At 49.3% G+C, this 72,089-nt stretch overlaps 1 pseudogene; it reads right to left on the bottom strand.

Annotated features, from left to right (window-relative positions):
• Positions 1-5,917: 5,917 nt before the first annotated feature.
• LOC134983729 (zinc finger protein 585A-like) lies at positions 5,918-43,622 on the bottom strand (annotated as a pseudogene).
• Between the last annotated feature and the right edge of the window lie 28,467 nt (positions 43,623-72,089).

A 72,089-nucleotide genomic window follows, 5' to 3' on the forward strand; every position in this document is an offset into this window, starting at 1 on the left:
CAAGAGTTTATAGCAGCATGTCCTAAATGTGCCCAACATAAGAGTCCAAGAAGTTCTCCACCAGGTTTATTACATCCATTATCCATACCCAAACAACCATGGACTCATATCTCAATGGATTTCGTGACCGATCTACCTCCATCAAAAGGGCGAAATACCATTTGGGTGATAGTGGATCGATTTTTGAAAATGGCACATTTCATTCCATTAACTGGGTTACCATCAGCCCCTTTATTAGCCAGATTGTTCATCTCTGAAATCTTCAAGTTGCATGGCCTTCCTCGAGAGAACATCTCTGATCGGGGAACACAGTTTGTGGCCAAGTTTTGGAGGTCGCTTTGTTCGTCTTTAAATGTCAAGTTGAACTTTTCTTCTGCATATCATCCTGAGACAGATGGACAAACTGAGAGAGTAAACCAAGACCTTGAAACATTTCTCTGGCTATATATATCGTCCTCACAGGATGACTGGGTTGACTACCTTCCATTGGCAGAATTTGCTCATAATAATCTCTTCCATTCGTCTTCAGAATCTACGCCCTTTTATATTAACTTCGGCTTTCATCCTCGTGTGCCAGAGTTCCATCCATTGCCAGCCCTAGAGGTTCCAGCAGCAGATATAGAGCTTCAACGTCTATCTAGAATCTGGAGTGGTGTGCGTAAGTCGTTGGTCAAAACTTCCGCTCGTTATAAATCCTTTGCAGATAGAAAACGTAAAGCTGTACCGAATTATAAGGTGGGAGACCAGGTTTGGATTTCTACACGCAATCTCAGGTTCAGAGTTCCTTCTAAGAAATTTGCTCCCAGGTTTATTGGTCCATTTCCCATTGTAAAAGTACTCAACCCTGTGTCATACAAAGTCAAGTTGCCACCGTCTTTGAGAATTCCTAACGCCTTTCATACATCTTTACTGAAGCCTTTGATTCTCAATAAGTTCCGTACTACCCAATCCAAATCTCCTAAAGTTCACTCTTTGCAGAATGAGGAATTTGAAGTTAAAGAGATTGTGGACTCACGTTCCCGATATGGACGTTTACAGTTTCTGGTCGACTGGAAGGGTTACGGTCCGGAGGAAAGATCCTGGGCTTTCTCTGAAGATGTTCATGCTCCAAGACTGGTACAGAAATACTTCTCCAAAAATCCTAATAAGGTTCAAAGGTGTTCAGAGACCACCCTTAGAAGAGGGGGTACTGTCACGAACCGGACTCTCACCTCTGCGGGTTCTGGGGTTCATCCGTTGCCAGTGCGGTTGCTCGCGGTGCTGTGCGCCCGTGTGGGGACGCGGCGTGATCAGTGGCACAGGTAATGCAGAGTCTGGGAACTGGGAGTGCGGGGACCAAATGGCCTAAGGCACTGCGGTGTGTCTGCTGTATTGGAGGTGGCCATGTTGGAGACCAAATAGGTAATACAGAGCACTTGTGAAAACACCTGTGGGCAGGTGTAAGCCAATCCCGTGCGTGTGCTGCCTTTAAGTAGGCTGGGATCATGTTTCTCTGGGCCAGTGCTTTGTTGTATCAACGCTGTGCTCTAGCTCTGAGCTCTCTCCGTGCATTCCTGTGTGATTCCCGTGGTCCAGATATCGCCTCCGTTCCCAGAGGCCCGTCTGCAGCCTTCACTGCTAAAAGATCCACCGGCTATCCGCTGTGCTATCAGTTAATTGCACACCTACTGGAAACAGTTGAATTCCCAGAGTCTTGCATGAGGTTACCTTGTCTGTCTACCATACAAAGTTTGGAGGATTCCATTTCCCTCAGCTGTTCGTTTGTTCAACTCTGCATTTAACCCATTCATCACCTTGTCTTCTACTACAGTTTCACAGTGATCTCCGGAACCCGCAAGTAACCCAATTCAGTACTTTTATTTTTTATGTTACCATAGCAAGGATAATTATTCACAGCCTCTCAGTTAACTCTCAAAACTCCATTGCAAAACCTTAGTTATTTTTTCATGTCTGCATTAACCAGTTAAACACATTCTACAGTTCAGCATCAAAGCTTGTTTATATTTGGACAATTCAACATTTATTTTTCAGCTTTTTTTTGCATATGTTTCCATGAACATTTCTTTTATTTATTTTTTGTCAGGAATCGACTCACCGCAGCTACATCTCTCCGTCGGTGCGGACTCCGCCTGGGGTTCCTGCGTTCTGCTGTCGTCCGCCTCTCTGCCGCCAGACGTCATCCTGGGCCTAGGAACGCTCCTGTTGTCAGCGGGCGTGTGAATGCGCCGCGTTCCTGCTGGGCCGCGGCATGGGCGCCGCCATGACAGTCTCCATCACTCAGAATGCGGCGGCCAATCCGGAGCTTGGCCGCACCTACTTGCTCCACTCCAACCAATGCCTGAATACCTGGGGGTATATCAGGAGCTGCAGGGTGAGCCTGAGGTTGTCCTGAACTTCGTGTCACTCCTGCGACCTGTGTGTCTGGATCTACTCTACTGTTCCTCCGTGTTCCTGGTTATTCTCCTGGTTCTCCGTGGAACTACAAGCACCAGCTATACCTGCGTTCATTACCTGGCTTCACACCTCTCACATCCTTAGTGTGCTCCAGCCATCTGCAGTAGAGACTCTTGCTCCAGGTGCATTCCATCACCTTACCTGTGAGTAACCTGCAAAGCTGCCTGTGTAATACCATCTGCACTGTGAACTTTACCAACCAGTCTCCTGCATCTGCTACCAGGTTGCTACATATTCCACCATCTCTGCTGGCTCCACGTTTTAACTGCATTGGTTTCCATACCATTATTATTATTCAGTTATCCAGTCATATTATTTTCCATAGACTCTCAGCTTTCACGCTGCATCATTACCATTACCATTTCCATTGCATCCTTTATTGTTTATTATCTGCAAGTATCCCTGCTGCCTTATTGTTTGACTTTCTGTTAATAAAACCTCATTGCGCACATGCGCAGAAACATCATCCAGCCTCCTCACTTTTTACACTCAACCTCCACTGACCCACCAGCGCCCCCTCCGGGGACACAAGTAAAACCAAACCTGACATTTTTGAGTTTTCTCTTGCATATTATTTCTGCCATTCCTGCAATACTTCAGTATAAAATGATGATTAACAACTAGTCATTTAACTCCTTACTGAATTGTTATTTTAATAAATATATGAAACGGAACTTTCTTCGTCCTCCCTGCTTTCTCCATACCCCAGCACCTACACCTGTGGTTGGTTCCCGGTTAACAGATTCACAAAAACACCCGGACCTGACAACACTCAAATGTTTCTGCAGGAGTATCCTGATGGCACGCCGTTGCAGTTGTTACTCTGTGGGAACGCCAAATTGTCTGAAGTCCCTATAATAAGGCAGGCCACTCTTGTGTGGAAGCGGGTACATAATATATTGCTGGGCCAGAGTATAGACCCAGACACTCCGTTAGATAATGTCCTTGGTCTCCCAGAACTGGCCTCGCTGCATACTAGGGCGGTGTGGGGTAGGTGGGGGGTTACATCCCTGGGGAAATTGTATAATGGTGATATATTGAAATCTTTCCAGCAGCTCCAACAGGACTATAATTTACCCTCCTATTTTTACCGTTATTTGCAACTGAGACATGCGATTAATGTACAGTTTTCTAATACCCCTCCGAAGATTCTGGCCTCCCCAGTCAAGTCACTCTTACAGAATCTGGGTAACGGGCATTTGGTATCCAGTATTTATACAAGTATGCTCCGCTCTCACTACTCTGACCCATTATCCTCTTAGAAATAAATGGGAATCGGACCTGGGAACAATTTCTGACGAGGTGTGGGAGAATGCTCTTTGCTCCCCACGGTTATCTACCACCACCACTAGATATCAGCAAATCCAATTGTTTATTATACACAGAGTGTACATGACACCAGTGAGATTGGCCCGCATGGGCGGTACTCCTACTACCAATGTCCTAAATGTGGCAGTCTGGATGCTGATTGTTGGCACATTATTTGGCTTTGCCCCAGGATGGCAGTGTTTTGGTCTGGTGTTATTAGTATTATGGTGTCGACTGGTATTCCATTGGATGTGTGTACTCCGGTGGTATGTGTGTTGTCGGCTTTGGAGGAAGAGACCCTGGATGCTCCTAGCAGACGATATCTGATTAATCTGTGTGCTTTAGCCAAGGTGTGTGTCGCTAGATTATGGTTGGCTAAGGATGTTCCCATTGTACAGTCATGGGTTTCGCTTGTCAATGAAACGGCTGCTCACGAAAAATATGTATACATGGCTAGAAAAGCAAGAGAAAAGTATCACGACCTATGGGGCAGCTCTAATTCAATGAACCATAGTGACCGATTACTTGCTACAATGTGACCAATATGATGACGGGATGGGCCATGTACCATGGGGATTGTGTGGAGATGTGTAGGTGGGTCTGTACTGATGGCGTTGTTTTCCCTTTCGTGTATCGCCCATGGGGCCGCGGCCGGCCACCCACTTGCCCGGGTTTGAGGTTATGTGTTGTACAAATATAGTTGGTTGATTAGTTTTTGAGATATATATGATTATTATAGCTGAATAAGGTGTCGCCATATCTGTCACTTCTCCTGATTTATAAATGTATATTCATGAGTGGAGCCTGCACATCTCACATGCTGTGATTGAAACTTTTTGGATGGGAATCTGCGCATTCCCTTATCTGGAACACTGTATGTTTAGTAGTTTTGTTGTATTGTTTAATTGCAAAGTGAAAAACCAATCAAAATTATTGAATTAAAAAAAAAAAAAAATCAGAGGGTCAGCGAGACGTTATGGAGACAATGTATCATTTACTATTTGCTACTAATTCCCCCAAACAACCGTACCTCCCAAATGTAAGTAGAAGGGACTGCAGCAGGTATCTCCCATACCTTCATACATGGACATTTCCAGGCAAGGGTCAGGTGAGTTTATTAAATACAACCCTAATTCACCTACAAGTAAAAAAACAAACCCAGAACATTTGAACAGACATAATTTATTTAAAAGCAACAAATGATAAAACTATTTATTTACACAGAAAGAGACCCCCCCCCCCCGGTAAAATCATCACTATTCAAATGAGCTGCCACAATCGCATCAGAAATCTTTTACTTTTAAACTACTTTATTTCATATCTTTAATACACATATTTTTGTCTATCTATATTTTAAAAAATACTTTATGCACAACAGCCTATGGGGGTCATTCAGACCTGGCCGCGCAGCAGTTGGCTGGTGGTGGCAAAATGCCTGTGCGCAGCGGCCGCAGACACACAACTTACAGCTGCATCCCTGAGAGGCGAACGCAGGTGGGCCGGGACCATCTTCCTGGGGGCTGCGTGATGTCACATCTGCGTTCAGCTCTGATTAACCCCCTATAAGCTTCCAGAGTGCACCTCATATCTCATCTTTTCCAAGTTACTACACATGATATGAGATCGGTAGCAGCACTACTTTCAGGATTATTACACAGACATTTACACATAAAGGCTGACACAGCAAATAACAGTAACACATACAAGGGATTCATTAGAAATAAGGAAGCGTAATCATTAAGTCTAATTATCAACTGGTTCTGTGCGGGACCCATACACCTCTTTACTGCCTCCAGCAGCCTCTGGTACTGCACTGCGGCCATCCGCCCCGTCTCCTTCCACTACTGCCACCACCCTGTCTCCCCCACTACTTCCACCTGCCCATCTCCTTCCACTACTACCATCTGCCCTGTCTCTCTCTAACTACTGCCAACTACCCTGTCTCCTCCACTACTTCTATCTGCCCGGTCTCTTCCCACTACTGCCATCCGCCCTCTCAACCCACTACTGCCACCCACCCGGTCTCCCACCACTACTGCCACCCACCCCATTTCCTTCCACTACTGCCACCCACCCCGTCTCCCCCCACTACTGCCACCCACCCCGTTTCCCCCCACTACTGCCACCCACCCCATCTTCCCCCACTACTGCCACCCATCCTGTCTCCCCCACTACTGCCAGCCACCGTGTCCGTCCTCTGACACCTTAGCACTGCTTGGGGACAATATTACCCACAGACACTGCCTCCGGCAGCCCCCGCAACAGCACTAGTGCCACCACCCTGTCTCCCCCCTGACATCTCAGCACTGCTTGGAGATTCTTGCTACTGCTGGTAACAGTCCTTCATCTGCAGATGGAAGTAACCAGGGCAGTAAGGAGACAGAAGCTTCTGGTACCATGGTACCTGGTCATGTAGGGCTGGGAGTGTCAGATAATGTAACAGAGTCACCATCTTACAGGCAGTCGGTGAAGGGAGCAGAGAATGGGTGTTATGTGGCAGGAACGGGCTGGTTAGGTAACAGACTGGCTGCGGCATTCTGTACAAGCTACAAGTGGTGCAATTATTTTGCTGGGAGACCCAGGTAGAGGACATTGCAGTAGTCTATGCGTGATGACACAAGTGCATGTATGACTGTAGGTAGATCTTCTGAGGGAAATAAGTGCTGGAGTCTGGCTATGTTCCTCAGATGAGGATCTGATTGTGGCGGATACCTGATGTTTAAGTGTCACTACACCATTCACGACACCAAGATTCTGCACATGATCCGCATTTTGTAACTCTGTACCCACAAGCGTAAGTCTTGTTGTAGGTAAAGCTGAGCTGTAGCCCTGCCCTTTGTTGTTGAGCTTCTATCATAAGGACCTGTTTCACCAGGACTTAGTCACAGCCAACTGGCATCACCCACACCTGCAGCTCAGCTAGACATTTAGGATTGGTATTGGGTTCTCAGTACCCGGAGAAAAAGACAGGTCAGCTGCATAGCAGTGGTAGATGAGGGCATGACAGCTGATTATTTCACCCTGCAGTAGCATGTATATTGCAAAAATCATAGGAAAGAGGATAAGAACCTTGAAAAACAACGCATGGCAATGATAAGTATACTCCAGAAGAATAAAATGGTTTCTCACCTGAGTGATGTCTATTGTGTGCAACAAGAGCCGATTTATTTCTCAGAGTATGGACATGGCCTCTCACCTGTGTGACTTCTGTGATGTGTAACAAGTTGTGATTTCTGTGTAAAAAATTTCCCACACTCAGAGCAAGAAAACGGCTCCTCAACTGTGTGACGTCTCTGATGTTTAACAAGATCTGATTTGTGTGCAAAACATTTCCCACACTCAGAACATGGAAATGGCTTCTCACCTGTGTGACTTCGCTGATGTGTAACAAGTTGTGATTTCCAGGTAAAACATTTCTCACACTCAGAACATGGAAATGGCTTCTCACCTGTGTGAGTTTTTTGATGTTTAACAAGATATGACTTGTGTGCAAAACATTTCCCACACTCAGAACATGGAAATGGATGCTCACCTGTGTGACTTTGCTGATGTGTAACAAGTTGTGATTTTCGTGCAAAACATTTCTCACACTGAGAACATGGAAAAGGCCTCTCACCTGTATGAGTTTTCTGATGTTTAACAAGATATAATTTGTGTGCAAAACATTTCCCACACTCAGAACATGGAAATGGCCTCTCAGCTGTATGAGTTTTCTGATGTATAAGAAGTTGTGATTTCTGTGTAAAACATTTCCCACACTCAGAACATAGAAATGGCCTCTCACCTGTGTGACTTCTGATGTTTAACAAGATCTGATTTCTGTGCAAAACATTTCCCACACTCAGAACATGGAAATGGCTTCTCACCTGTGTGACTTCGCTGATGTATAACTAGTTGTGATTTCCGTGTAAAACTTTTCCGACACTCAGAGCAAGAAAATGGCTTCTCTCCTGTGTGACTTCTCTCATGTATAACAAGATGTGATATAGTTAAACAACATTTCCCACACTCAGAGCAAGAAAATGGCTTCTCACCTGTGTGACTTCTGTTATGTCTAACAAGATCTGATTTGTGTGTAAAACATTTCCCACACTCAGAACACGGAAATGGCTTCTCACCTCTGTGCCTTCTCTGATGTGTAACAAGATATGATTTGTGTGTAAAACATTTCCCACACTCAGAGCAAGAAAATGGCTTCTCACCTGTGTGACTTCTCTGATGTATAACAACATCTGATTTCTGTGTAAAACATTTCCCACACTCAGAACATGGAAATGGTTTCTCACCTCTGTGCCTTCTCTGATGTGTAACAAGATGTGATTTCTGGGTAAAACATTTCCCACACTCAGAACAAGAAAATGGCTTCTCACCTGTGTGACTTCTCTGATGTTTAACAAGATCTGATTTCCGTGTAAAACATTTCCCACACTCTGAGCAAGAAAATAGATTCTCACCTGTGTGACTTCTCTGATGTTTAACAAGATCTGATTTGTGTGCAAAACATTTCCCACACTCAGAACATGGAAATGGCTTCTCACCTGTGTGACTTCGCTGATGTGTAAAAAGATCTGATTTCCGTGTAAAACATTTCCCACACTTGGAACATGAAAATGGCTTCTCACCTGTGTGACTATGCTGATGTATAACAAGATGTGATTTCCTGGCAAAACATTTCCCACACTCAGAACATGGAAATGGCTTCTCACCTGTGTGACTTCGCTGATGTGTAAAAAGATCTGATTTCCGTGTAAAACATTTCCCACACTTGGAACATGAAAATGGCTTCTCACCTGTGTGACTATGCTGATGTATAACAAGATGTGATTTCCTGGCAAAACATTTCCCACACTCAGAACATGGAAATGGCTTCTCACCTGTGTGACTTTGCTGATGTGTAACAAGATGTGATTTCCTGGCAAAACATTTCCCACACTCAGAACATGGAAATGGCTTCTCACCTGTGTGACTTTGCTGATGTATAACAAGATGTGATTTCCGTGTAAAACATTTCCCACACTCAGAACATGGAAATGGCTTCTCACCTGTGTGAGTTCTCTGATGTGTAACAAGATGTGATTTGTGTGTAAAACATTTCCCACACTCAGAACATGGGAATGGTCTCTCACCTGCCTTACCTGTCTGACTGGTTATAAGCTTTGTGTTCTGTATAAAACATTTGGCATCTATAGAAGGAAACTCTGTATCTACTCTCAGAGCTGTAACAGATGCACCAATATCAGAGTGATCAGGAGCACATTTCCCAGGATCAGAGGGATCAGCTGATAGAGCTGGATGTATAATTGGGGTAATGGGGTTATCTCCTGGAGAATCCGGTCTACTGTCATTATCTTTTATGTCACAATCCGGGGATAACATTAGATGTCCTTCTGTGATATTCCTGCTTGTGTGACCATCTGCTGGAAATAAAACACATTATGGAAATGTGACATTTTCTGTAACAATATTAATCTTGTAATCAATAGGAGAAGACGACTCTCTGGGACACTTAATTGTAAATGTGTGTGTATAATAAAACATAACTTTTAATGAAGGATTTATAATATTGTGTCTCAGACTATCATTGTGTCCACCCTCCTGAGAACACTCACAATAACAAATGTAATATTATAATAAGACTTAGATATATCTCTCTCCTGTACTGGTAACTAACCATGAAGTATAAATGGAGAAGTAGTCACTCGCCAAGTCCTATGTCAGCACCAATGTAAAACAATGGATGGGGAACATATCGTATGAATTGGAGATTATAGATAATCAATAACATCAGTCATATGAGCTGATGGATCAGAGAAATGTCTCCTAACGTTACTCCTGGAAGCATTGGTAAGGTAGCATTCCTTTATGTGTGTGCTCATACGGTGATAAGCCTGTACATGTGTTACTCACCCCTATATAAGGTATATTGCTACAGCAGAGTAGGTGTGAAACAAGGTATTTTACATGCAATACACCATATAATACGTTGCAATCATCATCATCTGCTAGGTTATAATCTACTCTTACACCCCCATCATCAGTGTCTTACTTCTAATCTCTCAATAGTAATAAGGATGATGTGTGTACAGTAAGTATGATACAGAGAATTATATATCAGGATCTATACAGCTGCCGCCATACTTCTGCTTCTCATACGTGTGCTACTGGCAGCAGTGAACATCGGTGTGAGAGTGCAGGGAAGACAGTAGAGTCTGATGAGACAGAGATTGGATCTGCCTTTGCAGGGATGTACCACACCCGTTACCCCTGTAAGTATATAAAATAAGAGGGACCTGGTCCATCCAGATGTGCTTTGTGGAACTCTTCTCACTAAGTGGTTTCTTATCTACCCTACCTGATAGCTCTCAGCCACCGTTGGGACCAAGACCCAATCTATTAAGTCCCCCACTGCTCCTGCCCTAAAGCCGCTCGCTCAGCTCACTCCGGGCACCATTCACTGCCGCAGCCCAGTGACGCAGCTGAAGCCACGGGCTGTATTCTGGGGCTAAGTGTGCCCAGTCTTTCCTGCATGCTCCAGACATCTGACTTGGAGGCACTTTTGGCTCAGGCGGGATCACTTGCTCTCCCGCTCACTCCCGCTAGTGCTGGGAACAGAATGGGCTGCCCACAGTCACCGGAGCCTGGCGGTGATATTGGGAAGTGAGGTGGCTGCGATTTTGGATCCTGGGGCCCGGCCATCGCATGCTTTGCCTTCTGCCTTCAATAAGGTTTAAAATTGATATAAGATGCTAAATAAGTGTCCTGATAGCTGGACCGGGGTCACTACACTACATTGAAGCATTTGCCTGGAGGTGAAACTACCTTCTATTTATATGGCACCACTATAATCTACTTCCTCTCAGTCTACATGCAGAGCCCAGTATCAAGTATCGTCTGAGTACAGCTCCTTACACTCTGATTACAACCTCACTGTATATTATTTTGTGGATTCAATGAATATATTTTGCCATTTGTGTATCTCTGTGCTGAGTACTTCACGTCTGTGATCACACACGTCTAGTGGAAATTCTCGGTCATTACTGTGTTATTTGAGTTGCATTAAATCATGTTTACTTGAAATTTTGAGTCGGATATCCCCGTCACCCCGACTAAGAATGTCATTTTGAATAGAGTCATCTTGATGTAATCTCCTGACAGCGTACTACTGCTCCTTTTATTTATAGATCGTTTGTATTTTCCTACCTCTGAGAGGTCAGTCTCTTTGTAGCCGGCTTACCATGCCTCCAAAAAAGGCTAAAAGGTACCAAATTGGCAAAATAAATTGTCAGTTAAGTGGTTAAGGACTGAAATAACCTCTGAACTTAACTCTAATAATCAAGCTTTGAGGTCCGATATCAGTGAGATTGGCACTCGTACAGACTAAGATGAAAGAGATTGTTGCGTCTCACAAAGATCTGATTTCAGCACATGACACCCTTCAGGAAGGCATAGGTGGTCATTCCGAGTTGTTCGCTCGTTGACGATTTTCACTATGCTGCGATTTGCTGCTAAATGCACATGCGCATTGGTACGCGGCGCGCATACGCTTAGTTATTTAACTAAAAACTTAGCAGTTTTGCTGTTGTTCATGCAGCGCTTTTCAGTCGCACTGCCGATCGGTGAGTGATTGACAGGAAGGGGGCGTTTCTGGGTGGTAACTGAGCGTTTTCCGGAAGTGTGCTAAAAAACGCAGGCGTGTCAGGCAAAAACGCAGGAATGTCTGGAGAAAAGGGGGAGTGGCTGGCCAAACGCAGGGCGTGTTTGTGACGTCAAAGCAGGAACTAAACGGACTTAGGTGATCGCAATCTAGGAGTAGGTCTGGAGCTATTCAGAAACTGCAAGGAATTATTTAGTAGCAATTCTGCTAACCTTTCATTCGCTATTCTGCTATGCTAAGATACACTCCCAGAGGGCGGCGGCCTAGCGTTTGCAATGCTGCTAAAAGCAGCTAGCGAGCAAACAACTCGGAATAAGGGCCATGGTCTCTATTCATGATGAAGTCATTGATTTAGAAGACAGGTCTCGGAGAAATAATATCAGAATAATGGGAGTTCCAGATTCTGTTACAAATGCGGAGCTTTATGATTATGCCACGGTCCTCTTTTTAGAAACTTTCACTGAAGGCTTCTGCATCGGACCTTCTTATTGACAGGATCCATAGACTCCCAAAGTCCAAACAGGCCCCTATCCAAGCTCCGAGGGACACTCTGCTCAGGGTCCACTTATTTCATATTAAAGAACATATTCTACAGGCTGCTTTGTATTCCTCATCCACAGCTGAGTGCCTGGATAATCTGCAGATATTTCCAGATATTTATCCTGTGACGCTGGCCAAAAAGTGTCTATTCCACCCAAGGAAATGTACAATACAAATGGGGCTTTTCTACTAAGCTTATTGTGATGCGACACGGCGCCCTGTGGAACCCAGTGTACCTCGCAGAAAGAGAGTTAACAGTGGTAAGTCTTACCATAACTCTTCTTTTCTGCAGCAGGGTACACTGGTATCCCACAGTGAATACATTGGGGATGTCTTAAAGCAGTTCCTCATGGGAGGGGACGCACCATAGCGGGCACAAGAACCCGGCATCCAAAGCAAGCATCCTGGGAGGCAGAAGTATCAAAAGGCATAGAACCTAATAAACGTGTTCACTGAGGATCATGTAGCCGCCTTGCACAATTGTTCTAGGGACGCGCCACGGCGGGCCGCCCAAGAAGGTCCAACAGACAGAGTAGAATGGACTTTAATAGCAGCAGAAGCTGGAAGTACAGCCTGCGCATCAGCTTGTGCAATCACCATTCTAATCCATCTGGCCAAAGTTTGCTTATTCGCAGGCCAGCCACGTTTGTGGAAACCAAACAGTACAAGAAGGGAATCTGACCTCCTGACAGAGGCAGAGGCAGTCCTCTCCACATAAATACGGAGAGCCCATACCACATCCAAAGAATGCTTTTTGGAAGACAAATCTAAAGAGATACAGGCCAGAACCACAACCTCTTGGTTAAGGTGAAAAGATGACACCACCTTAGGTAGATAACCGGGGCGAGTTCAAAGAACTGCCCGGTCATGGTGAAAAATCAGAAAGGGTGGACGACAGAACAAAGCGATTAAGTCCGACACCCTCCTAGCATAGGCAATAGCCAGCAGAAACACAAACTTAAGCGTAAGGCAATTAAGGTCCGCAGACTCAAGAGGTTCAAATGGAGCCACAGGAGGGACATAGAGAGGCTGAATCCGTTAAACACCCTGAGTGAAAGTATGAACGTTAGGTAGGGACGCAATTTTTCTCTGAAACCACACCAACAAGGCAGATATATGAAATTTGAGAGAGGCCAGGCAAAGGCCTAAGTCTAGGCCTTGTTGCAGAAAAGGCAAAAGTCTGGAAGTTCTGAACGAGTATGCATCATAAATCTTAGCAGCACACCAGGTGAAGTAAGAATTCTAAACCCTGTAATAGATCCGTGCGAAGCCAGTTTGTGGGCCTTCAACATAGTTTGAATAACTGCCTTGGACAATCCTTTGGCCCTCAGGAGTTAAGCCTCAAGAGCCACGCCGTCAAAGCCAGTTTGGCCATGTCCGGGTAGACACAAGGGCCCTGAATGAGGAGGTCTGGGCATTGAGGAAGTAGAAGAGGATGCTCGCTCGATAGACCCTGCAGGTCTGAGAACCAATGCCGTCTGGGCAACGCTGGAGCGACTAGAAGTAGTATTCCTCCATCTTGCTTGAACATCCGTATTACCCTGGGCAGGAGTGAAACTGGAGGGAACACGTAGGGCAGCCGAAAGTGCCATGGAATTGCCAGTGCATCCACAAATGCTGCTTGACGATCCCTTGTCCTTGATCTGAAGACCAAAACCTTGTGATTGTGTCGAGATGCCACCAGCTCTACGTCTGGTAGACCCCACTTGTCGACTAGGAGTTGAAAGACTTCCGGATGAAGACTCCACTCTCAGGCATGCACATCCTGACGCTGAGGAAATCCGCTTCCCAATTGAGGACTCCTGGAATGAACACTGCCGATAGTGCTGGCAGATGGCGTTCCGCCCAATGAAGGATTTTTGACACTACCATCATTGCATGCAGCTTTGAGTGCCACCTTGATGATTTATGTATGCCAACGTGATGGCATTGTCTGATTGTACTTGAACAGTTCTGTACCAGAGGCAGGGCCAGTGTCAATCCACTGGACACTGCACGCAATTCCAGAATGTTTATCAGGAGTGACTCCTCCTTGGTCCAACGACCCTGGAAAGAGTGTTACTCCAACACCACACCCCAACCTTGCAGACTGGCATGTGTTGTCAGGAGGACCCAGTTGGAGACCCAGAAGGGACGGCCCTTGCTCAACTGTTGATCCTGTAGCCACCAGTTCAGTGACAGACAAACCTCCGGAGTCAAAGAGATCATTTTAGACCTGATCTGATGAGGCAGGCCGTCCCACTTGGAAAGAATTAACCTCTGCAGAGGATGGGAATGAAATTGAGCGTACTCTACCATGTTGAAAGCCGACAGCAGGAGGCCTAGTACTTGCATCACCGATTGTATCGACACTCTTGGGCGAGAGAGGAAGTATCTGATCCTGTCCTGAAGTTTCAGGACTTTTTCTGGAGACAGAAACAATCTCTGGTTGCGTGTCAAGCAGTGACCCCAGGTACACCATGCTCCGAGCAGGGACCAGCAAGGACTTTTTCCAGTTGATGAGCCACCCATGGGCTTGTAGGAATTGGATCATTAGTTCCAGATGACTGAGGAGACCCTTTTGGGAGTTCGCCAGGATCAGCAAGTCATCCAGATACGGCAGGATCCTGATTCCCTGACGGTGGAGAAGGGCCGTCATCACAGCCATGACCTTGGTGAAGATCCGAGGAGCCGTGGCCAGTCCAAATGGCAGAGCATGGAATTGATAATGTAGGTTGCCAATAGCAAACCGCAGAAATTGCTGATGCGATATGGCAATAGGTATATGCAGGTAAGCATCCTGTATGTCCAGGGATACCATATAATCTCCGGGTTCCATGGCGAGTACAATAGAGCGCAGAGTTTTCATACGGAATTTGGACACTCTCACAAATTTGTTCAATGATTTGAGGTTGAGTATTGGCCAGAAGTATCCCCTGTCTCTCTAGGACAAGGGTACCAGCACCACCACTCCTGTGTCCAGGAGGGATTGCACAACCAAGTGTAGAGCTTGCGCTTTCAGTGTATCCGAAGAGATAACAGTCGAGCAGCACTGGCGAGGAGGATGTCTCTTGAAAGAGATTGCGTACCCGTGAGAGACAACTTCCCGCACCCAGGTGTCCGAAGTGGTCTTTAACCATACCTGGGTGAACCACAGAAGTAGGCCTCCCACCCTGGGGTCATGCAGCAGGCTTGTCTTGAATGGAAGCAGGCTGACGGGCGGCCCAGGATTGTTTAGATCTGGGCTTAGTGGTTTTGGAAGCACGAGCCTGTCTCGGATACGCCTGACCTTTTGCTTTCCCTGGAGGTCAAAAGGAACGAAAAGTGGTACTCTTAGTCTTTGGAGCCGAAGGATTAGTAGCTGGGAGAAACGCAGTCTTAGCAGTCACCAAGTCAGTTGCGGTCCTCCCCAAAAGGGATGTCTCCCTTGAAATTGAGAACCTCCAAGGTCTTTTTAGAGTCCAGGTCCACCTTCTAGAACCTTAACCACAGAATCCGATGAGCCAGGATAGACGTAGTAGACGCCTTGGCCGCCATAACACCTGCATCAGAGGCCGCCTCCTGGATATAGTGGGAGGCTGTGGTAATATATGACAGACATTGTCTGGCAGTGTCAGAAAAATCCTGAGGCAGCTCATCCTCTAATGCCTGAACCCATGCTTCAATTCCTTTTGCGGCCCAGGAAGCTGCTATAGTGGGTCTATGTACAGCACCTGTAAGGGAGTAAATAGACTTCAGGCATTCCTCCACACGCTTATCCGTCAGTTCCTTCAGTGAGGTGACGGTGGTGACCGGCAGAGTAGATGACACCACAAGGCTGGCGACATGAGAGTCAACCGGCGGTGGAGTTTCCCACTTGTTACTCAACTCCGCAGTGAAATGATAACGAGCTAGCATCTTTTTAGACAGGGAAAATGTATTTCCTGGAGACGACCAGGATTCCTGACGTATGTCAATGAAATGGTCAGAATGTGGTAAGACTACTTTAGTAACCTTCTGATGTTTGAACTTGAACGTTGTTTAGATACACAATAAAACTGCACTGGACTAGTAAAACTACAGATATGATTGTATGTATGTATATAGATATAACAATGCACAGTAACTACTGGATGTATATCACAGAATACTTGTACTAAATATTCAGATAGCAATACACTCGTTCTTAACCAACACTGTCTAAAATGACATGTAGAATACGTAAGTGTCCTGTAATTGCACAGCGCTGGTGAGACAGGCGGCTTTCAAATACTGTGACAGAGACAACCTGCTGAAGGCCTAACAGTTATATATATGTACTACGGGATAGTACGTATATTATGCATACACCTAATAATCACAATATCCAAAAGGAGTTCTCATATTCACTAGTATAGTATAAAAGCATAAGAGAATCCATTTTGGTTCTAGCTAGATGATACAGCAAATTCATCTTGAACTTTGTACACACTGAAAGACGAGAAAAACAATTTTGTTGGCTAAGTATTAATTCCACCTACGCACATCCTAAAAAGCTCATAGTGTCCAGCTTAATTCCTAATATGGACACAGTTGAAGATCACGAGTATCTTTAAGTATTCTTGACAATTGTCCTAATATTGCATAACACTGTATGAAATCATATGGGAGGGTTATAAGAATGGGGCGTAACTGTGTATTTTATAAAACTCATTGTTGTTACGTATATCTGGTGTTAAAGTATTTTGACCCAGGCGTGAGAGGATGTTCCCTCTCACCCTGTATACGGGCGTGGCCTTTTTAATAAATAATTATTGATTTTTATAAATCTATTTTCAATTCATTCTTTTACCTAACAACCCAAACAGCAACAAGATGGTTAATTTAATTAACCCTAAAAGGTATCCAACAGGTAACCTTAAATGGAATTCAACAAGACATTGCCCTGCAGTCCCGGAGATCAGCTCAGCAAGCAGTGTAAAGATGGAGCCAAAATCAGTCAGGGAGTGAGGGAGAGTGTGAGGCAGCTCCAGGGCGGGAACACCAGCAGTAGATGGCGCCCGGAGCTGGGGGAGGAGCTACAGGTCAGCGCCTTATCCCCTATGCTGGTCCTCACCACCAGGTACCGAGGAGCTAATGTAAAACGGATTATGCTAAATCCGACATGTGCTCCCTGCCCTGGTGGATATAGTGGGGTCCCCGTGCAGTACAGTGTCCACGCCAGCTTTACCGGCAGGTCCCACCTGGGGGACCCTCTTACCTCCTCCCCATAGTTCACACAATCCTGGAGAGCGTCAGCAGTGGTGTGCCTGATGACCGGTGCGCCTCCGAAGCAAGTACCCAGTAAACCGGCCGCAGGAGTATGCAGCGCTGCTGGGGAGGTGCTGGAGCTGCAGCACAGCATATCAGACTGACATAGTGCTGCGACCCTTGAAGTCTTCTTAAAAAGCTCTTATTAGGGCTGCCTAGTGCAGCCCAACCTGTTAAGAGACCTGTACTGCAGGCACCAACTTACAAACTGAGCTCTTGTGCCTGGAGGCGGGGTTATAGAGGAGGTGGTGCAGTGCATCCTGGGAACAGTCAAAGCTTTAGCCTGTTGGTGCCTCGGATCAAGATCCAACTCTACACCCCGATGTTATTCCTTGTGGAGCCAAGTGTACCCCACAGCAGAAATATAGCTTAACTTGAGAAGATGGGTTAGAGCAGGTATCAGCCAACGCGTTTCGTCCTATCCAAATCTACACCCCAATGTGTTCCCTGTGGAATACCAGTGTACCTCGCTGCAGAAAGACACACTGTACAGTTATAACACAATAGTGAGACAGCCCTGTATGGAGTGACACAGAGAGGATGGTCCAGCACACAATACCTCAGGTCAGAGCCGCGCACCTCCGGGTATATGGCACGTCTTAATTTACTACACGGTGGTATAACCGCTAGCTATGTGCTCCCCCCTCACTATAAACCCCCTGGTACCAGTACAATTGGGTCTGCGGAGGAGCAGTCTCTGCGTGCAGCCAGAAGTCAGCAGCAGCAGGAAATGGCGCCTTTCAGCCTCTGGTCCCGTTCTCTGGGAAGCCCCGCCTCCTCAAGGCGCGCAGTCCCACATCATAACTATACTGGCATAAACTGTCTGTCTTACAAGCCGGCCAGTGTGGGGTACGCAGCGGGCATCGCAACCCGAAGCCAGGCGACCGCTGCCCCTTCATGCCGCCATGTTCACCGGGGACCCGCTAACCGAGACCCCGATGTCAATACTCACCGCACTGCCTCTTATACCTGCCGTATTGGATTGCCTCGTAAGGAGCTACCATCCTGCCCAGCAAGCGTATGCAAAGATGTCTTGATGCCCTGTGAGGACGGAGCACTGAGCGGACCATAGCCTGGATAGTCAAGGCCTTGTCCATTGGAAGAAACACCTTTTGAGACACTGAATCCAGTATCATTCCCAGGAACTGAAGACGTTGGGCCGGTTCCAGGTGAGATTTCTGAAAATGTTAAAATCGACCCATGATCTGTAAGTAGCGAGTCGTCAGATCGATGCTGTACAGCAGACGCTCCCTGGACTTAGTCTTTATCAGGAGAACGTCCAAGTAGGGGACTATGTCTACTCCCATCATGTGCAGTTGCAGCATCATCTCCGCCATGACCTTGACAAGACCCTTGGAGCTGTGGAGAGGCCAAAGGGTAAGGCCTGAAACTGGAAATGGTTGTCCAATATGGCGAACCTGAGGTAAGTCTGATGAGGGGGCCACATGGGAATGTGCAGGTAAGCATCCTTGACATCTAGAGATACCAGGAGTTCCCCCTCCTCCAGACTGGACACCACTGCGCGCAGGGATTCCATCCTGAATTTGAACACCTCAGGTTTAAGATGGGTCGCACCGAACTGTCTGGTTTTGGAACGACAAAAAGACTGGAGTAAAACCCCGTTGTGTAATGGAGGAGGTACTAGAACCACCACTCCCGTCTGCAAAAGTTTTTGACTAGCCTCTTGCAAGGTAACTTTTGCTGTGGGTGAAGCTGGTAAGCCCGACTTGAAAAATCTGTGAGGAGGAAGTGCTTGAAATTCCAGCCGGTATCCTTGGGAAATGAGGTTCCTCACCCAAGGATCCTGGCAGGACGTCGCCCACACGTGGGCGAAGTGTTGAAGGCGAGCACCTACCTGAAAGTCGACTTGTTGATGGGGCCAACCGTCACGCGGAAGGCTTAGCGGCAGGGGATCCGGTGGTCTGGTCCAGAGATGCAGCAGCTGCAGGTTTACGGGACTTACCACAAGATCCTCTGGGAGTGGTGGAGACCTCTCGGCCCCTGCCTCTGAATCTTGAACGTCGAGCAGATGGCACAGCCGATGGCACATAGGTAGACTTACCTGCCGTTGCCTGAGAGATCCATTTATTTAACTCGTCTCCAAACAAGGCATCACCTGTAAAGGGAAGATTTTCTACACCCTTTTTGGAATCAGCGTACGCTGACCATTGACGTAACCACAGAGAACTATGGGCCGAAACCGCCATCGCAGAGGTGCGACCATTTACCTTACACAACTCTTTTATAGCTTTGCTCATAAAATTTGCAGCATCCTGTATGCGTTGCAGCAGAGTAAGGAGCTTATCCTTGGGCAGAGAGTCTGATTCATTAATATTATCAGAACACTTGACTACTGCCCTGGAAATCCAACCACAAACAATTTTGTGGGGCGCTGTGCTACGCCTGCTGCTTTATATATTGCCTTGAGAGTGCTCTCAATCTCACGGTGAGCAGGGTCTTTTAGGGATATAGCCCCTGGCACCGGCAGTACCAATTTTCTAGACAGTCTGGACACAGACGTATCGACTGATGGGGGTTTTTCCCATACCTTCCTGCCCTCAGCTGGGAGGGAAAATGTAGATTAAAAACCTCTGAGGAATTTTTTATTTCTTGTCAGGGTTCACCCATGCCTCCCTGGCCAGGGAGTTTCATTCCTTAGACACAGGAAACGTGGCTGAGGTTTTGGGTTTTACATTAAAGTACAACTCTTCATCTGGTTCTGCCTCCTGATCGGGTATGTGAAGAACCTCTCTTATAGCATAAATGAGGGCCTCCACCCCGGGGGACAGAGAGCTGTCCTCACCCATATAATCATCATCATCATCATCATCCACAGCAGGCTGATCAGAATCAGACTGGAGCACCTGTGGCACTATGTGAAATCAACATAGGGGGCTGAGAAGCCTTTCTGGTATCTGCTGCTTTAGCCATACCATCAATAGACTGTTTCAACACCTGTCTCTCCTTCTTAGCTGCAGCTAGTTCTGCATTCACATTGTGAATCATGCTTTTAAAAGTATCTAGCCAGTCAGGTGCCTGCGAACTGGGTCCCTGTGGAGATAATGAGCACTGTTCACACATTTACACATAACAGACATATTTACACAACTGTAATACAGCGCAGATCACTGACCAAACACCTCCACACAGACCCTGGAGTGCCCCTGGAGTGACACAGAGAAACGGAGACCAGCACACAGAAGCGCAGTGTATAAAAAGAGGTGTATCACCTTACAGATGTGCAGCGGCACTACCGCTGATGTGCTCCCCCTGCTATGACCCCCCCCCGGTACCAGTACAGAGTCTGTAACAGCGTAGTCTGCGGCAGGCACCGCAGCTCGTGGACCGTGACCGTCGCGTGTCATGCCGCCAAACTGCACCGGCGACCCGCTAACCGACTTTTCGGCATCTGTCAGAGGATGGCGGCTAGCTGCTGGCGTGGGCACACACAGTGTGGTGTGTGAAACAGCACCTCAGGAGCTCAGTGTTCCGTCAGCTGGGATTACAAACCATTAACCCTCAGGAGGTTGGTTCGGTCTCCCCTCTAAGTCCCACGAAGCAGGTAGACTGGTTGCCAACCAGGGCTACCTGAAAATAAATAACTAAAATAAAAAATAAAGGAAACTCTCTGGAGCTACAGAGAAATGCACCCGCCTCCTGGGCACATTTTTCTAAACTGAGTCTGGTAGGAGGGGCATAGAGGAAAGGAGCCAGCACACACATACACACACTAAAGGTTTTTAAAGTGCCAGGCTCCAATGGACCCAATCTATACCCCATGGTACTAAAGTACAGTTCCCCGGTATCCACTAGGACGTAAGAGAAAAGTCAACGCACTGAGGTGGGCGCCCAGTATCCCTTATAGACTACGAGAAAAGGATTTACCTGTAGGTAATTAAAATCCTATTTTCTCTAGCATCCATAAGGGATACTGGGGTTACTTAGTACAATGGGAGCATCCCAAAGCTTCCAGAACGGGCGGGAATGTGTGAAGACGTCTGCAGCACCGCCTGCCCAAACTGGGAATACTCTTTGGCCAGGGTATCAAACTTGTAGAACTTCACAAAGGTGTTCTTCCCCGACCAGGTAGCTGCTCGGCATAGTTGCAAAGCCGAGACTCCACAGGCAGCCGCCCAGGAAGATCCCACCGATCTTATAGAGTGGGCCTTCAGAGACTGAGGAACAGGTAAGGCTGCCGAGACATAGGCCTGTTGGATAGTCAACCTAAGCCAACGAGCAATGGACTGCTTAGAAGCAGGGCAACCCTTTTTCTGCGCATCATAGAGCACAAACAGGGAATCCGTCTATCTGATCCGAGCCATCCTCTTGACATAGATCTTCAAGGCTCGCACAGCATCCAATGCCGCCGGAGGAGCAGAAGTGACAGAACTAGATGAGACCACAATAGGTTGGTTCAAGTGGAATGCAGAGACAACTTTCGTCAGGAACTGCTGTCTAGTCCTGAGCTCTGCTCTGTCTTCGTAAAAGACCAAGTATGGACTTTTACACGATAAGGCCCCGAGTTCTGAGACTCGGTGAGCAGAAGCCAGGGCCAGTAACATCACCGTCTTCTACGTGAGGTACTTGTCTTCTACCGTCATCAACGGTTCAAACCAGGAGGACTGTAGAAAATTCAATACTACATTCAAATCCCAGGGTGCCGTTGGTGGCACAAAGGGAGGCTGTATGTGAAGTACCCCTTGCAAAAAAGTCTGAACTTCTGGCAACATTGCCAACTTCTCCTGGAAGAAAATAGAGACGGCCAAAATCTGGACCTTAAGGGAGCCCAGACGTAGGCCCATATCCACTCCAACCTGCAGGAAATGCAAGAAGTGTCCCAGGTGAAAATCCGCAGAAGGATACGTCCGCTCCTTGCACCAAGAGACATATCTCCTCCAGATATGATGATAGTGCTTTGACATCACAGGCTTCCTGGCCTGAACCATGGTTGCAATAACCTTTTTGGAAAGGCCTTTGCGAGCTAGGATGTTCCGCTCAACCACCATGCTGTCAAACGAAGCCGCTGTAAGTACGGGTAGACGAACGCTACCTGTTGAAGATCTCCTCTCAGTGGCAGAGGCCACGGATCTTCAACGGACATTTCCAGAAGATCCGCGTACCATGCCCCCCCGAGGCCAGTCTGGGGCAATCAGAATTGCCTGGACTCTTTGATGCCCGATTCTCTTTAGCACCCTTGGGAGCAACGGAATCGGAGGAAACAGATAGACCCACCGGAAAGGCCATGGCATCATCAGTGCATCCACTGCTATCACCTGTGTCCCTGCTTCTTGAACAATACAGGCGAAGCTTCTTGTTGAGCCGAGAAGCCATCAGGTTGATCTGCGGGCAGACCCACATGTCGGTGATCTGCTAAAAACCTGTTGGAGGAGGACCCATTCTGCCGGGTGGAGGTCGTGATGACTCAGGAAGTCCACTTCCTAGTTGTCTACCCCAGGAATAAAGATGCCCAACATTGCTCTTGCATTTCTTTCTACCCAGAAGAGTATCCTTGACACTTCTCGCAGGCAGGCTCTGCTCTTTGTTCCTCCCGGTCGATTGATGTATGCCACTGCCGTGGCATTGTCAGACTGAACTTGAATGGCCTGATCCCAGAGCAGAGGAGAGGCCTAAAGCAGAGCGCTGTAGGTCGCCCGAAGATCTAGAATGTTGATCAGAAGTAGGGCTTCGTGGGTTGACCACCTGCCCTGGAACTTAGCCCCTCAGGTGACAGCTTCCCATCCCCTCAGACTCGTGTCCGTTGCGAGGAGGATCCAATCAGGTCATTCCATGAAAACAGGGGCATGTAATGTTTGTTACCGGTTTTCAATCCTCTCTCTCAAATCATCTAACAATGACAAGATGCCAAGATTTGCATCAAAATTAAAGCATATCCTGTACCACACAAACAACATTTAATTTGCACAAAAGATTCAAAACACACATTCAAATATATTTCACATGACTTGTTTAGTCAAAATGTAACATTTGTTACCATGGAATGACCCAATCCTGAATCCCTAAACTTCTACCTTCCAGCAGGTTTGAGGACTGTAGCCACCATAGGAGGGAAATCCTGGCCTGAGGTGAGAGGCATATGATCCGATGCATCTGAAGATGTGATCCGGACCACTTGCTCAGGAGATCCAATGGAAATGGTCTGGCATGGAACCTTCCGTACTGGATCGTCTCATAGGAGGCTACCATCTTTCCCAACAATCGTGCGCAAAGATGGATGGAGATCCGATTCGGCCTTAGAACCACTCGAACCATCTCCTGGGGCGTCCTTGCCTTGTCCTCTGGGAGGAATACCTTCTGACCCACTGTATCCAGAAATGTTCCCAGGAACAGGAGCCGCTGAGTTGGCTTCAGGTGAGACTTCTACAAATGTAGAATCCACCCATGATGTGACAGAAGCTGAATAGTGCGGTTGATATTGAGCAATAGAAGCTCCCTGGATCTTGCCTTTATTAAGAGAACGTCTCGGTAAGGAACAATGTTGACCCCCTGGACTCGGAGCTGAAACATCATTTCCACCATCACATTCGTGAAGACCCTAGGAGTCGTGACCAGTCCGAAGGGCAGTGTCTGGAACTGGTAGTTGCCGTTCAACAGGGCAAACCGCAGGTAAGCCTGGTGAGGCGGCCAAATTGGGATATGGGGATATGCATCCTTTATATCCAGCGAAACCATGAACTCCCATTCTTCCAGACCCGCAATCACTGCTCGCAAGGATTCTTGAAATTGAAGACCTTTAGGTACCACAAACAGGTTGGAGTAGTAACCCTCTCCCTGTTGTTGCTGTGGCACTGGAACAATGACCTGGGACTGGACCAACTTTAGGATGGCCTGTTGCAGTGTAACTCGCGTATCCTCCAAAACTAGTAAGCTTGATTTGAAAAATCGATGTGGAGGAGCACTGTCGAACTCCAGCTTGTAGCCCTGAGAAGTAGCTCCCTTACCCAGGCATCCTGGCAGGAGCTTTTCCATATGTGGCTGAAGTGACGCAACTGAGCTCCCACCTCGAGATATCCTCGGGATGGGTGGACATTGTCATGCCGAGGCCTTGGTAGAAGCAAAGCTGGTGCTTTGTTCCTGAGAACCTGCTGTGGCTGGTTTCTTGTCTTGCCCGTGGTGCCTCTTGCAGCATTTGAGGCGCCTCTGGCTCTTGACCTAAATCTAGCGGTCCGAAAGGACAACCCCGGGTAGGAGCGTCTGGCCGGTGGGGCTTCAGAGGGGAGAAATATGGGTTTCCCCACAGTAGCTTTTGAAATCCACGTATCCAACTCAACCCCAAATAGCCACTCTCCTGAGAAAGGAAGAGACTCCACACTGCACTTAGAATCTTCTGTCTGCTATCCACTGACGCAGCCACAAAGCTCTGCGCACAGACAATGCCATGGCAGTAGTCCTTGCAGTAATAGCGCCTATCTCCTTGATGGAATCACGCAAGACTCGGGCAGTATCCTGAAGGTGTTTTATCAGTGTAACCATATTCACCAGAGACCTATCCCCCGCAAGGCCCTCATGTATCTGGCCCGCCCAGGTGTGAATGGCATGAGTCATCCAGTAACCCGCAATCACAGATCTTTGTGATACACCAGCTGCTGTGTAAATAGACTTAGTGTAGTCTCTATCTCCATATCTGGGTGGTCTTCAGTTTGCCGGCTGTTGGGATCCAGGCGCCGAAATCCCGACACCTGGCATAACGACACCTTTTCTCCCTTTTGGGGGTCCACGACACCCCTGGAGGGAGAATAGATAGTGTGGCGCGTGTGGTGTGCCACCGTCCCCGCAGGGGCTCATTTGCGCTCGCCTAGCTGTCGGTATGCGGGCGGTCAGAATTCCGGTGCCGGTATGATGGCCGCCGGGAGCCTGGTCGCCGGCATACCATACTACACCCCCCTATCCCCAGGTTCCTCTAATGCAAAGGAGCCCAGAGCTGGTAGTACCACCTTCTTAGAGAGGCGGGAGACCAATATGTCCACAGCCGGGGGATGGTCCCAATTTTTAATGCTTTCAGGGTTAAATGGGAAAGTGCTTAGAAAACGTCTTGTAACCTGGAATTTTTTATCAGAGTTTTTCCAGGCCAACTTAAACATGTCATCTAGTTCCTTTGAATCAGGGAAAGTGACAAAACCCCTATTCTGTGAGGAGAAGATCGACTGTTGTTCTGCAGCATCTTCCGCTGGGATTTTGAACACATCCCTGACAGCAAGTATGAGGGGTTCAATCCCCTGCGCCGGAGATGAATCCTCTGTAATAGGTTACAGCTCTTCCCCCTCCTCTTGTCCCTCTTCATCAGATTCCGGGAGTAAGTCAGGCAGCCCACGCTTATGTGGCCCTGAGCTAGGGAGAGGGGTCCGTCTGTCATCTGCCCTTGCAGCCAGGTCTGCTACAGCCTGCTGCAGCTGCTGTGTCTTTCGACTATTTGCAGAGAACATATCCACCATCATGGATTTTATAGAAACTAACCAGGATGGCTCTTGAACCTCCCCCACCAGCTGCCGCACTAACTTGGGAGGACTGGCTGCATTGTTCACATGAGAGGGAACCAGCCACGGAGGGGGAGAATCTGGTATTACATACCATGCATAATTGGTGTTTTACCATGTTTATAGGAGACAAAACACACACACAGGCATGTATATAGCAAGCCTGCCCAGACTGGTATGTGTGTAAGAGAACCAGAGAGAAAGGACCAGCACACCAAGCCTAGCAGACTCAGTAAGACTGCAGGCTGTTAATACACTGAAGCTCTGTGTCGACACCGGAGCTTGTTGCTGTTACAGTACAGGAATTATAACATAATCTGCGTCTCTCCCCCTTACTAACAGCCCTGTACCAGTCTCCTGCGTATCTGGAGTGTCCCTGGAGGAGCTGTGTTCCGTGCTGCTGGAAGCAGAGGAAGGCGTCAGGAAGCCGCTGGTCCCGCTCTGAGCTAGCTCCGCCCAATGTAATGCCGCCAGAGCTATGTGTTTTATTTATACTGGCCAAAGTCTCCAAACAGTGCCAAACGAAGTATGAATACTTGTTTCCACCTAATCGCTGCCAGTGTACACAGAGGGGTTATGGGAATCCCACTTGGAGGGGCCGGATGCCGCCCCTGCGATCGTGCCGTGCCAAGAACTAAGGCCCCCCTAGCGTGACCCCCGGTGTGTACTCACCACTCTTCTCACCTTCAGGCTATGTTAGGGGTGTGTGGTGTGCTGCAGTTGTGTGCGCTAAGGTGCCGTGCCCGCGGTACAACAACCTCTCAGGGCGGTGGTCCTGCAGCGGGGAAGCGGCTCTGACACCTTACAGAGGCTGGTGATCGCCCCCCCAACTCCCAAGGCCCAGACAGCAGACCGAAAATAACAAACGTTTAAAATAAACTGAAGAAAAATCATCTGGAGCTCCAGAGCGGCATCCTCTCCTGAGGGCACTTTTTGCTAAACTGCCTGTGGGAGGGGCATAGACGGGAGAAGCCAGCACACCCAGTTGAAGAAATTTACAGTGCACCGGCTCCTTTGGACTCCATCTATACCCCATCGTACTAAGGGACCCCAGTATCCCTTATGGGTGCTAGAGAAATAGGGGCTGGTGGCTCCTGATGTATGAGATACACCAGAGAGTGTGAGGAGGAGACTGGTCAGATCTCTGGGCTGGTAACACAGTGACATGATGTGAGGGGAGAGCAGGAGTATAATAGGGGCTGATGGCTCCTGATGTATGAGATACACCAGAGAGTGTGGGGAGGAGACTGGTCAGATCTCTGGGCTGGTAACACACAGTGACATGATGTGAGGGGAGAGCAGGAGTATAATAGGGGCTGATGGCTCCTGATGTATGAGATACACCAGAGAGTGTGGGGAGGAAACTGGTCAGATCTCTGGGCTGGTAACACAGTGTCATGATGTGAGGGGGAGAGCAGGAGAATAATAAGGGCTGATGTCTCCTGATGTACGAGATACACCAGAGAGTGTGGGGAGGAGACTGGTCAGATCTCTGGGCTGGTAACACACAGTGATATGATGTGAGGGGGAGAGCAGGAGTATAATAGGGGCTGATGGCTCCAGACTCCACACTGGGAAAATACATATTCTTCATTAGTCTGTACTGACAGAGGAGGGTGTAGTATAAGAGATTGCTGTAGTGACTGAGAAAGGAGAATATGTGACTCTTTTCTGTAATAAGTGTTTATTACTCACCTGTGCTGATATCTGTAGGAATCTCCTCCTCCTTACACTGCTGATCACCCCTCACATACATCTCTTCTTCTCCCTCTATATCTTCTGACTTTATATCAGTCACATACGTCTCTTCTTCTCCCTCTATATCTTCTGACTTTATATCAGTCACATACGTCTCTTCTTCTCCCTCTATATCTTCTGCCTTTATATCAGTCATATACGTCTCTTCCTCTCCCTCTATATCTTCTGCCTTTATATCCGTCACATACGTCTCTTCTTCTCCCTCTATATCTTCTGCCTTTATATCAGTCACATACGTCTCTTCTTCTCCCTCTATATCTTCTGCCTTTATATCAGTCACATACGTCTCTTCTTCTCCCTCTGTATCTTCTGCCTTTATATCAGTCACTTCTTCTACTTCTATGTCTTCTGTTTTAATATCAGACAGACATTCTACCTAAAAAAAGGAGATTTATGGTAGACTTACCATTGTTAAATCTCTGTCTGCGAGATACAGTACACTAGGTTCCACAGGGAATACATGGGGGTGTAGAGGTGGATCTTGATCCAGAGGCATCAACAGGCTAAAGCTTTAGACTGTCCCAGGATGCATTGTGAGGCCTCCTCTATAACCCCGCCTCCAGGCACTGTGAGCTCAGTTTTGTTATCCAGTCCAATGCAGAAGCAGGTAAAAGAGACGGCAGATGTTAGTCACATAGAACCATGTTCTCACGTCGGGAGAAGGGACCAGCGGCTAATGCCATACAAGCCCAAAGAAGATAAGTGCGTAAGGGTGGGCGTCCTGTGGAACCCAGTGTACCTCGCAGAAAGAGATTTAACCATGGTAAGTCTACCATAAATCTCATTTTCTGCAGCGGGGTACACTGGTATTCCGCAGGGAATACATCGAGGATGTCCTAAAGCAGATCCTCAAGGGAGGGGACGCATCTTAGCAGGTATGAGAACCCGGCATACAAAGGAAGCATCCTGGGAGGCAGAAGTATCAAAGATATAGAACCTAATGTTCACAGAGGACGACGTATCCTCCTTGCACAATTGTTCTGCGGATGCGCCACGGTGTGCCACCCAAGAAGGTCCAACAGACCGAGTAGAATAGCAGCAGGAGCCGGGAGCCCAGCCTGCGTATAGGCTTGTGCAATCACCATTCTAATCCATCTGGCTAAGGTTTGCTCATTTGCAGGTCAGCCACATTTGTGGAAACCAAACAGAACGAAAAGGGCATCTGACCTCCTAATAGAGGAAGTCCTTTCCACATATATACGGAGAGCCCTTACCACATCCAAAGACCGCTCATCAGAAGAGATGAAGGTCGGAACCACAATCTCTTGGTTAAAGTGAAACGATGACACCAACTTAGGTAAATAACTGGGGGGAGTTCGGAGAACTGCTCGGTCACGATGAAATATCAAAAAGGGTGGATGACAGTATAAAGCGCCTAAGTTAGATACCCTTCAAGCAGAGGCAATAGCCAATAAGAAAAGGACCTTATCCGTAAGCCATTTAATGTCCACTGACTCAAGAGGTTCAAATGGAGACCCTTGCAGGGCATTCAGGACAACAGACAAATCCCATGGAGCCAAGGAGGGACACAGGGAGGCTGAATCTGTAGTACACCCTGAGTGAATATATGAGCGTCAGGCATAGATGCATTTTTCCTCTGAAACCACACCGACAATGCAGATATGTGAACCTTGAGGGAGGCCAGACGAAGTCCTAAATCCAGGCCTTGTTGCAAAAAAGCCAGAAGTCTGGAAGTACTAAACTTCGAAGCATCGTAATTCTTGGCAGCACACCATGTGAAGTAAGAATTTCAGACCCTATAATAAATCTGTGCAGAAGCCGGTTTGCGGGCCTTTAGCATAGTTTGAATAACCGCCTCGGAGACTCCTTTGGCCCTCAGGAGTGAAGCTTCAAGAGCCACACCGCCAAAGCCAGTACGGCCAGGTCTGGATAAATACAAGGGCCCTGAACAAGTAGTAGAAGAGGAAGCACTATCGATAGACCCTGCAGGTCTGAGAACCAATGCCGTCTGGGCCACGCTGGAGCGACAAGAAGTGCTATTTCTCCTTCTTGTTTGAATTTCCATAGTACCCTGGGCAGAAGTGACATCGGAGGGAACACGTACGGCAGCCGAAAGTTCCATGGAATTGCCAGTGCGTCCACAAACGCTGCTTGAGGATCCCTTGTTCTTGATCCGAAGACCAGAACTTTGTGATTGTGTTGAGATGCCATCAGGTCTACATCTGGTAGGCCCCACTTGTCCATTAGGATTTGAAAGACTTACTGATAAAGACTCCACTCTCCGGTGAGCACGTCCTGACGACTGAGGAAATCCGCTTCAGAAATGAGGACTCCCGGAATGAACACCGCTGATATTGCTGGCAGATGACATTCCGCCCAACTAAGGATTTTCGACACTTTCAACATTGACATGCGGCTTCGAGTGCCGCCTTGATGGTTTATGTAAGCCACCGTGGTGGCATTGTCTGATTGTACTGGAACAGGCCTGTTCTGTATCAGAGGCAGGGCGAGAGTCACAGCACTGAACACTGCCCACAATTCTAGAATGTTTATCGGGAGGAGAGATTCCTCCTTGGTCCACCAATCCTGGAGAGAGTGTTGCTCCAGCACCGCGCCCCAACCCCTCAGACTGGCATCTGTAGTCAGTAGGACCTAGTTGGGGATACAGAAGGGATGGCCCCTGCTCAAATGCTGGTCCTGTAGCCACCATCTTAGTGACAGACGAACCTCTGGAGTCAAGGAGATCATTTGAGACCTGATCCGATGAGGCAGGCCATCCCATTTGGAAAGGATTAACCTCTGTAGAGGACGGGAATTAAATTGAACATACTCTACCATGTCTAAAGCTGACACCATGAGTCTTCGTACTTGCATCGCCGAGTGTGTCGACACTCTAGGGTGAGAGAGGAAGTATCTGATCCTGTCCTGAAGTTTCAGGACTTTCTCTGGAGACAGAAACAGTCTTTGGCTATGTGTGTCAAGCAGTGACCCCTGGTGCACCATGCTACGAGCAGGGACCAGCGAGGACTTCTTCCAGTTGATAAGCCAGTGGTGGGCTTGTAGGAAGCGTACCATCCGTTGCAGATGACTGAGGAGGACATCTTCGGAGTTCGCTAGGAGCAGCAAGTCATCCAGATATGGCAGGATCCTGATTCCCTGGCGATGGAGATGAGCCGTCATCATGGCCATGACATTGGTGGTGAAGAGTCCGAGGGACCGTGGCCAGTCCAAATGGCAGAGCCTGGAACTGATAGTGAAGGTTGCCAATAGCAAACCGCAGATATAGCTGATGTGATATGGCAGTAGGTATATGCAGATAGGCATCCTGTATATCCAGGGATACCATATAATCACCAGGTTCCATGGCCAGTACAATCGAGCGCAGCGTTTCCATACGGAACTTGGACACTCTCACAAATTTGTTCAGTGATTTGAGGTTGAAGATAGGCCAGGAAGATCCATTGGGTTTCGGGACTAGAAACAGGGTTGAATAGTATCCCCTGCATCTCTGGGACAGGCAGCACCACCACTCCTGTATCCAGGAGGGAACGCACAACCAGGTGTAGAGCTTGCGCCTTCAACGGGTCCAAAGGAATAACCGTCGTTCGGAGCTGGCGAGGGGGACGTCTCTTGAAAGAGACTGCGTACCTGTGAGAGACGACCTCTCACACCCATGCGTCTGAAGTGACATTTAACAAGACCTGGGTGAATCGCAGAAGTCGGCCTCCCACGCTGGGGTCCCCCAGGGGGAGGCCCGCCCCGTCATGCAGCAGGCTTGTCTGGTTTGGAAGCAGGCTAACGGGCAGATCAGGATTGTTTTCTTTTGGGCTTAGTGGTTTTGGGAGCACCTGACCTTTTGCTTTCCCTTGAGGTCGAAAGGAACGAAAAGTGCTAGTCTTCGGAGCTGAAGGATTAGTAGCTGGGAGAAACACAGTCTTAGCAGTCGCCAAGTTAGTCACTCTCTTCCCCACAAAAGGTTGTCTCCCTTGAAAGGGAGGTCTTTTTGGAGTCCAGGTCCACCTTCCATGACTTCAACCACAGAATACGCTGAGCCAGGATGGACGTAGTCGACGCCTTGGCCGCCAACACACCTGCCTCAGAGGACACCTCCTGAATATAGTGGGAGGCGGTGGTAATGTGAGACAGGTATAGTCTGGCAGTGTCAGATATATCCGGAGGTAGCTCTTCCTCTAATGCCTGAACCCATACTTCAATACCTTTAGCAGCCCAGGAGGCCCCTGTAGTGGTCTATGTACAGTACCGGTAAGACTGTAAATAGATTTCAGGCATCCCTCCACACGCTTATCTGTTGGTTCCTTCAGTGAGGTAACAGTGGTGACCGGCAGAGTAGATGACACCACAAGACGGGTGACATGGGAATCTATTGGAGTCTAGATGCAGCTACTCAGAGAAGATGGCGCCCTGTGTCTCAGTCAGGGAGCGAGGTAGAGTGTGAGGCAGCTCCAGGGCGGGAACACCAGCCGTAGATGGCGCCCGGAGCTGGGGGAGAGGCAACAGGTCAGCTCCTTATCCCCTATGCTGGTCCTCACCACCGGGTACCATGGAGCCTTATTAAAAGGGATATTTTACTATCCAACCTGTGCTCTCATGCCCTGGTGGATATAGTGGGGTCCCTGCTCTGTCACAGTGTCCACGCCAGCGTCACGATCCGTCTCCTTAAACCGCGATGGAAACACGATTTAATGGTGGGTTCCGCCTGGGGGACTCTCTTACCTCCTCCCTTAGAAGCAGTCACGTGATCCAGGAGAGCGTCTGCGGTGGTGTGCCTAGGAACCGGAGCGCCTCCGCCACAAGTATCCGGGAACAGAGCCAGCGGGAGTATGCGACGCCGCTGGGGAAGTGACGGAGCCGCAGCACAGAATGTCACACTGACCTATGAAGTGCTGCGACCCTTGAAGTCTTCTATAAGCTTTTTCGGGGCTGCCCAGCGCAGCCCCCCATGTCATGTGACCTGCTCTGCAGGCCCCAACTCTAATACTGAGCTCACAGTGCCTGGAGGCGGGGTTATAGAGGAGACCCCGCAATGCATCCTGGGACAGTCTAAAGCTTCAGCCTGTTGGTGCCTCTGGAACAAGATCCAGCTCTACACCCCCAATGTATTCCCTGTGGAACACAGTGTACCCCGCTGCAGAAACAAAAAAATATACTATAATGACATTTACATACAGTCAGATAAACAGAGGTGAAACAGTATAATATCAGTGTATAATACACACAGCTTCTCTACAGATCATATAGTGACAGTCACTTTGGTATATTGGGGAGACCCTAAATCCCACCTACCTGATCCTCCTGTGGGATCCTGTGATTCTCCTCTGTACAATCCTGGGAATACAGAGGACGGGGACATCTCTCTGGGGTATCTCTGTTACTGGGCCCATCTGTAGGAGACACACAGTGACTAAGTACAGTGTATATATGTTATTATCAGGTGATGTGTATATAGGGGTCCCCATACCTGCTCCACCCTGTACAATACATGACAGTCTCCTCTTACCCAGTGATGTGAGGGGCCGGTGATTCTCCATCATCACGTCCTTGTACAGACCCCTGTGTTCCTCTATATACTCCCCCTCCTGCATGGAGACATAGACAGTGACACCATGACACCTTATAGGAACCTGACACACACAGTGATACAGTCATCACCCAGACACATCCCCTGGTGTTACTGTATAATGTCCCATTCCCAGCAGTCACCTCTCCAGTCATCACCCAGACACATCCCCTGGTGTTACTGTATAATGCCCCATTCCCAGCAGTCACCTCTCCAGTCATCACCCAGACACATCCCCTGGTGTTACTGTATAATGCCCCATTCCCAGCAGTCACCTCTCCAGTCATCACCCAGACACGTACCCTGGTGTTACTGTATAACGTCCCATTCCCAGCAGTCACCTCTCCAGTCATCACCCAGACACGTCCCCTGGTGTCACTGTATAATGTCCCATTCCCAGCAGTCACCTCTCCAGTCATCACCCAGACACATCCCCTGGTGTTACTGTATAATGCCCCATTCCCAGCAGTCACCTCTCCAGTCATCACCCGGACACATCCCCTGGTGTTACTGTATAATGCTCCATTCCCAGCAGTCACCTCTCCAGTCATCACCCAGACACATCCCCTGGTGTTACTGAATAATACCCCATTCCCAGCAGTCACCTCTCCAGTCATCACCCAGACACATCCTCTGGTGTTACTGTATAATGTCCCATTCCCAGCAGTCACCTCTCCAGTCATCACCCAGACACATCCCCTGGTGTTACTGTATAATGTCCCATTCCCAGCAGTCACCTCTCCAGTCATCACCCAGACACGTCCCCTGGTGTTACTGTATAATGTCCCATTCCCAGCAGTCACCTCTCCAGTCATCACCCAGACACATCCCCTGGTGTTACTGTATAATGTCCCATTCCCAGCAGTCACCTCTCCAGTCATCACCCAGACACATCCCCTGGTGTTACTGTATAATGTCCCATTCCCAGCAGTCACCTCTCCAGTCATCATCCAGACACATTCCCCGGTGTTACTGTATAATGTCCCATTCCCAGCAGTCACCTCTCCAGTCATCACCCAGACACATCCCCTGGTGTTACTGTATAATACCCCAGTCCCAGCAGTCACCTCTCCAGTCATCACCCAGACACGTCCCCTGGTGTTACTGTATAATACCCCATTCCCAGCAGTCACCTCTCCAGTCACCACCCAGACACATCCCCCGGTGCTACTGTATAATGTCCCATTCCCAGCAGTCACCTCTCCAGTCATCACCCAGACACGTCCCCTGGTGTTACTGTATAATACCCCATTCCCAGCAGTCACCTCTCCAGTCACCACCCAGTCACGTCCCCTGGTGTTACTGTATAATGCCCCATTCCCAGCAGTCACCTCTCCAGTCATCACACAGACACATCCCCTGGTGTTACTGTATAATGTCCCATTCCCAGCATTCACCTCTCCAGTCATCACCCAGACACATCCCCCGGTGTTACTGTATAATGTCCCATTCCCAGCAGTCGCCTCTCCAGTCATCACCCAGACATGTCCCCTGGTGTTACTGTATAATACCCCATTCCCAGCAGTCACCTCTCCAGTCACGTCCCCTGGTGTTACTGTATAATGCCCCATTCCCAGCAGTCACCTCTCCAGTCATCACACAGACACATCCCCTGGTGTTACTGTATAATGCCCCATTCCCAGCAATCACCTCTCCAGTCATCACCCAGACACATCCCCTGGTGTTACTGTATAATGTCCCATTCCCAGCAGTCACCTCTCCAGTCATCACCCAGACACGTCCCCTGGTGTTACTGTATAATGCCCCATTCCCGGCAGTCACCTCTCCAGTCATCACCGAGACACATCCCCTGGTGTTACTGTATAATGTCCCATTCCCAGCAGTCACCTCTTCAGTCATCACCCAGACACGTCCCCCGGTGTTACTGTATAATGTCCTATTCCCGGCAGTCACCTCTCCAGTCATCACCCAGACACGTCCCCTGGTGTTACTGTATAATGTCCCATTTCCAGCAGTCACCTCTCCAGTCATCACCCAGACACGTCCCCCGGTGTTACTGTATAATGTCCTATTCCCAGTAGTCACCTCCCCAGTAATCACCCAGACACATCCCCTGGTGTTACTGTATAATGTCCCATTCCCAGCAGTCACCTCTCCAGTCATCACCCAGACACATCCCCCGATGTTACTGTATAATGCCCCATTCCCAGCAGTCACCTCCCCAGTAATCACCCAGACACATCCCCTGGTGTTACTGTATAATGTCCCATTTCCAGCAGTCACCTCTCCAGTCATCACCCAGACACGTCCCCCGGTGTTACTGTATAATGTCCTATTCCCAGTAGTCACCTCCCCAGTAATCACCCAGACACATCCCCTGGTGTTACTGTATAATGTCCCATTCCCAGCAGTCACCTCTCCAGTCATCACCAAGACACGTCCCCCGATGTTACTGTATAATGCCCCATTCCCAGCAGTCACCTCTCCAGTCATCACCCAGACACGTCCCCTGATGTTACTGTATAATGCCCCATTCCCAGCAGTCACCTCTCCAGTCGTCACCCAGACACATTCCGCTGTGTTACTGTATAATGTCCTAATCCCAGTAGTCACCTCTCCAGTCATCAACCATACACATCCCCTGGTGTTACTGTATAATGTCCCATTCCCAGCAGTCACCTCTCCAGTCATCACGCAGACACATCCCCTGGTGTTACTGTATAATGCCCCATTCCCAGCAGTCACCTCTCCAATCATCACCCAGACACATCCCCCGGTGTTACTGTATAATGCCCCATTCCCAGCAATCACCTCTCCAGTCATCACCCAGACACGCTCCCCAGTGTTAATGTATAATGTCCCATTCCCAGCAGTCACCTCTCCAGTCATCACCCAGACACGTCCCCTGATGTTACTGTATAATGACCCATTCCCAGCAGTCACCTCTCCAGTCGTCACCCAGACACGTCCCCTGGTGTTACTGTATAATGTCCCATTCCCAGCAGTCACCTCTACAGTCGTCACCCAGACACATTCCGCGGTGTTACTGTATAATGTCCTAATCTCAGTAGTCACCTCTCCAGTCATCACCCAGACACATCCGCAGGTGTTACTGTATAATGTCCCATTCCCAGCAGTCACCTCTCCAGTCATCACCCAGACACGTCCCCTGATGTTACTGTATAATGACCCATTCCCAGCAGTCACCTCTCCAGTCGTCACCCAGACACGTCCCCTGGTGTTACTGTATAATGTCCCATTCCCAGCAGTCACCTCTACAGTCGTCACCCAGACACATTCCGCGGTGTTACTGTATAATGTCCTAATCCCAGTAGTCACCTCTCCAGTCATCACCCAGACACATCCGCAGGTGTTACTGTATAATGTCCCATTCCCAGCAGTCACCTCTCCAGTCATCACCCAGACACATCCCCTGGTGTTACTGTATAATGTCCCATTCCCAACAGTCACCTCTCCAGCCACCACCCAGACACGTCCCCTGGTGTTACTGTATAATGTCCCATTCCCAGCAGTCACCTCTCCAGTCATCACCCAGACACGTCCCCCGGTGTTACTGTATAATGTCCCATTCCCAGCAGTCACCTCGCCATTCATCACCCAGACACATCCCCTGGTGTTACTGTATAATGTCCCATTCCCAACAGTCACCTCTCCAGCCACCACCCAGACACGTCCCCTGGTGTTACTGTATAATGTCCCATTCCCATCAGTCACCTCTCCAGTCATCACCCAGACACGTCCCCTGGTGTTACTGTATAATGTCCCATTCCCAGCAGTCACCTCTCCAGTCATCACCCAGACACGTCCCCCGGTGTTACTGTATAATGTCCCATTCCCAGCAGTCACCTCTCCAGTCATCACCCAGACACGTCCCCTGGTGTTACTGTATAATGCCCCATTCCCGGCAGTTACCTTTCCAGTAATCACCGAGACACATCCCCTGGTGTTACTGTATAATGTCCCATTCCCAGCAGTCACCTCTCCAGTCATCACCCAGACACGTCCCCTGGTGTTACTGTATAATGCCCCATTCCCGGCAGTTACCTTTCCAGTAATCACCGAGACACATCCCCCGGTGTTACTGTATAATGTCCCATTCCCAGCAGTCACCTCTCCAGTCATCACCCAGACACGTCCCCTGGTGTTACTGTATAATGCCCCATTCCCGGCAGTTACCTTTCCAGTAATCACCGAGACACATCCCCTGGTGTTACTGTATAATGTCCCATTTACAGCAGTTACCTCTCCAGTCAGCAGCTGAATGATCTTGTTGGTGAGTTCCAGAATCTTCTAGTCATTGTGTCTATCATGTATAAGTGAGTGAGGTGGAGGCACCGTGATGGGGCTCTGGGTCCTGCTCAGTCCTTCGGACGCACAGGGATAGCTGCTGGGTGTCTCACACTCACCAGAAGTCTTCTTCATTATTGTGTAACCCTGCAAAATGGGGGAGACATCAATATCACTGTGAATACTCCCAGATCCCCTCATCTCCCCAGTCATGTCCCTGTATTATTACTATAGATATAAGTGATGTCACTGTGACATTCCCAAATCCACTCACCTCCCCAGTCATGTCCCTGTATTATTACTATAGATATAAGTGATGTCACTGTGACGCTCCCAGATCCCCTCACCTCCCCAGTCATGTCCTTGTATTAATACTATAGATATAAGTGATGTCACTGTGACGCTCCCAGATTCCCTCACCTCCCCAGTCATGTCCCTGTATTATTACTATAGATATAAGTGATGTCACTGTGACATTCTCAAATCCACTCACCTCCCCAGTCATGTCCCTGTATTATTACTATAGATATAAGTGATGTCACTGTGACGCTCCCAGATCCCCTCACCTCCCCAGTCATGTCCCTGTATTATAACTATAGATATAAGTGATGTCACTGTGACATTCCCAAATCCACTCACCTCCCCAGTCATGTCCCTGTATTATTACTATAGATATAAGTGATGTCACTGTGACGCTCCCAGATCCCCTCACCTCCCCAGTCATGTCCTTGTATTATTACTATAGATATAAGTGACGTCACAGTAACGCTTCCAGGAGACTGATATACATTTGCTTCATACTACTCCAATTATCAATTGTTACACATGCCAGGGATATTATAGTCTCTGCTTAAATATATCCTAGAATTTGAGCAATATTTTCAATCCCTTCAATTACATGTAATAAAATGTATAATAATAATAACAATAATAATAATAATAATAATAATAATAACAACGACGACACTAAAGGCTGCACCCTAGTATTATAATAATAATAACAACAACAACAACAACAAACAGATGTCTTTAATAACAGTACACCAAAGGCTGCTCGTCCTGTCTAATAATAACAGGACATCACAGGCTGCTCCTCCTGTATAATAATAATAATAATAATAATAATAATAATAATAATAATAATAATAATAATAACAACAACTGGACACAACAGGTTTCTCCTCCTGAATAATAATAACAACAACAACAACAACAACAACAACAACAGGACACCACAGGCTGTTCCTTCTGTATAATAATAATAATAATAATAACTGGACACAACAGGCTGCTCCCCCTGTTAAATAATAATAATAATAATAATAATAATAATAATAATAATAATAAGACACCACAGGCTGCTCCTCCTTTATAATAATAACAACAACAGGACACCACAGGCTGCTCCCCCTGTATAAAAATAATAATAACAACAGGACACTACAGGCTGCTCCCCCTGTATAATAATAAAACAGGACACCACAGGCTGTTCCTTCTGTATAATAATAATAATAATAATAATAATAATAATAATAACTGGACACAACAGGCTGCTCCCCCTGTTAAATAATAATAATAATAATAATAATAAGACACCACAGGCTGCTCCTCCTTTATAATAATAACAACAACAGGACACCACAGGCTGCTCCCCCTGTATAAAAATAATAATAACAACAGGACACTACAGGCTGCTCCCCCTGTATAATAATAAAACAGGACACCACAGGCTGTTCCTTCTGTATAATAATAATAATAATAATAATAATAATAATAATAATAATAATAATAATAATAACTGGACACAACAGGCTGCTCCCCCTGTTAAATAATAATAATAATAATAATAATAAGACACCACAGGCTGCTCCCCTTATATAATATTATTATTATCATTAATAATAATAATAATAATAATAATAATAATAACTGGACATCGCAGGCTGCTCCTCTTGTATAATAATAAAAACAACAACAACAGGACACCACAGTCCGCTCCCCCTTTAAAATAATACTAATAATAATACTAAAAATAATAACAACACCAACAACAACAGGACACCACAGGCTGCTCCCTCTGTATATTAAAAATAACAGGACACCACAGGCTGCTAATTCTGTATATTATTATTAACAGGAAACCATAGGCTGCTCCTCCTGTATAATAATAATAATACCAGCAGTGATCGCAAAAACGCGCTATAGCGCGTATTTTACCCCATAATGAGGATCGGGGACTCTCTTTTACAAAATGAGTGCGTCCCTGGGGACGCGCTCCGTTGTAGGCCGTCCTGTAGCTCCTTTGATCTCTCCGCGGGTCCCGCTGCCAATCTTGTGGCTTCATTGATGTCTCTGGGTCCAGCGGCCAATCCTGTGGTGCCAGGTCCAGCGGCCAATCCTGTGGTGCCAGGTCCAGCGGCCAATCACATGTATACACAGAGCTCTCCCTCTCAAACCCCTCCAATAGCCGGGCTTCCGGGAGGGCTAGTAGACGGGGAGGAGGAGCTGTTGGTGCCTTTTACTCCTGTATGCAGCGCCGGCACCCGTACTCAGAAGGCGGCCCGAATTGCAGCGTTAACAGGCTCTCTCTGCAGCCTCCCGTCTCCTCCCCGTCCCACCGCTGCTATTCACTTCTCCCCCCTCACCGCCGCGGCCACTCAGGATGCGGGGTCATGCGCCGGTGGATTCAAAGGCTCAGCGCGGCACTTACAACGCTGAGTCCTGAGTGCCCGCGGCGGTGGGGGGTAAAAGCGAATAGCAGGGCTGGGACGGGGAGGAGACGGGTGGCCGCAGAGAAAGCCTGTTAATGCTGTAGAAGAGGTTACTACATCCCGCCCACAGCAGTAAGGATCTGAAGAGAAGAATTTCAAGCAGCACCTGGCATGGAGGATTCATGTTAGTAATAAACATATGGGTAATTGGGATGGCAGCAGCTAACGATTCAAACACTGGGGGTGGGGGCAGTGCCCAGCATACACCAACACAAATGCACACATTGGCCAGCCCCACCCCCATATACCCACACCCTCCATAGCCACACAGTGCCATCACATGCACCCCACCAACCACACAGTGCCCATCATACACACCCCCAATACCCACACATTGCCCATTATACACACACAGTGCCAATCATACACACACAGTGCCAATCATACACACTCCCCACAACGTGTTCACACTGCCCATTATACACACACCCATCTGACACCCCCTCCACTGACACCCGTGATCACTGTGTCTGGGGACGACAACTGGGGGTCCAAGATGGTGGCTACAATGTCCCTAAGTGGTCACCTGGTGCAATGTGTGTAACGTGCTCTACCTGGCGCAATGTGTATAACGTGCTCTACCTGGCGCATTGTGTGTAACGTGCTCTACCCGCTGCAATGTGTATAACGTGCTCTACCTGCTGCAATGTGTATAACGTGCTCTACCCGGCGCATTGTGTGTAACGTGCTCTGCCCGGCGCAATGTATATAATGTGCTCTACCTGCTGCAATGTGTATAACGTGCTCTACCTGTTGCAATGTGTATAACGTGCTCTACCCGGCGCATTGTGTGTAACGAGCTCTGCACGGCGCAATGTGTATAACGTGCTCTACCCGGCGCAATGTGTATAACGTGCTCTGCCCGGCGCATTGTGTGTAACGAGCTCTGCACGGCGCAATGTGTATAACGTGCTCTACCCGGCGCAATGTGTATAACGTGCTCTGCCCGGCACATTGTGTGTAACGTGCTCTGCCCGGCGCAATGTGTATAACGTGCTCTACCCGGCGCAATGTGTATAACGTGCTCTGCCCGGCACATTGTGTGTAACGTGCTCTGCCCGGCGCAATGTGTATAACGTGCTCTGCCCGGCGCAATGTGTATAACGTGCTCTACCTGGTGCAATGTTTTATATGTGCTTTACCTGGTGCAGTGTGTCTAAGTGTTCTACCTGGCGCAATGTGTATAACGTGCTCTACCTGGCGCATTGTGTATAACGTGCTCTACCTTGTGCAGTGTTTATATTTGCTTTACCTGGTGCAATGTATATAACATGCACTACCGGACGCATTGTGTATAACGTGCTCTACCTGGTGCAATGTGTATAAGCGGCACTTCTGTGTGGTGTAATGTGAATTGGCACTATTATGTAGTCACGCCCCTTCCGCATGAAGCCACGCCCCTTAAATTTTGCAGCGCGCCTTCGGCGCGCACTGCCTACCCTTTCCTATCTCGCAGGTGGAACACCAATTCACTTCATGCCTAGGGCACCAAAATGTCTACTTACAGCTCTGGTGCAGGGTGTCCTGCATGCTACACAGCCCAGCAGCACTGTCACCCCATCCCCCCACCTTGCAAAACTTTTGTAATGTCCAAACAAGATTAAGATTAATAAGAACCTTTATTCCGATGGGACCCAGAAAAAGAACGGTAGGACCCCAATTTTTGAAAGTGAGGGGTCCCTGGGACCCACTTTTTTTTTGGATCAGCGCGATCACTGACCAGGACACCACGGGCCGCTCCCTCTGTATAATAATAATAATAATAATAATAATAATAATAATAATAAAAACAACAACAACAGAAGACCACAAGCTGCTCCTCCTGTATAATAATAACAACAGGACACCACGGGCAGCTCCCCCTGTATAATAATAACAATAACAGGACACCACAGGCTGCTCCCCCAGTATAATCATAATAACAGGACACCACAGGCCATTCCCCCTGTATAATATTAATTAACAGGACACCACAGGATGCTCCGCCTGTATAATAATAATAATAATAATAACAATAGCATGACACCACAGGCTGCTCATTCTGTATAATAACAACAACAACAACAACAACAACAACAGGATATCACAGGGTGCTCCTCCTGTGTAGTAATAATAATAACAATAATAATAATACAAAAATAATAATAATAATAATTAAATGACACCACAGGCTGCTACTCCTGTATAATAATAATAATAATAATAATAATAATAATAACAGGACATCACAGGCTGCTCCTCCTGTACAATAATAATAACAGGACACCCCATGCTGCTCCCCTGTATAATAATAATAGGAAACCACAGGCTGCTCCTCCTGTATAATAGCAGGACACCACAGTCTGCTCCTCCTGTATAATAATAATATTAATAATAATAATTACAGGACACCACAAGCTGCTCCTCCTGCATAATAATAATAATAAGAATAATAATCATCATCATAACAGAACACAACATGCTCCTACTCCTGTATAATATTATTATTAATAACAACAACAACAACAATAATCAAAGGACACCATAGGATGCTCCATCTGTATAATAATAATAATAATAATAATAATAATAATAACTGGACGACACAGGCTGCTCCTCCTTTATAATAATAATAATAATAATAATAATAATAATAATAAAAAAATAATAATAATAATAATAATAATTAAAGGACACCACAGGCTGCTCCTCCTGTATAAAAATAATAATAATAATAATAATAATAATAGGACACCACAGGCTGCTCCTCCTTTATAATAATAACAACAGGACACCACAGGCTGCTCCCCCTGTATAATAATAATAATAATAATAACAGGACACCACAGGCTGCTCCTCCTTTATAATAATAACAACAGGACACCACAGGCTGCTCCCCCTGTATAATAATAATAATAATAATAATAACAAGACACCACAGGCTGCTCCTCCTTTATAATAATAACAACAGGACACCACAGGCTGCTCCCCCTGTATAATAATAATAATAATAATAACAGGACACCACAGGCTGCTCCTCCTTTATAATAATAACAACAGGACACTACAGGCTGCTCCCCCAGTATAATAATAAAACAGGACACTACAGGCTGCTCCGCCTGTATAATAATATTAACAACAACAACAGGACACCACGGGCTGCTCCCCCAGTACAATAAAAGGACACCACAGGCTGCTCCCGCTGTATAATAATAATAACAACAACAGGACACCACAGGCTGCTCCCCCTGTATAGTAAGACGCCATTACCTGATCTCCACGGACGGTTGGTTCTATATCGGAGGGGCTGAAGAGACCTTGTGACGTATTGAGGGGAGGAGCTATGTCACCAGGGGGTGGAGCTACGGGCGAACAGGGTACCCTGAAAAGTACGCTCGCCACGCTTCGGGCACGGTGGCTCGCTCCGCTCCGCTCACCACCTAATTACTAAAGGTAATAGTTGGTGGTGTGGATAGTAGAGGAACTATCCCGCTGGCCTAGCTCCTCCCCCTTGCGTCGTAACTCCTCCCCCTTACGGAAAAGGTCCCTTAGCCCACTTGATTCTAGCATCTACCCTCCACCGGACACTGGGAGGCCGCAACAGTCGATTAAACCTCACTTCCTGTATGTAGAACGCACTGACCGGAAGTAAGGTAGGCCGGAAGTAAGGTGGAACGCACAGGCAAGAAGTAGGGAATGATTGGCACAGGCTGCTTTCTTGTGACTGGCCCCTCCCCTCCTATACCCCGCCCACAGCCCCGAGCTTTGTAATGAATGTTACCATACATATCCTCAGTGCAGGAGGCCGGCGGCCATTTTCTTGTAGACCAGTCCGGCAGCAGCAATAGGTTCCCTGGCCGTTCAGTGACGTCAGGAGCGGCGGCCATTTTCCCCTGGTCTGAGCTCCGCCTTCCTTCTATCATTCCCACAAGGCAGCAGGAGCAGAGAGCAGCCATTGCTGTGTCTGGCAGCAGGTAATGATATTATTATTATTATTCTATAGGCTGAGCAGCTCTGGTGTCAGGTTCTGTACTACAGGGGGAGCAGCCTCTGGTGCCTTGTTATAGTGCAGCTGGAGCAGCCTCTGGTGCTGCATTATCCCTGTACAGGTGGCTGACACTCTAGTGTCCTATTACTGTAATACAGGTGGTGCAGACCCCGCCGTTACCGTAATACAGGGGGGCGCAGACCCCGCCGTTACCGTAGTACAGGTGGCGCAGACCCCGCCGTTACCGTAATACAGGTGGCGCAGACCCCGCCGTTACCGTAATACAGGTGGTGCAGACTCCGACGTTACCATAATACAGGTGGCGCAGACTCCGCCGTTACCGTAATAAAGGTGGCGCAGACCCCGCCGTTACCGTAATACAGGTGGCGCAGACCTCGCCGTAACAGTAATACAGGTGGCGCAGACACCGCCGTTACCGTAATACAGGTGGCGCAGATCCCGCCGTTACCGTAATACAGGTGGCGCAGGCCCCGCCGTTACCGTAATACAGGTGGCGCAGGCCCCGCCGTTACCATAATACAGGTGGCGCAGACCCCGCCGTTATCGTATTACAGGGGGCGCAGACCCCGCTGTTAATGTAATACAGGTGGCACATACCCCACGGGTACCGTAATACAGGTGCCGCAGACCCCGCCGTTACCGTAATACAGGTGACGCAGACCTCGCCGTTACAGTAATACAGGTGGCGCAGACACCGCCGTTACCGTAATACAGGTGGCGCAGACCCCGCCGTTACCGTAATACAGATGACGCAGACCCAGCCGTTCCCGTAATACAGGTGGCGCAGACCCAGCCGTTCCCGTAATACAGGTGGCGCAGACCCCGCCGTTACCGTAATACAGGTGGCGCAGACCCCGCCGTTACCGTAATACAGGTGGCGCAGACCCCGCCGTTACCGTAATACAGGTGACGCAGACCTCGCCGTTACAGTAATACAGGTGGCGCAGACACCGCCATTACCGTAATACAGGTGGCGCAGACCCCGCCGTTACCGTAATACAGGTGGCGCAGACCCCGCCGTTACCGTAATACAGGTGGCGCAGATCCTGCCGTTACCATAATACAGGTGGCGCAGACCCCGCCGATACCGTAATACAGGTGGCGCAGGCCCCGCTGTTACCGTAATACAGATGACGCAGATCCCGCCGTTACCGTATTACAGGGGGCGCAGACCCTGCTGTTAACGTAATACAGGTGGCGCAGACCCAGCCGTTCCCGTAATACAGGTGGCGCAGACCCCGCCGTTACCGTAATACAGGTGGCGCAGACCCCGCTGTTACCGTAATACAGGTGTTGCAGGCCCTGCCGTTACCGTAATACAGGTGGCGCAGACCCCGCCGTTACCGTAATACAGATGACGCAGACCCAGCCGTTACCGTAATACAGGTGGCGCAGACCCAGTTGTTCCCGTAATACAGGTGGCACATACCCCACAGTTACCGTAATACAGGTGGCGCAGACCCCGCCGTTACCGTAATACAGGTGGCGCAGACACAACCGTTACCATAATACAGGTGGCGCAGACCCCGCCATTACCGTAATACAGGTGGCGCAGACCCCGCCGTTACCGTAATACAGGTGGCGCAGACCCCGCAGTTACCGTAATACAGGTGACGCAGACCTCGCCGTTACAGTAATACAGGTGGCGCAGACACCGCCATTACCGTAATACAGGTGGCGCAGATCCCGCCGTTACCGTAATACAGGTGGCGCAGATCCCGCCGTTACCGTAATACAGGTGGTGCAGACTCAGCCGTTCCCGTAATACAGGTGGCGCAGACCCAGCCGTTCCTGTAATACAGGTGGCGCAGACCCCGCCGTTCCTGTAATACAGGTGGCGCAGACCCCGCCGTAACCGTAATACAGGTGGCGCAGACCCCGCCGTTACCGTAATACAGGTGGCGCAGACCCCGCCGATACCGTAATACAGGTGGCGCAGGCCCCGCTGTTACCGTAATACAGGTGGCGCAGATCCCGCCATTACCGTAATACAGGGGGCGCAGACCCTGCTGTTAACGTAATACAGGTGGCACATACCCCACGGGTACCGTAATACAGGTGCCGCAGACCCCGCCGTTACCGTAATACAGGTGGCGCAGACCCCGCCGTTACAGTAATACAGGTGGCGCAGACACCGCCGTTACCGTAATACAGGTGGCGCAGACCCCGCCGTTACCGTAATACAGATGACGCAGACCCTGCCGTTCCCGTAATACAGGTGGCGCAGACCCAGCCGTTCCCGTAATACAGGTGGCACATACCCCACGGTTACCGTAATACAGGTGGCGCAGGCCCCGCTGTTACCGTAATACAGGTGGCACATACCCCACGGGTACCGTAATACAGGTGCCGCAGACCCCGCCGTTACCGTAATACAGGTGGCGCAGATCCCGCCGTTACCGTAATACAGGTGGCGCAGATCCCGCCGTTACCGTAATACAGGTGGCGCAGACTCAGCCGTTCCCGTAATACAGGTGGCGCAGACCCAGCCGTTCCCGTAATACAGGTGGCGCAGACCCCGCTGTTACCGTAATACAGGTGTTGCAGGCCCTGCCGTTACCGTAATACAGGTGTCGCAGGCTCTGCCGTTACCGTAATACAGGTGGCGCAGGCTCTGCCGTTACCGTAATACAGATGACGCAGACCCAGCCGTTCCCGTAATACAGGTGGCACATACCCCACAGTTACCGTTATACAGGTGGCGCAGACCCCGCCGTTACCGTAATACAGGTGGCGCAGACCCCGCCGTTACCGTAATACAGGTGGCACAGATCCCGCCGTTACCGTAATACAGGTGACGCAGACCTCGCCGTTACAGTAATACAGGTGGCGCAGACACTGCCGTTACCATAATACAGGTGGCACAGATCCCGCCGTTACCGTAATACAGGTGGCGCAGACCCCGCCGATACCGTAATACAGGTGGCGCAGGCCCCGCTGTTACCGTAATACAGGTGGCGCAGATCCCGCCGTTACCGTATTACAGGGGGCGCAGACCCTGCTGTTAACGTAATACAGGTGGCACATACCCCACGGGTACCGTAATACAGGTGCCGCAGACCCCGCCGTTACCGTAATACAGGTGGCGCAGACCCCGCCGTTACAGTAATACAGGTGGCGCAGACACCGCCGTTACCGTAATACAGGTGGCACAGATCCCGCCGTTACCGTAATACAGGTGGCGCAGACCCCGCCGTTACCGTAATACAGATGACGCAGACCCTGCCGTTCCCGTAATACAGGTGGCGCAGACCCAGCCGTTCCCGTAATACAGGTGGCACATACCCCACGGTTACCGTAATACAGGTGGCGCAGACCCCGACGTTACCGTAATACAGGTGGCGCAGACCCCGCAGTTACCGTAATACAGGTGACGCAGACCTCGCCGTTACAGTAATACAGGTGGCGCAGACACCGCCGTTACCGTAATACAGGTGGCGCAGATCCCGCCGTTACCGTAATACAGGTGGCGCAGATCCCGCCGTTACCGTAATACAGGTGGCGCAGACACCGCCATTACCGTAATACAGGTGGCGCAGATCCCGCCGTTACCGTAATACAGGTGGCGCAGATCCCGCCGTTACCGTAATACAGGTGGTGCAGACTCAGCCGTTCCCGTAATACAGGTGGCGCAGACCCAGCCGTTCCTGTAATACAGGTGGCGCAGACCCCGCCGTTCCCGTAATACAGGTGGCGCAGACCCCGCCGTAACCGTAATACAGGTGGCGCAGACCCCGCCGTTACCGTAATACAGGTGGCGCAGACCCCGCCGATACCGTAATACAGGTGGCGCAGGCCCCGCTGTTACCGTAATACAGGTGGCGCAGATCCCGCCATTACCGTAATACAGGGGGCGCAGACCCTGCTGTTAACGTAATACAGGTGGCACATACCCCACGGGTACCGTAATACAGGTGCCGCAGACCCCGCCGTTACCGTAATACAGGTGGCGCAGACCCCGCCGTTACAGTAATACAGGTGGCGCAGACACCGCCGTTACCGTAATACAGGTGGCACAGATCCCGCCGTTACCGTAATACAGGTGGCGCAGACCCCGCCGTTACCGTAATACAGATGACGCAGACCCTGCCGTTCCCGTAATACAGGTGGCGCAGACCCAGCCGTTCCCGTAATACAGGTGGCACATACCCCACGGTTACCGTAATACAGGTGGCGCAGACCCCGACGTTACCGTAATACAGGTGGCGCAGACCCCGCAGTTACCGTAATACAGGTGACGCAGACCTCGCCGTTACAGTAATACAGGTGGCGCAGACACCGCCGTTACCGTAATACAGGTGGCGCAGATCCCGCCGTTACCGTAATACAGGTGGCGCAGATCCCGCCGTTACCGTAATACAGGTGGCGCAGACTCAGCCGTTCCCGTAATACAGGTGGCGCAGACCCAGCCGTTCCCGTAATACAGGTGGCGCAGACCCCGCTGTTACCGTAATACAGGTGTTGCAGGCCCTGCCGTTACCGTAATACAGGTGTCGCAGGCTCTGCCGTTACCGTAATACAGGTGGCGCAGACCCCGCCGTTACCGTAATACAGATGACGCAGACCCAGCCGTTCCCGTAATACAGGTGGCACATACCCCACAGTTACCGTAATACAGGTGGCGCAGACCCCGCCGTTACCGTAATACAGGTGGCGCAGACCCCGCCGTTACCGTAATACAGGTGGCACAGATCCCGCCGTTACCGTAATACAGGTGACGCAGACCTCGCCTTTACAGTAATACAGGTGGCGCAGACACCGCCGTTACCGTAATACAGGTGGCACATATCCCGCCGTTACCGTAACACAGGTGGCGCAGACCCGCCGTTACCATAATACAGGTGGAGCGGACCCCATTGTTACCGTAATACGGGTGGCGGTGACCCCGCCGTTACCGTAATACAGGGGGCGCAGACCCCACGTTACAGTAATACAGGCGACGCAGACCCCGCCGTTACCGTGATACAGGTGGCGCAGACCCCGCCGTTACCGTAATACAGGTGGCGCAGACCCCGCCGTTACCGTAATACAGGTGTCGCAGGCCCCGCTATTACCGTAATACAGGTGGCGCAGATCCCGCCATTACCGTAATACAGGTGGCACAGATCCCGCCGTTACCGTAATACAGGTGGCGCAGACTCAGCCGTTCCCGTAATACAGGTGGCGCAGACCCAGCCGTTCCCTGTAATACAGGTGGCGCAGACCCCGCTGTTACCGTAATAGAGGTGTCGCAGGCCCTGCCGTTACCGTAATACAGGTGGCGCAGATCCCGCCATTACCGTATTACAGGGGGCGCAGACCCCGCTGTTAACGTAATACAGGTGGCACATACCCCACGGTTACCGTAATACAGGTGGCGCAGACCCCGCCGTTACCGTAATACAGGTGACGCATACCTCGCCGTTACAGTAATACAGGTGGCGCAGACACCGCCGTTACCGTAATACAGGTGGCACATATCCCGCCGTTACTGTAATACAGGTGGCGCAGACCCCGCCGTTACCGTAATACAGGTGGAGCGGACCCCTTTGTTACCGTGATACAGGTGGCGCAGACCCCGCCGTTACCGTGATATAGGTGGCGCAGACCCCGCCGTTACCGTAATACAGGTGGAGTGGACCCCGCCGTTACCGTGATACAGGTGGCGCAGACCCCGCTGTTACCGTTATACAGGTGGCGCGGACCCCGCCGTTACCGTAATACAGGCAGCGCGGAGCCCGCCGTTACCGTAATACAGGCGGCGCGGACAACACCGTAACCGTAATACAGGTGGTGCAGACCCCGCCATTACTGTTATACAGGTGGCGCAGACACAGCCGTTACCGTAATCTCTCTATAATATTAAAAACAAAATGATATGGTTATATCTCAGGATAAGGATTGCCACTGCACCACCAACTTAAAGGTGGAACCAGACTACCCTGCAAATATATATATATATATATATACATGAAAAGCATCCTACATTTTAACAGAATTTACAAGGAATTGCATTATAGATGGATGATCATTTTTATTACTTTAATATCGTATCTTATCCTCTTCTTTATTTGGTTATGCTGGTACTCGGGTCCCGGGGAGACATGAGCACGCGGCCACGAGGACTGGATTACGGCAAGTGTCAGACCATCAGTAGTTTAAGAACACGGAGCCCGGGCCAGGGATGATGTAACCAGTGTCGGACTGGTGCATTAAGGGCCCACCGGGCAAATGCAGTGGTAGGGGCCCCTGCTTAAGAGTGTGGCCAGGCAATAATGGAGTTGTGGCCAACCACCACAGAATCCAGGCTAACCAGTAGAGAGTGCATGGGCTGAGCCACCATGATAAATATATATATAGTAAACACTGCTTGTGTGTGCATGGTCATGTAGAAGATTAATAACAGGAGGAGTTAGGTCCACAGGCAGTGGGGCCCACCGGTGGTTTCCCCTGTGTTCCAGTCCGACCCTGGATGTAACACAAAATCACATGACCTTATGCCCGGCTGTGACTGGTTCCTTTAGCCTTTAAAGCCATTCCAGGTCGGGCAGTCGGGTTTGCCCTGACGAAGTGATTGTGAAACGTGCACGTGGACGTTTCTAGAGCGGCGGTAAGGCCCAAATCGAGCTACAATTAATAGAGCATGTCACAGGGACGTGTGTAAGGAGTAAGGCTGTGGATGGGACAGTATCGGTGCATTCTGGCTGTGTCACGTGTACACTCTCCATGATATGGTGTACTAATCACATGGAACTAATGATACTAGCATGCTGCTAACATTAAATGTACAGAACAGTATCGTTGTGGGTAAAGCGTTATGCAACTCCCTCCCTGCTTGTGACTAGACACCATATGGTTAAAACTTGATACAAGTGTGCAAAACATCACGTTTATTATACCTACCTTAATAGCTGGTTAAAATATCCTATGATACATACCAATAGGGCATGCAGTACACACTAATCCCGCTGAATAAGGACAGCTGCAGCAAGTTATGATATAAGACACATTGGGGTCTATTCACCGACAGTTCAATAGCGCCGGTAATGAGCTCCCGGCGCTATTTAATACAGCGCCAAATTACACTTAATTGTTGGGAATTCTTCTCTCACCCCGGGGGATGAGATAGGAAATCCAACAAAAGTGCTGATTCTGTCGGGAATCAGCATCACGGCGGGGAGTTAAGTCACGGTATGTGCTACAGTGAACGACTACGTAACAGTGTAACAGCTGACATAGGCCCCCATTCCGAGTTGATCGCTCGCTAGCTACTTTTAGCAGCCGTGCAAACGCATAGTCGCCGCCCACGGGGCAATGTATTTTTGCTTTGCAAGTGTGCGAACGCCTGTGCATCCGTGCGCAGCAAAAACATTTTGTGCAGTTTTTGAGTAGCTCTGGACTTAGTCAGCCCTTGTGGTCACTTCAGCCTGTCCGGGACCGGAATTGACGTCAGACACCCGCCCTCCAAACGCCTGGACACGCCTGCATTTTTCCAACCACTCCCAGAAAACGGACAGTTGCCACCCACAAACGCCCTCTTCCTGTCAGTCGCCCGTGCAATTGCCAGTGCAAAAGGATTCTTCGTTAAATCCATTCGCACGGACGATTGCACGTCGTACCTGTGCAAAACGCGCCTGCGCATTGCAGTAAATACGCATGCGCAGTTCTGACCTGATCGCAGCGCAGCGAAAAACGCCAGCGAGCGATCAACTCGGAATGAGGGCCATTGTGCAAATCGTTACACGTTAGCATATTTGACCTGTCCCACAATAATATACGTATGGTTATAGATACATGATAAGGGACAAGCATATATTCTAACTGAGGTCAATATGCAAAGTTAGATCGATATTCTCTCATCCGTCACTGTGATATACCCTTTGACAATTTGGTGCACCATACAGGGGTATATACTTGGAATAAATATAATAGGGGCAGAATTGTGAAACAACCATGCAGTGGATTTGGTCCCATGAAGTGCCGACGCGTTTCCAAACAACATTGAATTGAATAAATAAATACACAGTGAATTCATTTTTAATCGATATGATATCTTTATATGTTGCAATTTTCCTATATATTTTTCACATCAGTTTTTAATTGACTAATAATAAAAGTTAAATTTAAACATAATTCTATTTCTCTCTATAGTGTGCCAACCAAGAGACAAACTTTCTTTGCCTTTTATTACATAGTAACACCAGGGGATGTGTCTGGGTGATGACTGGAGAGGTGACTGCTGGGAATTGGGCATTATACAGTAACACCGGGGGACGTGTCTGTGTGATGACGGGAGAGGTGACTGCTGGGAATGGGGCATTATACAGTAACACCAGGGGATGTGTCTGGGTGATGACTGGAGAGGTGACTGCTGGGAATGGGGCATTATACAGTAACAACAGGGGACGTGTCTGTGTGATGACGGGAGAGGTGACTGCTGGGAATGGGACATTATACAGTAACACCAGGGGATGTGTCTGGGTGATGACTGGAGAGGTGACTGCTGGGAATGGGACATTATACAGTAACACCAGGGGATGTGTCTGGGTGATGACTGGAGAGGTGACTGCTGGGAAAGGGGCATTATACAGTAACACCAGGGGATGTGTCTGGGTGATGACTGGAGAGGTGACTGCTGGGAATGGGACATTATACAGTAACACCAGGTAATGTGTCTGGGTGATGACTGGAGAGGTGACTGCTGGGAATGGGACATTATACAGTAACACCAGGGGATGTGTCTGGGTGATGACTGGAGAGGTGACTGCTGGGAATGGAGCATTATACAGTAACACCAGGGGATGTGTCTGGGTGATGACTGGAGAGGTGACTGCTGGGAATGGGACATTATACAGTAACACCAGGGGATGTGTCTGGGTGATGGCTGTAGAGGTGACTGCTGGGAATGGGGCATTATACAGTAACACCAGGGGATGTGTCTGGTTGATGACTGGAGAGGTGACTGCTGGGAATGGGACATTATACAGTAACACCAGGGGATGTGTCTGGCTGATGACTGGAGAGGTGACTGCTGGGAATGGGGTATTATACAGTAACACAGGGGACGTGTCTGGGTGATGACTGGAGAGGTGACTGCTGGGAATGGGGCATTATACAGTAACACCAGGGGATGTGTCTGGTTGATGACTGGAGAGGTGACTGCTGGGAATGGGACATTATACAGTTACACCAGGGGACGTGTCTGGGTGATGACTGGAGAGGTGACTGCTGGGAATGGGACATTATACAGTAACACCAGGGGACGTGTCTGGGTGATGACTGGAGAGGTGACTGCTGGGAATGGGGCATTATACAGTAAAACCAGGGGAGGTGTCTGGGTGATGACTGGAGAGGTGACTGCTGGGAATGGGACATTATACAGTAACATCGGGGGACGTGTCTGGGTGATGACTGGAGAGGTGACTGCTGGGAATGGGACATTATACAGTAAAACCAGGGGAGGTGTCTGGGTGATGACTGGAGAGGTGACTGCTGGGAATGGGACATTATACAGTAACACCGGGGGACGTGTCTGGGTGATGACTGGAGAGGTGACTGCTGGGAATGGAGCATTATACAGTAATACCAGGGGATGTGTCTGGGTGATGTCTGGAGAGGTGACTGCTGGGAATGGCACATTATACAGTAACACCAGGGGATGTGTCTGGGTGATCACTGGAGAGGTGACTGCTGGGAATGGGACATTATACAGTAACACCGGGGGATGTGTGGGATGGGGCATTATACTGTAACACCGGGGGACGTGTCTAGGTGATGACTGGAGAGGTGACTGCTGGGAATGGGGGCATTATACAGTAACACCAGGGGATGTGTCTGGGTGATGACTGGAGAGGTGACTGCTGGGAATGGGACATTATACAGTAACACCGGGGGATGTGTCTGGGTGAATGGGACATTATACAGTAACACCAGGGGATGTGTCTGGGTGATGAATGGAGAGGTGACTGCTGGGAATGGGACATTATACAGTAACACCGGGGGATGTGTCTGGGTGATGACTGGAGAGGTGACTGCCTTGGAATGGGACATTATACAGTAACACCAGGGGATGTGTCTGGGTGATGACTGGAGAGGTGACTGCTGGGAATGGGACATTATACAGTAACATCGGGGGACGTGTCTGGGTGATGACTGGAGAGGTGACTGCTGGGAATGGGGCATTATACAGTAACACCAGGGGACGTGTCTGGGTGATGACTGGAGAGGTGACTGCTGGGAATGGGACATTATACAGTAACACCGGGGGATGTGTCTGGGTGATGACTGGAGAGGTGATTGCTGGGAATGGGACATTATACAGTAACATCGGGGGACGTGTCTGGGTGATGACTGGAGAGGTGACTGCTGGGAATGGGGCATTATACAGTAACACCGGGGGATGTGTCTGGGTGATGACTGGAGAGGTGACTGCTGGGAATGGGACATTATACAGTAACACCAGGGGATGTGTCTGGGTGATGACTGGAGAGGTGACTGCTGGGAATGGGACATTATACAGTAACACCACGGGATGTGTCTGGGTGATGACTGGAGAGGTGACTGCTGGGAATGGGACATTATACAGTAACACCAGGGGATGTGTCTGGGTGATGACTGGAGAGGTGACTGCTAGGAATGGGGCATTATACAGTAATACTGGGTGATGTGTTTGGGTGATGACTGGAGAGGTGACTGCTTGGAATGGGACATTATACAGTAACACCAGGGCACGTGTCTGGGTGATGACTGGAGAGGAGACTGCTGGGAATGGGGCATTATACAGTAACACCAGGGGATGCGTCTGGGTGATGACTGGAGAGGTGACTGCTGGGAATGGGACATTATACAGTAACACCAGGGGATGTGTCTGGGTGATGACTGGAGTGGTGACTGCTGGGAATGGGGCATTATACAGTAACACCGGGGGTTGTGTCTGGGTGATGACTGGAAAGGTGACTGCTGGAAATGGGGCATTATACAGTAACACCAGGGGATGTGTCTGGGTGATGACTGGAGAGGTGACTGCTGGGAATGGGACATTATACAGTAACACCAGGGGATGTGTCTGGGTGATGACTGGAGAGGTGACTGCTGGGAATGGGGCATTATACAGTAAAACCAGGGGAGGTGTCTGGGTGATGACTGGAGAGGTGACTGCTGGGAATGGGACATTATACAGTAACATCGGGGGACGTGTCTGGGTGATGACTGGAGAGGTGACTGCTGGGAATGGGACATTATACAGTAAAACCAGGGGAGGTGTCTGGGTGATGACTGGAGAGGTGACTGCTGGGAATGGGACATTATACAGTAACACCGGGGGACGTGTCTGGGTGATGACTGGAGAGGTGACTGCTGGGAATGGAGCATTATACAGTAATACCAGGGGATGTGTCTGGGTGATGTCTGGAGAGGTGACTGCTGGGAATGGCACATTATACAGTAACACCAGGGGATGTGTCTGGGTGATGACTGGAGAGGTGACTGCTGGGAATGGGACATTATACAGTAACACCGGGGGATGTGTGGGATGGGGCATTATACTGTAACACCGGGGGACGTGTCTAGGTGATGACTGGAGAGGTGACTGCTGGGAATGGGGCATTATACAGTAACACCAGGGGATGTGTCTGGGTGATGACTGGAGAGGTGACTGCTGGGAATGGGACATTATACAGTAACACCGGGGGATGTGTCTGGGTGAATGGGACATTATACAGTAACACCAGGGGATGTGTCTGGGTGATGACTGGAGAGGTGACTGCTGGGAATGGGACATTATACAGTAACACCGGGGGATGTGTCTGGGTGATGACTGGAGAGGTGACTGCTGGGAATGGGACATTATACAGTAACATCGGGGGACGTGTCTGGGTGATGACTGGAGAGGTGACTGCTGGGAATGGGGCATTATACAGTAACACCAGGGGACGTGTCTGGGTGATGACTGGAGAGGTGACTGCTGGGAATGGGACATTATACAGTAACACCGGGGGATGTGTCTGGGTGATGACTGGAGAGGTGATTGCTGGGAATGGGACATTATACAGTAACATCGGGGGACGTGTCTGGGTGATGACTGGAGAGGTGACTGCTGGGAATGGGGCATTATACAGTAACACCGGGGGATGTGTCTGGGTGATGACTGGAGAGGTGACTGCTGGGAATGGGACATTATACAGTAACACCAGGGGATGTGTCTGGGTGATGACTGGAGAGGTGACTGCTGGGAATGGGACATTATACAGTAACACCACGGGATGTGTCTGGGTGATGACTGGAGAGGTGACTGCTGGGAATGGGACATTATACAGTAACACCAGGGGATGTGTCTGGGTGATGACTGGAGAGGTGACTGCTAGGAATGGGGCATTATACAGTAATACTGGGTGATGTGTTTGGGTGATGACTGGAGAGGTGACTGCTTGGAATGGGGACATTATACAGTAACACCAGGGCACGTGTCTGGGTGATGACTGGAGAGGAGACTGCTGGGAAAGGGGCATTATACAGTAACACCAGGGGATGTGTCTGGGTGATGACTGGAGAGGTGACTGCTGGGAATGGGACATTATACAGTAACACCAGGGGATGTGTCTGGGTGATGACTGGAGTGGTGACTGCTGGGAATGGGGCATTATACAGTAACACCGGGGGTTGTGTCTGGGTGATGACTGGAAAGGTGACTGCTGGAAATGGGGCATTATACAGTAACACCAGGGGATGTGTCTGGGTGATGACTGGAGAGGTGACTGCTGGGAATGGGACATTATACAGTAACACCGGGGGATGTGTCTGGGTGATGACTGGAGAGGTGACTGCTGGGAATGGGGCATTATACAGTAAAACCAGGGGAGGTGTCTGGGTGATGACTGGAGAGGTGACTGCTGGGAATGGGACATTATACAGTAACATCGGGGGACGTGTCTGGGTGATGACTGGAGAGGTGACTGCTGGGAATGGGACATTATACAGTAAAACCAGGGGAGGTGTCTGGGTGATGACTGGAGAGGTGACTGCTGGGAATGGGACATTATACAGTAACACCGGGGGACGTGTCTGGGTGATGACTGGAGAGGTGACTGCTGGGAATGGAGCATTATACAGTAATACCAGGGGATGTGTCTGGGTGATGTCTGGAGAGGTGACTGCTGGGATTGGCACATTATACAGTAACACCAGGGGATGTGTCTGGGTGATGACTGGAGAGGTGACTGCTGGGAATGGGACATTATACAGTAACACCGGGGGATGTGTGGGATGGGGCATTATACTGTAACACCGGGGGACGTGTCTAGGTGATGACTGGAGAGGTGACTGCTGGGAATGGGGCATTATACAGTAACACCAGGGGATGTGTCTGGGTGATGACTGGAGAGGTGACTGCTGGGAATGGGACATTATACAGTAACACCGGGGGATGTGTCTGGGTGAATGGGACATTATACAGTAACACCAGGGGATGTGTCTGGGTGATGACTGGAGAGGTGACTGCTGGGAATGGGACATTATACAGTAACACCGGGGGATGTGTCTGGGTGATGACTGGAGAGGTGACTGCCTTGGAATGGGACATTATACAGTAACACCAGGGGATGTGTCTGGGTGATGACTGGAGAGGTGACTGCTGGGAATGGGACATTATACAGTAACATCGGGGGACGTGTCTGGGTGATGACTGGAGAGGTGACTGCTGGGAATGGGGCATTATACAGTAACACCAGGGGACGTGTCTGGGAGATGACTGGAGAGGTGACTGCTGGGAATGGGACATTATACAGTAACACCGGGGGATGTGTCTGGGTGATGACTGGAGAGGTGATTGCTGGGAATGGGACATTATACAGTAACATCGGGGGACGTGTCTGGGTGATGACTGGAGAGGTGACTGCTGGGAATGGGGCATTATACAGTAACACCGGGGGATGTGTCTGGGTGATGACTGGAGAGGTGACTGCTGGGAATGGGACATTATACAGTAACACCAGGGGATGTGTCTGGGTGATGACTGGAGAGGTGACTGCTGGGAATGGGACATTATACAGTAACACCACGGGATGTGTCTGGGTGATGACTGGAGAGGTGACTGCTGGGAATGGGACATTATACAGTAACACCAGGGGATGTGTCTGGGTGATGACTGGAGAGGTGACTGCTAGGAATGGGGCATTATACAGTAATACTGGGTGATGTGTTTGGGTGATGACTGGAGAGGTGACTGCTTGGAATGGGACATTATACAGTAACACCAGGGCACGTGTCTGGGTGATGACTGGAGAGGAGACTGCTGGGAATGGGGCATTATACAGTAACACCAGGGGATGTGTCTGGGTGATGACTGGAGAGGTGACTGCTGGGAATGGGACATTATACAGTAACACCAGGGGATGTGTCTGGGTGATGACTGGAGTGGTGACTGCTGGGAATGGGGCATTATACAGTAACACCGGGGGTTGTGTCTGGGTGATGACTGGAAAGGTGACTGCTGGAAATGGGGCATTATACAGTAACACCAGGGGATGTGTCTGGGTGATGACTGGAGAGGTGACTGCTGGGAATGGGGTATTATACAGTAACACCAGGGGACATGTCTGGGTGATGACTGGAGAGGTGACTGCTGGGAATGGGACATTATACAGTAACACCAGGGGATGTGTCTGGGTGATGACTGGAGAGGTGACTGCTGGGAATGGGGCATTATACAGTAACACCAGGGGATGTGTCTGGGTGATGACTGGAGAGGTGACTGCTGGGAATGTGACATTATACAGTAACACCAGGGGATGTGTCTGGGTGATGACTGGAGTGGTGACTGCCGGGAATGGGGCATTATACAGTAACACTGGGGGTTGTGTCTGGGTGATGACTGGAGAGGTGATTGCTGGGAATGGGGCATTATACAGTAACACCGGGGAATGTGTCTGCGTGGTGACTGGAGAGGTGATTGCTGGGAATGGGACATTATACAGTAACACCAGGGGATGTGTCTGCGTGGTGACTGGAGGGGTGATTGCTGGGAATGGGACATTATACAGTAACACCAGGGGATGTGTCTGGGTGATGACTGGAGTGGTGACTGCCGGGAAGGGGGCATTATACAGTAACACCGGGGGTTGGGTCTGGGTGATGACTGGAGAGGTGACTGCTGGGAATGGGGCATTATACAGTAACACCAGGGGATGTGTCTGGGTGATGACTGGAGAGGTGACTGCTGGGAATGGGACATTATACAGTAACACCACGGGATGTGTCTGGGTGATGACTGGAGAGGTGACTGCTGGGAATGGGACATTATACAGTAACACCAGGGGATGTGTCTGGGTGATGACTGGAGAGGTGACTGCTAGGAATGGGGCATTATACAGTAATACTGGGTGATGTGTTTGGGTGATGACTGGAGAGGTGACTGCTTGGAATGGGACATTATACAGTAACACCAGGGCACGTGTCTGGGTGATGACTGGAGAGGAGACTGCTGGGAATGGGGCATTATACAGTAACACCAGGGGATGTGTCTGGGTGATGACTGGAGAGGTGACTGCTGGGAATGGGACATTATACAGTAACACCAGGGGATGTGTCTGGGTGATGACTGGAGTGGTGACTGCTGGGAATGGGGCATTATACAGTAACACCGGGGGTTGTGTCTGGGTGATGACTGGAAAGGTGACTGCTGGAAATGGGGCATTATACAGTAACACCAGGGGATGTGTCTGGGTGATGACTGGAGAGGTGACTGCTGGGAATGGGGTATTATACAGTAACACCAGGGGACATGTCTGGGTGATGACTGGAGAGGTGACTGCTGGGAATGGGACATTATACAGTAACACCAGGGGATGTGTCTGGGTGATGACTGGAGAGGTGACTGCTGGGAATGGGGCATTATACAGTAACACCAGGGGATGTGTCTGGGTGATGACTGGAGAGGTGACTGCTGGGAATGTGACATTATACAGTAACACCAGGGGATGTGTCTGGGTGATGACTGGAGTGGTGACTGCCGGGAATGGGGCATTATACAGTAACACTGGGGGTTGTGTCTGGGTGATGACTGGAGAGGTGATTGCTGGGAATGGGGCATTATACAGTAACACCGGGGAATGTGTCTGCGTGGTGACTGGAGAGGTGATTGCTGGGAATGGGACATTATACAGTAACACCAGGGGATGTGTCTGCGTGGTGACTGGAGGGGTGATTGCTGGGAATGGGACATTATACAGTAACACCAGGGGATGTGTCTGGGTGATGACTGGAGTGGTGACTGCCGGGAAGGGGGCATTATACAGTAACACCGGGGGTTGTGTCTGGGTGATGACTGGAGAGGTGACTGCTGGGAATGGGGCATTATACAGTAACACCAGGGGATGTGTCTGGGTGATGACTGGAGAGGTGACTGCTGGGAATGGGACATTATACAGTAACACCACGGGATGTGTCTGGGTGATGACTGGAGAGGTGACTGCTGGGAATGGGACATTATACAGTAACACCAGGGGATGTGTCTGGGTGATGACTGGAGAGGTGACTGCTAGGAATGGGGCATTATACAGTAATACTGGGTGATGTGTTTGGGTGATGACTGGAGAGGTGACTGCTTGGAATGGGACATTATACAGTAACACCAGGGCACGTGTCTGGGTGATGACTGGAGAGGAGACTGCTGGGAATGGGGCATTATACAGTAACACCAGGGGATGTGTCTGGGTGATGACTGGAGAGGTGACTGCTGGGAATGGGACATTATACAGTAACACCAGGGGATGTGTCTGGGTGATGACTGGAGTGGTGACTGCTGGGAATGGGGCATTATACAGTAACACCGGGGGTTGTGTCTGGGTGATGACTGGAAAGGTGACTGCTGGAAATGGGGCATTATACAGTAACACCAGGGGATGTGTCTGGGTGATGACTGGAGAGGTGACTGCTGGGAATGGGGTATTATACAGTAACACCAGGGGACATGTCTGGGTGATGACTGGAGAGGTGACTGCTGGGAATGGGACATTATACAGTAACACCAGGGGATGTGTCTGGGTGATGACTGGAGAGGTGACTGCTGGGAATGGGGCATTATACAGTAACACCAGGGGATGTGTCTGGGTGATGACTGGAGAGGTGACTGCTGGGAATGTGACATTATACAGTAACACCAGGGGATGTGTCTGGGTGATGACTGGAGTGGTGACTGCCGGGAATGGGGCATTATACAGTAACACTGGGGGTTGTGTCTGGGTGATGACTGGAGAGGTGATTGCTGGGAATGGGGCATTATACAGTAACACCGGGGAATGTGTCTGCGTGGTGACTGGAGAGGTGATTGCTGGGAATGGGACATTATACAGTAACACCAGGGGATGTGTCTGCGTGGTGACTGGAGGGGTGATTGCTGGGAATGGGACATTATACAGTAACACCAGGGGATGTGTCTGGGTGATGACTGGAGTGGTGACTGCCGGGAAGGGGGCATTATACAGTAACACCGGGGGTTGTGTCTGGGTGATGACTGGAGAGGTGACTGCTGGGAATGGGGCATTATACAGTAACACCGGGGGACGTGTCTGGGTGATGACTGGAGAGGTGACTGCTGGTAATGGGACATTATACAGTAACACCAGGGGATGTGTCTGGGTGATGACTGGACAGGTGACTGCTGGGAATGGGGCATTATACAGTAACACCAGGGGATGTGTCTGGGTGATGACTGGAGAGGTGACTGCTGGGAATGGGACATTATACAGTAACACCGGGGGACGTGTCTGGGTGATGACTGGAGAGGTGACTACTGGGAATGGAGCATTATACAGTAATACCAGGGGATGTGTCTGGGTGATGTCTGGAGAGGTGACTGCTGGGAATGGCACATTATACAGTAACACCAGGGGATGTGTCTGGGTGATGACTGGAGAGGTGACTGCTGGGAATGGGGCATTATACAGTAACACCAGGGGATGTGTCTGGGTGATGACTGGAGGGGTGACTGCTGGGAATGGGGCATTATACAGTAACACCAGGGGATGTGTCTGGGTGATGACTGGAGAGGTGACTGCTGGGAATGGGACATTATACAGTAACACCGGGGGACGTGTCTGGGTGATGACTGGAGAGGTGACTGCTGGGAATGGAGCATTATACAGTAATACCAGGGGATGTGTCTGGGTGATGTCTGGAGAGGTGACTGCTGGGAATGGCACATTATACAGTAACACCAGGGGATGTGTCTGGGTGATGACTGGAGAGGTGACTGCTGGGAATGGGGCATTATACAGTAACACCAGGGGATGTGTCTGGGTGATGACTGGAGGGGTGACTGCTGGGAATGGGACATTATACAGTAACACCGGGGGACGTGTCTGGGTGATGACTGGAGAGGTGACTGCTGGGAATGGAGCATTATACATTAATACCAGGGGATGTGTCTGGGTGATGACTGGAGAGGTGACTGCTGGGAATGGAGCATTATACAGTAACACCAGGGGACGTGTCTGGGTGATGACTGGAGAGGTGACTGCTGGGAATGGGACATTATACAGTAACACCAGGGGATGTGTCTGGGTGATGACTGGAGAGGTGACTGCCGGGAATGGGGCATTATACAGTAACACCGGGGGACGTGTCTGGGTGATGACTGGAGAGGCGACTGCTGGGAATGGGACATTATACAGTAAGACCGGGGGACGTGTCTGGGTGATGACTGGAGAGGTGACTGCTGGGAATGGAACATTATACAGTAATACCAGGGGACGTGTCTGGGTGATGACTGGAGAGGCGACTGCTGGTAATGGGACATTATACAGTAACACCAGGGGACGTGTCTGGGTGATGACTGGAGAGGTGACTGCTGGGAATGGGCCATTTTTCAGTAACACCAGGGGACGTGTCTGGGTGATGACTGGAGAGGTGACTGCTGGGAATGGGACATTATACAGTAAAACCAGGGGATGTGTCTGGGTGATGACTGGAGAGGTGACTGCTGGGAATGGGACATTATACAGTAACACCAGGGGACGTGTCTGGGTGATGACTGGAGAGGTGACTGCTGGGAATGGGACATTATACAGTAACACCAGGGTACGTGTCTGGGTGATGACTGGAGAGGTGACTGCTGGGAATGGGACATTATACGGTAACACCGGGGGATGTGTCTGGGTGATGACTGGAGAGGTGACTGCTGGGAATGGGGCATTATACAGTAACACCAGGGGATGTGTCTGGGTGATGACTGGAGAGGTGACTGCTGGGAATGGGACATTATACAGTAAGACCGGGGGACGTGTCTGGGTGATGACTGGAGAGGTGACTGCTGGGAATGGAACATTATACAGTAATACCAGGGGACGTGTCTGGGTGATGAATGGCGAGGTGACTGCTGGGAATGGGACATTGGGGGTAATCCCAAGTTGATCGCAGCAGGAATTTTGTTAGCTGTTGGGCAAAACCATGTGCACTGCAGGGAAGGCAGATTTAACATGTGCAGAGAGAGTTAGATTTGGGTGGGGTGTGTTCAAACTGAAATCTAAATTGCAGTGTAAAAATAAAGCAGCCAGTATTTACCCTGCACAGAAATAAAATAACCCACCCAAATCTAACTCTTTCTGCACGTTATATCTGTCTCACCTGCAGTGCACATGGTTTTGCCCAACTGCTAAAAATTTTCCTGCTGCAATCAACTTGGAATTACCCCCCATGTGCACTGCAGAGGGGAGGGGGGGGGGGGGGCAGATATAGTATGTGCAGAGAGAGTTAGATTTGGGTGTGTTATTTTGTTTCTGTGCAGGGTAAATACTGGCTGCTTTATTTTTACACTGCAATTTAGATTGCAGATTGAACACACCACACCCAAATCTAACTATGTGCATATGTTATATCTGCCTCCCCTGCAGTGCATATGGGCCCTCATTCCGAGTTGTTCGCTCGCTAGCTGCTTTTAGCAGCTTTGCACACGCTAAGCCGCCGCCTACTGGGAGTGACTCTTAGCTTCTCAAAATTGCGAACGACGGATTCGCAATATTGCGATTAGACCTCTCTTAGCAGTTTCTGAGTAGCTCGAAACTTACTCTGCCATTGCGATCAGTTCAGTCAGTTTCGTTCCTGGTTTGACGTTACAAACACACCCAGCGTTCGCCCAGACACTCCCCCGTTTCTCCAGCCACTCCCGCGTTTTTCCCAGAAACGGTAGCGTTTTTTCACACACACCCATAAAACGGTCAGTTTCCGCCCAGAAACACCCACTTCCTGTCAATCACATTACGATCATCAGAACGAAGAAAAAACCTCGTAATGCCGTGAGTAAAATACCTAACTGCATAGCAAATTTACTTGGCGCAGTCGCACTACGGACATTGCGCATGCGTATTAGCGACTAATCGCTCCGTTGCGATAAAAAAATAATGAGCGAACAACTCGGAATGACTCCCATGGTTTTGCCCAACTGCTAACAAAAATCCTGCTGCGATCAACTTGGAATTACCCCCATTATGCCACACACCATAATGCCCATTACACATTATTACACACTGTAATGCCCCTTACATATTATTACACACCGTAATGCCCATTACACATTATTACACACCATTATGCCCATTACACATTATTACACACCCGTAATGCCCATTACACATTATTACACACCGTAATGCCCATTACACATTATTACACACTGTAATGCCCATTACACATTATTACACACCGTTATGCCCATTACACCTTATTACACACCATTATGCCCATTACACATTATTACACACCCGTAATGCCCATTACACATTATTACACACCGTAATGCCCATTACACATTATTACACACCATTATGCCCATTACACATTATTACACACCCGTAATGCCCATTACACATTATTACACACCGTAATGCCCATTACACATTATTACACACTGTAATGCCCATTACACATTATTACACACCGTTATGCCCATTACACATTATTACACATCTGTAATGCCTATTACACATTATTATACATCATTATTCCCATTACACATTATTACACACTAATGGCCATTACACATTATTACACACCGTTATGCCCATTACACATTATTACACACTAATGGCCATTACACATTATTACACACCGTTATGCCCATTACACATTATTACACACTGTAATGCCCATTACACATTGTTACACACCGTAATGCTCATTACACATTATTACACACCATAATGCCCATTACACATTATTACACACCGTAATGCCCATTCCACATTATTACACACCATAATGCCCATTACACATTATTACACACCGTAATGCCCATTACATATTATTACACACCATAATGCCCATTACACATTATTACACACCGTAATGCCATTACACATTATTACACACCGTAATGCCCATTACACATTATTACACACCGTAATGCCCATTACATATTATTACACACCATAATGCCCATTACACATTATTACACACCGTAATGCCCATTACACATTATTACACACCGTAATTCCCGTTACACATTATTACACACCGTAATGCCATTACACATTATTACACACCGTAATGCCATTACACATTATTACACACCGTAAAGCCCATTACACATTATTACACACCGTAATGCCATTACACATTATTACACACCGTAATGCCAATTACACATTATTACACACCATAATGCCCATTACACATTATTACACACCGTAATGCCATTACACATTATTACACACCGTAATGCCAATTACACATTATTACACACCATAATGCCCATTACACATTATTACACACCATAATGCCCATTACACCTTATTACACACCGTAATGCCATTACACATTATTACACACCGTAATGCCATTACACATTATTACACACCGTAATGCCAATTACACATTATTACACACCATAATGCCCATTACACATTATTACACACCATAATGCCCATTACACATTATTACACACTCTAATGCCCATTACACATTATTACACACCGTAATGCCATTACACATTATTACACACCGTAATGCCATTACACATTATTACACACCGTAATGCCTATTACACATTATTACACACCGTAATGCCAATTACACATTATTACACACCATAATGCCCATTACACATTATTACACACCATAATGCCCATTACACATTATTACACAGCCGTAATGTCCATTACACATTATTACACACTCTAATGCCCATTACACATTATTACACACCGTAATGCCATTACACATTATTACACACCGTAATGCCCATTACACATTATTACACACTGTAATGCCCATTATACATTATTACACACCATAATGCCCATTACACCTTATTACACAGCCGTAATGCCCATTACACATTATTACACACTCTAATGCCCATTACACATTATTACACACCGTAATGCCTATTACACATTATTACACACCGTAATGCCCATTACACATTATTACACACCGTAATGCCCATTACACATTATTACACACCATAATGCTGTCACAGAACTGGGACGGGAGAGTTGGGTAGTCGGGGATTCCTCTGTTGGTCGGGAAAAGAAACCGTAGCTGGGTCAAAATAACGACGGCCGGATGTAGGTCTTCCTCATGCAGATTTATAAGTAACTAATGCTTGAGAACGATGCCAAAGAACACTGAATGAAGAAATGAGATGATGACTTGAAGGAGATGCTGAAGAATACAGAATGAAGCAATGAGTAATGTCTTGTGAGCGATGCTGAAGAAAACTGGAGCTCAGTGAACACACTGGAAATGCTGGGACACTGGAGCCCAGTGAACACACTGGAAATGTGGGGACACTGGAGCTCAGTGAACACACTGGAAATGTGGGGACACTGGAGCCCAGTGAACACACTGGAAATGTGGGGACACTGGAGCTCAGTGAACACACTGGAAATGCTGGAACACTGGAGCTCAGTGAACACACTGGAAATGCTGGGACACTGGAGCCCAGTGAACACACTGGAAATGTGGGGACACTGGAGCTCAGTGAACACACTGGAAATGCTGGGACACTGGAGCCCAGTGAACACACTGGAAATGTGGGGACACTGGAGCCCAGTGAACACACTGGAAATGTGGGGACACTGGAGCCCAGTGAACACACTGGAAATGTGGGGACACTGGAGCTCAGTGAACACACTGGAAATGCTGGAACACTGGAGCTCAGTGAACACACTGGAAATGCTGGGACACTGGAGCCCAGTGAACACACTGGAAATGCTGGAACACTGGAGCTCAGTGAACACACTGGAAATGCTGGGACACTGGAGCCCAGTGAACACACTGGAAATGTGGGGACACTGGAGCTCAGTGAACACACTGGAAATGTGGGGACACTGGAGCCCAGTGAACACACTGGAAATGTGGGGACACTGGAGCCCAGTGAACACACTGGAAATGTGGGGACACTGGAGCCCAGTGAACACACTGGAAATGTGGGGACACTGGAGCTCAGTGAACACACTGGAAATGCTGGAACACTGGAGCTCAGTGAACACACTGGAAATGCTGGGACACTGGAGCCCAGTGAACACACTGGAAATGTGGGGACACTGGAGCTCAGTGAACACACTGGAAATGTGGGGACACTGGAGCCCAGTGAACACACTGGAAATGTGGGGACACTGGAGCTCAGTGAACACACTGGAAATGCTGGAACACTGGAGCTCAGTGAACACACTGGAAATGCTGGGACACTGGAGCCCAGTGAACACACTGGAAATGTGGGGACACTGGAGCTCAGTGAACACACTGGAAATGTGGGGACACTGGAGCCCAGTGAACACACTGGAAATGTGGGGACACTGGAGCTCAGTGAACTCACTGGAAATGTGGGGACACTGGAGCCCAGTGAACACACTGGAAATATGGGGACACTGGAGCTCAGTGAACACACTGGAAATGCTGGAACACTGGAGCTCAGTGAACACACTGGAAATGCTGGGACACTGGAGCCCAGTGAACACACTGGAAATGTGGGGACACTGGAGCTCAGTGAACACACTGGAAATGTGGGGACACTGGAGCCCAGTGAACACACTGGAAATGTGGGGACACTGGAGCTCAGTGAACACACTGGAAATGCTGGAACACTGGAGCTCAGTGAACACACTGGAAATGCTGGGACACTGGAGCCCAGTGAACACACTGGAAATGTGGGGACACTGGAGCTCAGTGAACACACTGGAAATGTGGGGACACTGGAGCCCAGTGAACACACTGGAAATGTGGGGATATTGGAGCTCAGTGAACACACTGGAAATGCGGGGGACACTGGAGCCCAGTGAACACACTGGAAATGCTGGAACACTGGAGCTCAGTGAACACACTGGAAATGCGGGGACACTGGAGCCCAGTGAACACACTGGAAATGCTGGAACACTGGAGCCCAGTGAACACACTGGAAATGCTGGGACACTGGAGCTCAGTGAACACACTGGAAATGCTGGGACGCTGGAGCTCAGTGAACACACTGGAAATGCTGGGACACTGGAGCCCAGTGAACACACTGGAAATGTGGGGACACTGGAGCTCAGTGAACACACTGGAAATGCGGGGACACTGGAGCCCAGTGAACACACTGGAAATGCTGGAACACTGGAGCTCAGTGAACACACTGGAAATGCGGGGACACTGGAGCCCAGTGAACACACTGGAAATGCTGGAACACTGGAGCTCAGTGAACACACTGGAAATGCTGGGACACTGGAGCTCAGTGAACACACTGGAAATGCTGGGACGCTGGAGCTCAGTGAACACACTGGAAATGCTGGGACACTGGAGCCCAGTGAACACACTGGAAATGTGGGGACACTGGAGCTCAGTGAACACACTGGAAATGCGGGGACACTGGAGCCCAGTGAACACACTGGAAATGCTGGAACACTGGAGCTCAGTGAACACACTGGAAATGCGGGGGACACTGGAGCCCAGTGAACACACTGGAAATGCTGGAACACTGGAGCTCAGCGAACACACTGGAAATGCTGGGACACTGGAGCTCAGTGAACACACTGGAAATGCTGGGACGCTGGAGCTCAGTGAACACACTGGAAATGCTGGGACACTGGAGCCCAGTGAACACACTGGAAATGCGGGGACACTGGAGCTCAGTGAACACACTGGAAATGCGGGGACACTGGAGCCCAGTGAACACACTGGAAATGCTGGAACACTGGAGCTCAGTGAACACACTGGAAATGTGGGGACACTGGAGCCCAGTGAACACACTGGAAATGCTGGAACACTGGAGCTCAGTGAACACACTGGAAATGCTGGGACACTGGAGCTCAGTGAACACACTGGAAATGCTGGGACGCTGGAGCTCAGTGAACACACTGGAAATGCTGGGACACTGGAGCCCAGTGAACACACTGGAAATGTGGGGACACTGGAGCTCAGTGAACACACTGGAAATGTGGGGACACTGGAGCCCAGTGAACACACTGGAAATGCGGGGACACTGGAGCCCAGTGAACACACTGGAAATGCTGGAACACTGGAGCTCAGTGAACACACTGGAAATGCTGGGACACTGGAGCTCAGTGAACACACTGGAAATGCTGGGACGCTGGAGCTCAGTGAACACACTGGAAATGCTGGGACACTGGAGCCCAGTGAACACACTGGAAATGTGGGGACACTGGAGCTCAGTGAACACACTGGAAATGCGGGGACACTGGAGCCCAGTGAACACACTGGAAATGCTGGAACACGAGCTCAGTGAACACACTGGAAATGCGGGGACACTGGAGCCCAGTGAACACACTGGAAATGCTGGGACACTGGAGCTCAGTGAACACACTGGAAATGCTGGGACGCTGGAGCTCAGTGAACACACTGGAAATGCTGGGACACTGGAGCCCAGTGAACACACTGGAAATGTGGGGACACTGGAGCCCAGTGAACACACTGGAAATGCTGGAACACTGGAGCTCAGTGAACACACTGGAAATGCGGGGACACTGGAGCCCAGTGAACACACTGGAAATGCTGGAACACGAGCTCAGTGAACACACTGGAAATGCGGGGACACTGGAGCCCAGTGAACACACTGGAAATGCTGGAACACTGGAGCTCAGTGAACACACTGGAAATGCTGGGACACTGGAGCTCAGTGAACACACTGGAAATGCTGGGACGCTGGAGCTCAGTGAACACACTGGAAATGCTGGGACACTGGAGCCCAGTGAACACACTGGAAATGTGGGGACACTGGAGCTCAGTGAACACACTGGAAATGTGGGGACACTGGAGCCCAGTGAACACACTGGAAATGCTGGAACACTGGAGCTCAGTGAACACACTGGAAATGCGGGGACACTGGAGCCCAGTGAACACACTGGAAATGCTGGAACACTGGAGCTCAGTGAACACACTGGAAATGCTGGGACACTGGAGCTCAGTGAACACACTGGAAATGCTGGGACGCTGGAGCTCAGTGAACACACTGGAAATGCTGGGACACTGGAGCCCAGTGAACACACTGGAAATGTGGGGACACTGGAGCTCAGTGAACACACTGGAAATGCGGGGACACTGGAGCCCAGTGAACACACTGGAAATGCTGGAACACTGGAGCTCAGTGAACACACTGGAAATGCGGGGACACTGGAGCCCAGTGAACACACTGGAAATGCTGGAACACTGGAGCTCAGTGAACACACTGGAAATGCTGGGACACTGGAGCCCAGTGAACACACTGAAAATGTGGGGACACTGGAGCTCAGTGAACACACTGGAAATGCGGGGACACTGGAGCCCAGTGAACACACTGGAAATGCTGGAACACTGGAGCTCAGTGAACACACTGGAAATGCGGGGACACTGGAGCCCAGTGAACACACTGGAAATGCTGGAACACTGGAGCTCAGTGAACACACTGGAAATGCTGGGACACTGGAGCTCAGTGAACACACTGGAAATGCTGGGACGCTGGAGCTCAGTGAACACACTGGAAATGCTGGGACACTGGAGCCCAGTGAACACACTGGAAATGCGGGGACACTGGAGCTCAGTGAACACACTGGAAATGCGGGGACACTGGAGCCCAGTGAACACACTGGAAATGCTGGAACACTGGAGCTCAGTGAACACACTGGAAATGCGGGGACACTGGAGCCCAGTGAACACACTGGAAATGCTGGAACACTGGAGCTTAGTGAACACACTGGAAATGCTGGGACACTGGAGCTCAGTGAACACACTGGAAATGCTGGGACGCTGGAGCTCAGTGAACACACTGGAAATGCTGGGATGTTGGAGTTCAGTGACAGCAGAGAAACACTGGAAATGCTGGGACGCTGGAGTTCAGTGAATACACTGGAAATGCTGGAACGCTGGAGCTCAGTGAACACACTGGAAATGCTGGGATGCTGGAGCTCAGTGAACACACTGGAAATGTGGGGACACTGGAGCTCAGTGAACACACTGGAAATGCTGGGATGTTGGAGTTCAGTGACAGCAGAGAAACACACTGGAAATGCTGGGACACTGGAGCTCAGTGAACACACTGGAAATGCTGGGACGCTGGAGCTCAGTGAACACACTGGAAATGCTGGGACACTGGAGCCCAGTGAACACACTGGAAATGTGGGGACACTGGAGCTCAGTGAACACACTGGAAATGCGGGGACACTGGAGCCCAGTGAACACACTGGAAATGCTGGGACGCTGGAGCTCAGTGAACACACTGGAAATGCTGGGACACTGGAGCCCAGAGAACACAATGGAAATGTGGGGACACTGGAGCTCAGTGAACACACTGGAAATGCGGGGACACTGGAGCCCAGTGAACACACTGGAAATGCTGGAACACTGGAGCTCAGTGAACACACTGGAAATGCGGGGACACTGGAGCCCAGTGAACACACTGGAAATGCTGGAACACTGGAGCTCAGTGAACACACTGGAAATGCTGGGACACTGGAGCTCAGTGAACACACTGGAAATGCTGGGACGCTGGAGCTCAGTGAACACACTGGAAATGCTGGGATGTTGGAGTTCAGTGACAGCAGAGAAACACACTGGAAATGCTGGGACGCTGGAGTTCAGTGAATACACTGGAAATGCTGGAACACTGGAGCCCAGTGAACACACTGGAAAT

The sequence above is a fragment of the Pseudophryne corroboree genome (assembly GCF_028390025.1).
Source record: "Pseudophryne corroboree isolate aPseCor3 chromosome 3 unlocalized genomic scaffold, aPseCor3.hap2 SUPER_3_unloc_22, whole genome shotgun sequence".
NCBI lineage: Eukaryota > Metazoa > Chordata > Amphibia > Anura > Myobatrachidae > Pseudophryne > Pseudophryne corroboree.